At 49.8% G+C, this 72,089-nt stretch overlaps 1 protein-coding gene and 1 long non-coding RNA gene across 2 annotated transcripts; one reads left to right on the top strand and one right to left on the bottom strand.

Moving 5' to 3' along the window:
• The first annotated feature begins 29,311 nt into the window (after window positions 1-29,311).
• On the top strand, window positions 29,312-32,466 carry LOC125943644 (uncharacterized). The gene is made up of 3 exons (XR_007465814.1): window positions 29,312-29,533; window positions 31,271-31,439; window positions 32,257-32,466. It is a non-coding gene; the product is annotated as an uncharacterized LOC125943644 (long non-coding RNA).
• On the bottom strand, window positions 31,935-33,620 carry LOC119440200 (uncharacterized). Its single transcript, XM_049663098.1, has 5 exons — window positions 33,362-33,620; window positions 33,028-33,270; window positions 32,463-32,634; window positions 32,233-32,381; window positions 31,935-32,173 (listed from the first exon to the last, which is right to left on the bottom strand). Exons 1-5 carry the CDS (start codon window positions 33,519-33,521, stop codon window positions 31,956-31,958), a joined length of 942 nt encoding a protein of 313 aa, XP_049519055.1. The 5' UTR covers window positions 33,522-33,620; the 3' UTR covers window positions 31,935-31,955.
• Between the last annotated feature and the right edge of the window lie 38,469 nt (window positions 33,621-72,089).

Here is a 72,089-nt window from a genome sequence, read left to right as displayed (position 1 = left end):
TGTGGGACCAATTATTGCAGCATTTCCAATAAATTACATCAACAAGCACTCCCGGCATCATGCATTAAGTGTATCAGCATCGGAGACTGCGCGTGTTGGTGCTTATTTCACTTGATTTCATTTGTTCAATCTCGAGGCGACACAGACATTACAGTGTGGAGTGTAAGTAAGGCAAAAAAATGTGTCATTCTCGCCGGAATGGCGAATAATCAATTGCAATAGCCGATTAGTAGACATCTATATGATACAATCTATATGATAGTTTTATCGGCCGCATAAACTTCTAAACATTCGCTTACTAACTAAATTAACAAGCGTGATGTCACGCGCGCACAAGCAAACACGAGTACATCTCACTCGATGACCACGCACACTCGCTGTCAAAACGCTGGAGTGAGGAACCTTGGCGTAGCAGCAGTGAGAGAATTGACCTTCATGCTGCCATTCGTGTCCACGCGAACTAAGCGACGAGAACACAGCGCATATGAAGCTATCAGCACTCCGTGGACTCTGTCCACATCACAGATCGCTTTCTAAATAGGGCGTGCGCCGCCGCGCCGTACGCAGCCGCTTCCGGAGTAGAACAAACCTTTTCATCGCTCCCCGCCCCCCGGTGCCTGGCGCGCGATGGAAGACGGCGCGCTACCTCCTCGCTTTCCTCCCTTGAGTGCGCGCAATTGAGTCACCATCACGGTGTAAGAATACTTAGGTGTTGACACTGCGCGCGCGCGAGCGTCCAGAATATGTTCGGCAGCGCGCCGGAGCACCCAGTAGCTCTGCTGCTCGCAGATAGATGGCGCCGCGGTCAGCGGTCCCAGCTTAGTGGCGCCGGCGGCTTCACATTCCTCTGCCTACCCTAAATTTTCGTCCATAGTGGAGTGAGTATAACTCAAAGCGCGCAGGAAATTCGTTATTTCAGATTAACGTAATAAGTGTACCAGGCTTAAAGGGACCCTGAAACGATTTTGACGACTTTGTACAAACGTACTGAGTCGATAGAGTAGGTCCTTCTGATCATTAATTGACCCATCTAAGCGCTCTCCGTAAAGCGTGTAATTTATTATAAGGTTTTAAAAATGTGCTTCGCTACCGATTGCAGCACGCCAAGCGGCTATTTTTTTTTGCCCAGATGACGTGATTTGCCCAGAATACGTCACTGGGGCAGCTATCCGATTGGCTGCCCAGGCCGCGTCATCGATTATTTTTCCAACATTATGGTGAACAAATGTTGTTCGTAATAGTTTAGATGTTAGTTAATTTGTTTCTATAAAAAGAAACTAACAGAAAGAGAATGCACAAGGACATGTATCACTACACAAAAAAGCACTTCCGGCCCACAGCAAGTGTCGTCTGCTTGTGTCACAACGTGCTCCGTGTTGACGAGAGCCGCACGGTCAGTGTTGGTGTTGTTGGTCTTGTTCTATCTTTTCGCAAGCACCATGGTTCGCCCTTGCGTAGTGGGCTGCAAACGTAGCGATCGGCGACATGCCAAGCTGCGACATCGTGCCCCGCTGCAAGGCAGCAGACGAGCGGAGTCGCTGCAGCGCATCGACTGACGGTATCCAAACGGCGCCAGCATCTACGCGTTTGCGGCCGTCACTTCACGTCGAAGGATTGCCTCAATAGAATTTAGCTTTTCCGGTATTCAGGTGAACGCAAGCGTAAGTGTACTGGCCGTTTTACCACGTTTTACGTGATGTACGGAGGGGCAAATGTGAACTGCTTATTGAGGGGCTTTAGAACTGCTTGCACGGTGCAGCCACCTGGCGGCACAAAGCTCAACCAAACACGCACAGCTAATATAGCAGTAACCAAGTTTTTTCTACTTTGCTACTGGCTCAAATTTTTGACAGGAGCATAATCTTGAACACGTTGTCATGTTTAAAATGTTTTACACTTGGTTACAGCAATATTAGCTCTGTTTTTGGCTGGTTAAGCTCTGCACCACCAGATGGCTGGACCGCGCATGCCGATCAGGCCGCTCACGTACGTCTACGAAGCTCCTTCATCACAGCGGTATGGAAGGGCTTTAGTTTACGCCTCTGGCTATCCGTCAAATCACCCAGCTCGCCTGTGGTTACCGGAATACTGGACGCCCTCGGCGCTGCGACAGAACGCTCGCAACGCACGCTGCTTGATCGCTCTCGCTGGGGATCGACGGCCGGGCGGCTAGCGGAGAGGTTGGCGAGCCTTCACGCGCTGGCTCCAAGACAACCGGAAATAGACAACCTACGTCACAACATGACGTAGAGCCAGCGCAGACGGAGCTTAGCTCCGATCACTCGGTGAGCGAGTTGAGGAGGAAATGCATGGCTAGGGAGGAGGGTAACTTGTAATCGTTCGTAGCTCTCTTAATATGAGACGCTTCACTTAAATTGTGACGCGAATGTTTTACTGTAGCTGCACCCTACGCGTCTACAAAATTTGTCCGAACCGTTTCAGGGACCCTTTAATGCTTCGCTAACATGAAAGTATCTTACGCAGGGCGTGAATGACGTGAACAGGGATCGATCGGGCCGCACTCAAAGCCCATTCAAGTTCCACTCGCGCGCACAGTTTGTGTCGTCTGGTCCAGCCGTTCATTTCAGCATATAAAATAAGAGCGTTAGCCCGTGGGCCAACCATCGATCAAACGAAAATAGTGACTTCAAAACGGTGCGGCCACACATACAAGCAGCGGTAGCACACGCCTTGCTGCCGGGACTGGAACCGCATTCCACAGCGCCCTCTACGATGGCGCCGACCGAGCTGTAAAAACACGCTGTAACCGAGCCGAACATAATCTGGCCGCGAGCGGGCAGCACTTTCGCGCGCGTTCGAGCGAGAGTGTCAGCACCTCTCTTTATTGTTCTTCACCGTGGCCACCATCGTCTGCGCACCCTCGCACGCTTTCACTCGTATATACCACATACGGCGCACAGCGATGCCATCGCCCTTTGTTTTTGTACGGAGCTAAGGTCCCTGCATTTTTCGAAGGTAGCGCAAACTCCTCCTCTCCGCGCCGTTTCCTCCTCGCCCCTCCCTCTCGGCCGCCATTAGTGAGCGAAGCGCGCGGACGCTACCACCCGCTTCATATCGAATCGCACGGCTGTTCGTACGTAAGATATATACGTATGATATGTAGCACCTTCAATAATTAGTAGAATCTGCGTCGCTCAGACGAGGAAAACGAAAGGTAGAACAAGTTAAACACAATCTCAAGCAGTCTTTACTACTGCTGATTGTTTCTCGGAATCGAATGGTGTTCTGTTTACCTGACGCATTTACGAAAACGAAGAGGTACATCAAACTATGCACATACAACACGGCGGAGACATTTATGTGCTAAATACCCCCGACGTATTTTTTTTATTTCCGAAATGCATCCGCGCGCTTTCTTTCTCCCTCAGTTAATGCCTTGGTTACCATGTGTGAGTGCGCTTTCTGCGTTTTGCTCTTTAATTGGTGACTTTTCCATACTGTTCACTTTATGAGAAATCATGCTGGTATTCGTATTGCCAAAATGCGCCCTTTTGTTCGCCGCAGAGCACGACCTGGGACTTTCCTTTTTTTTTGTTTTACTCAGTCGTTGGCTGATGGTGAACTCGCGAACGCACCCACGTTCCCGCGTTCATCACTAACTGGACGCGAACAGCGATCAGAACCTCCCTCAGTAATGACCTCCCTCGGTGGCAGTCAAATTTCTCTCTTCCAATAAGGCGGAGCCATATCGCTCGCCGTTTGAGGCTTCGTTTGCCACGAGGAACCGCAAAAAGCTGCCCTACGGAGCATCACAGTGACGCCGACGGTGACCCGAACGACAGAAATGCACTTGGAGTGTCCATTTAACTGCTACCGGAATAATAAACAAGACTAACAAAGCAGCACATGGTCACAGACAGCAGACATTAAGAGTAAGCTTTACCTCGGGGGATACTATCTAAATATATGAGAAAGCAGAAAACATTTGTCTCCGCAATCACTGCGCCAAATTTGATGAAGTTTGTTGCATTTAAAGGAACAAGTTAAAATCTAGTGATTGCTGATAGCGAAGTTTCGATTTAGGCTGTCAAGTTTAAATAAATATTGTTGAAATCCGCAAATTGTCAGAAAACAACACCATGGTATTTACAGCTCTGTAATACAGCTGAACTCGCTTACACCAAACTCGCAAAAAATAAAATGCTGTCAATTGTAAGCAAGTTGTAAATCTGGTGCATTTACCTTTACCACAAAATGGTGATTAGGTGTGGGCAGAAACAGACTTGCCATGTTTGACATACAGTAGACCATCTGTCTTTATAAACAGTATCATCTGCCATTATAAACGCTATTAGCACATAAGTATAGTATCACCGTATTCCTCAGACAACGTACATTCGAACAATACACATATTTTTCGCCCAAATGCACTAAGTATTAATATTTTTGCGATTGAATGCGGCCATAAGGCAGAATCACATTGGGGATTTGTTCACAGTTCAAAGCGAAATACCCGCCGCGGTTGCTCAGTGGCTATGGTGTTGGGCTGCTGAGCACGAGGTCGCGGGATCGAATCCCGGCCACGGCGGCCGCATTTCGATGGGGGCGAATTGCGAAAACACCCGTGTACTTAGATTTAGGTGCAAGTTAAAGAACCCCAGGTGGTCCAAATTTCCGGAGTCCCCCACTACGGCGTGCCTCATAATCAGAACTGGTTTAGGCACGTAAAACCCCATAATTTAATTTAATTTCTTACAAATCGAAATCTAAATGAATCTTCAGGACTAAGCACCTTTCAGCGGTAAATGGAGGCACTTGAATCTCCGAACGTCAGACTATCTTGTCCGATAGTTATTTTCCTTGAATGTGGCAGATTGAATAAGTAATTAACGTTTAGAGTTATCCCTAGGCATGGTCAGATGTAGTTTCATGGGTGCCGCCATTTTGATTTAAATACCTGTGTGAGAGCACGGACAACTTATTTCTGAAACCGAAACTCAGTCACTTTTCCCGCTAGATGTGCCTGAGGAGCGAAAACTCTTTGTTTTTATCAAAAATTGAGTCATTTCAAGCGACTAGCTCGACAATAATGCCGTCTTAAAACACATACTTCAATTTACATCAATCGTGTGCTATTTTAAAGAAGTTGCCGCCGGGGTGGCTAAGTCGGCTAAGGCGCTGCTGAGCACGAGGTCGCAAGATTGAATCCTGGCCGCGGCGGCCACATTTCGATGGAGGCGAAATGCAAAAAAAAAAGAAAAAAACGTCCGTGTGCTTATGTTGTAGTGCGCGTTAAAGAACTCCAGGTGGCCAAAATTAATCCGGAGCCCTCCACTCACGCGTGCCTCATAATTCAGAATTGGTTTTGGCACGTAATAGCCCAAAAATACGACGCGTTGCTGTGACTGTGACTACCATAGCGCTGCCTATCGGCGCTCGTTAATGACACGTTGCAGTAGTTCGCTTCACCTCTATTCAATGTCGGCACCATCCCTGTCAACAAACATATTCTACTCGGCGCATTTCAAGCATGGAGTGGCGCCTGACGGCGGCAAGAAAAAAAAAACATATCGCCGAGAACAAAGTCGCTCCCTCACCAGAACAGGAATTGGCCTTCCTGGTGCAGTATTCGGCCACAACCTTCCCATGACTCTAATAATTAATCCATGGCCCTCAGTCCCCAGTGGCCGTGAAGCAACTGAGCAAGGCGGCGGTCAGACCTGCGACGCTGTAGAGGGTGCTAAGAATCTCTGGGTCCGGACAGGCCGCCACTGGAAACTGACCCTGGCAACGTTTAACACGCGCACCCTATCAAGTGAGGCTAACTTAGCACGGCTATTTGAAGAATTATCAGGTATTGCGTGGGATATAATTGGCCTTGGTGAGGTTAGGAGAGCTGGTGAGGCTTATACAGTGCTGACTAACGGCCACGTCCTCTGCTACAGATGTCTTCCAGATAAGCGAGAATATGGAGTAGGATTCCTAATCCATAAAGACATGGCGGGTACCATTGATGAATTCTACAGCATTAATGGGAGGGTAGCAGTCGTCGTAATTATGCTGAATCGAAGGTATAGAATGAAGGTAGTACAAGCCTACAGCCCAATCTCCAGTCACGACGATGAAGAAATAGAACAGTTTTATGAAGATGTTGAATTAGCAATGAGAAAGGTGAAAACACAGTATACTGTACTCATGGGAGACTTCAATGCAAAAGTAGGGAAAAAGCAGGCTGGTGAGCAAGCAATTGGCAACTACGGCATCCGTTCAAGGAACACTAGAGGAAAGATGTTGGTAGGATTCGCGGAAAGGAATAGGCTCCGAATAATGAATTCTTCAGGAAGCGCAACAACAGGAACTGGACCTGAAAAAGCCATAATGGAGAAACAAGGAAGGGAAGATTCCATACTCTCTGCCTATCACAAGCATAATACAGGATATAGAAGTGTTAGGTAAGGTTAAGTGCAGTGACCATAGGTTAGTGAGGTCTAAGATTTCTCTCAATTTGAAGATTGCAAGAATAAAGTTAGTCTTGAAGAAACAGGTCAACCTAGACACAGTAAGGGTAAAAGCAGACCAATTCAGGCTGGTGCTCGCAAACAAATATGCAGCTTTAGAACAGGAAGATGAAGACAACATAGGGGTAATGAATGAAACCGCAACCAGGCTGATCTCAGAAGCAGCTATTGAAGTGGGAGGTAAGGGACCAAGGCAAGCAATAGGTAAGCTCTCCCAAGAAACAAAGGACCTAATAAAGAAACGGAAAAACATGAAACTTTCAACCTCGACAGATCAGATAGAATTCGCTGAACTGTCGAAACTGATCAATTGCTATATATATTGAAAACCTGTTTGTTTCACATTACTTGTATGTCTCTCTCTAAATACTATTGTAGTGCTTCTGTTTGTGAGTATACCTGTGCAAAAGCTTTTCTGTATTACTGGTTATGTTTTGTTCCGCCCTACGTAATGCATTTATGGCGATGTAGGCACTCTGTAAGTAAATAAAATAAATAAAAAGAAAATAAGGGATATCTGCAATTATAACATGGAAAAGATTGAGGACTCAGTAAAATATGCACGCAGCGTGAAATCACTGAAAAAAAAAAACGTGGCATAAGACAAGGAAAAACGTGTGCTCTAAAAGATAAGCCGAGTAATATCATCAGCAATTTCGATGACATAGTAAAACAGCGGAAGAATTCTATACTGACCTATACAGTACCCGGAGCAGCCAAGCTACTTTCATTCGAAGTAGTGATGAACAGGATACAGAGGCTCCTTAAATAATTAGTGATGAAGTTAGAAGGGCCTTGCAAGACATGATCAGGGGAAAAGCTACTGGAAAGATGGACTACCAGTCGATTTAATAAAAGATGCTTGAAAAGCTTGAAAAGCTTGCGGCTCTTTATACGCAATGCCTCACGACTTCAAATGTACCTGAAAGCTGGAAGAATGCCAACATTAAACTCATTCATAAGAAGGGAGACGTTAAAGAATTGAAGAATTATAGACCAGTTACCTTTCTTTCGGTATTGTATAAAATATTCACCAAGATAATTTCAAATAGAGTCAGGGCAACACTTGACTTCTGTCAACCAAGAGAATAGGCTAGCTTCAGGAAGGGATATTCTACGATGGATCATATCCATGTCATAAATCAGGTTATAGAGAAATCTGCAGAGTACAACCAACCTCTCTATATGGCTTTCATAGATTATGAAAAAGCATTTGATTCAGTACAGATACCAGCACTCATCGAGGCATTGCGTAATCAAGGAGTACAGGAGGCATACGTGAATATCTTGGCAAATATCTGCAAGGATTGCACATCAACTTTGGTTCTCCACAAGAAAACTAGAAAGATACCTATCAAGAAAGGGGTCAGACAAGAAGACACAATCTCGCCAATGCTATTCACTGCATGCTTAGAAGTATTCAAGCTCTTAGACTGCGAAGACTTAGGAGTGAGGATCAATGGCGAATACTTCAGCAACCACTGATTTGCAGGTGACATTGTCCTATTCAGCAATAACGGGGACGAATTACAGCAAATGATTGAGGGCCTTAACCGAGAAAGTGTAGGAGTTGGGTTGAAGATTAATATGCAGAAGACAAAAATAATGTTCAATAGCCTCGCAAGAGAACAAGAATTAGAGTCTGTAAAGGAGTATGTTTATCTAGGTGAGTTACTCACAGGGAACCCTGATCATGAGAAAGAAATTTACAGGAGAATAAAATTGGGTTGGAGTGCAAACGGCAAGCATGGCCAATTCATGAATGGGAGCTTACCACTGCCATTGAAAAGAAAAGTGTACAATCATTGCATTCTACCGATGCTAACATATGGGGCAGAAACTTGAAAGTTAACAAAGAAGCTGGATAACAAGTTAAGAACCGCACAAAGAGCGATAGAACGGAAAATGTTAGGCCTAAAGTTAAGAGACAGGAAGAGAGTGGTGTGGATCGGAGAAGAAACTGGGATAGCTGATATTCTAGTTGACTTTAAGCGGAACAAATGGAGCTGGGCAGGTCATGTAATGCGTAGGATGGATAACCGGTGCACCATTAGAGTCACAAAATCGATACCAAGAGAAGGGAAGCGCTGTCGAGGACGGCAGAAAACTAGGTGGGGTGATGAAGTTAGGAAATTTGCAGGCGCAAGTTGGAATACGCTAGCGCAAGACACGGGTACTTGGAGATCACAGGGAGAGGCCTTCGTCCTGCGTGGACATGAATAGGCTGCTGCTGCTGATGATGATGATCACAATTCCGCAAATTGCATCTAATTATTGATGCCTCCCGACCAGACGGGTTGCCGTCAAAACCTCGACTTCATTAACCTACACCGGGCCTACGGCCGACCCGTCATCACCGAGATTAGCCAGTACATTTCAGTGACAAGCAGAGCTGCATTCAAAGATGCCTCCCGAACAGACGGGCTTCCATAGGAACCTCAACTTCAATAGTACATTTAAAACGGACAAAATTGATTATTATACAAGGCTCTTAAATAAATCACTAATATGTGAGTAGAAATTTGGCAAGACCCCTGTAAACAACGTAACAAATCCACGTCAAATATAAACCGATATACCGAATTTGTCCGCTTTGGATGCTCTAACAAATGCAGTTTACAGAACTGCGATATCAGTTCTTGGTGCAAGGCTACGAATTAGTAAACTTCTTGCTTCAATTTTTTTTTCAAGGTTACCAATATTTGAAAATACATGTTAAAAAAACTCAGACCTAAACTCGAAATGCTACTTCAAAAAGTCACTAGAATGTAATGTTTTCTCTGAAATGCCACAAATTTAATTAAAATCGGCCTGGTGGTTATCTCAAAAAAGCGTTTATGCGTTTTACATGTATTTGAATAGGCGGCATCAGAGTTGGGCCCGTGCTAAATAAACCATGCTATTAACGCGCCATGATCAGTGATGCTGACAATGGAGAAGGGATGGCGATTCCCCGCTTGACTTGTTTATTAAATGAAAGCTTCAAAGTACACGTTGCTCTTACACTGCGGCACCCCAACCTTCCTTTGACGATCAGTGCGGGCTGCCAGGCGAAAAGAGAGACAGTTTGAAATGGCTATTAGTGTACAATTTATTTTGTGTAATAGGCATAGGCGAAACATACGACGTCTAGTAACTAGGATCGGTAGATCAAGTTCTCGTGTTATGCCAAATACACTAGCTACGTTAGGAATATTTAGAATGGTTAAACGTATCCGAACGCGTTTGGTCAGATTCTAAAGAATTAGGTTAGCGAGCAGGTGTAAGGGTCCCATAATGATGAAGCGTACTTGAGCTTAGATTGAACGAGTGCGTAGGAGGCCGTGACGGTGGCCGACAAGCCGTGCCGTCGTTCCTGCTCAGATGGGCGAAGGCGGCGAGCCGAGCGGCAGCTGCGACAACTAGCGTCTAGGCTTTCAGAACAACGCTGTGCGTGCCGAGCTTACGCCTCGGGCACACGCTGCGCATCTTTATTTTATTGCGATAGCAATTATAGGGACACTCAACGAGGATTTCTGCCGTCGTCGCCGTCGCCGTGAGGTCGCGTATGACGCCAACGGCGATGATGAAATCGTCGCCGCACGCCGGACAATGTATGTGCGAGTGAAAGGTAGCGAGGGACGCGCGCTTTTTCACGGGGAGCGAACGCACGGCAGAGAACAAACGCGCGTTCTGCTCCCTGAAGGGCTGCAGAATTAAGCGTCTCTTTTCTCCTTTACAATCAATATATATATATATAGAGAGAGAGAGCAAACGCGACTTCTTCCGTCGCGCGAAAGGCCGTGGGGGGGACGGGAGGGAGGGGAGGTGACGCTCAGCTGCGGCACCAAATGCGTATTTATATAAAAACGTTGCGAGGCGGGAACGTGGTAAATACTTCCGACGCTGCTCGACGAGTTTCCCGTTCTGATCTTGTCGAAAACCTCCGAGCCGCCCCCAGAGGCCCTGGCAACAGTCACCAAGGAGACGCTGCTAGCGCGCGGTGGAATCGGACGTGCTGCGCTTCGGCTCCGCCAATATTTGCCAAGAACCGCGGAAATTTCGATGTCACCCTTCTGAAAGTGTTGCGACCTTCCTCCTAACATAAAGAGGAACCTGTGGATACTGATCGGACGCAGGTGGGCCAAAATTTGTGCAGTTTTCGCCCAACTTGTCTTTTCGCCACGCCGCGGAACGCTAACCCGCGTTAAGGTTAGCGTCGACTCCGGCGGTACGGGGCTTTCTCCGAAGACTCCGTACGATGGCGGCCGCTAACCAGCGCGGCTACGACCCAGTCGCCGTGGCCTGGACTCAAGTTGATGTGCAACAGGCTGCTACCACCGAAAATGGACTTTCAAATATAGAAGATGAAGGCCTTTTCCAGCTCGTGAATCTACGACGGAAAGCTGCCCAGCGCAAGATGGCATCAAAGGGCGACGTCCCAGCTGCGCCGCTGATGTCAAAGCCGGCTGCCGGGAATCCCAGCGGCCTCGTCTCCAACGGCAGTGCTCGCGCTGCACAGCCGAGGAGCAAGACGGCTACGTGGCGCCCACGCGACACTCCCAAGATGAGCGCAGCTGATATCATCGTGGTGTCAAAGCCTCGTGAAACACTGCACCTGAAGACGGTATTCCAGACTGGAGATCTGAGTGCCGCCACCGCCCAGTACGTTGGCGGCGAAGCTGGCACAACCCTGAACGTCTGGCCAGTATGGACGCAGAACTTGATTTTCTGCGGGACGCAACATGTGGAGGCCGCAGACAAACTGGCTCGTGATTTCAACCTCAACGTGGGATCTGGCTCCGTTCCTCTCCGGGGCCATGTCAAACTCAACGGAGAAGTGTGTCGAGGCGTCATCCCCGTGCGGGCGGACGAGACAACGACATCACTTAAAGGCAAGGTGGTGTGGCGCGAGGGTGATCTGGCCTTCGTGCGAAAGCTTGGAACATCTAATGTGGCGGTGCTCACTTTCGTGGGCCGGAGAGTGCCCCGCCACGTACACTACAACTGTGAATGCGCAGTTGTTAGAGAATATAAGAGCACCGTCCCAGCCTGCTACCAGTGTGGAACCATCGGTCACCGGATAGACAATTGCCCGCATCCGGATGTGGCAAGGTGTGGCTATTGTGGCCAGAGAGTAGGCGCCTCTGAGCAGGGCCTAGCTGAACACGAGTGTACCCCTTCGTGCATGGTCTGTGCGGAGGCCCACCTCACCGGCTCAGCAAACTGCAAGGGAAAGTTCCGCCGACTTCAACGTCCACGAACCCAGCAACAAGGGGCCCCCAGCAACAAGACGACCAAGCCTACCGACAACGGAGGTGCGTCATCGGGCAAGTCCGGAAAGGCCACCGGGCCTGCTACCGGAAACAAGGCTGCAAGGGAAAATTCCGGCGGAAACAAGACGTCATCTGCTAAGGAGAATAAGAACAGGAAGACATCCGGGCAAAGTGGCAAGCCGCCAGCTTTCCAGGAAGGGGACTTCCCGCCACTTGGCAACAGCAAAGCGGCCATAACATCCAAGGTGAACAACTGGGCGGAGATCGCCTCCACCCCCTCTTCCTCCCCCTCGCCCCTAGAACTTGAGCTGAAGAAGGAAATAGCCTTTCTCCGAACTCAAAATGAACAGCTAGAACAAAAAGTCATTGCACTCCAAAACGTTAGGGCAGAGCCGCCTTTTCCAGGAACTCTGGATAGTGGTGACGAATCGGTCTCATTGTGCTCAGGCATGGGACCGGTGACGTATGGCCCCCTAAACAGTAACTTGGAAAGCCGCATGACGGCTCTCGAGAAAAGTCTCGCCGACCAGATGGCACCGCTGCCAACAATGATCGCTCAGATCATGCAGGCACAAATACAACAGCTGGTCACTACGCTCACTCAGCAAATCACCGCTGCGGTGACCCAAAACATAAAGTCCTGGATTCAGGCTAGTCTTGTTAGGCTAGTCTTGTCAGGCTTGTTTAGGCGGGCTGGACCCATAAAGGAGCTGGGACCCCTCCAAAGTTAGCCGCAATATTGATGAGGATGATACCGAAGCCGTCCCGCTCGTTACTGCCGTTCAAACAGCGGTGAGCCAGCCAGCTTCTACTAGTGCTAATCATGGCGCAGAGAACTAGACAAAAGCGTGCCAAACCAAGACAGGAACCACTTCCGATCGTACAGTGGAATTGTAGGGGCTTTAAGAATCCTGCTAAGCGTGCTAATTTTCGTCTCTACGTAGAAACATTGCATTTTCTAACACCCATCGTGGCTCTGCCGGAGCGCGGGGCCTCAGCAAAAATTTCAGGGTACAATACATTTCAGCGAGATACATCTACTTGCATCCTTGTACACAAAGCGTACACAGCACAAGAAGTAGACCTCGACCTACAGATAACATATTCGTACACCATGGTTTCAGTGTTACCCCTGCGACGCTCTGACCCACAAGTACATATCCTTAACATATATTGTCCGCCCAAGCTAAAATACATAACTTTTGCAGACATCTTCAGCCGGGCACTGAAGATAGCGGGTCGAGACCCCTTACTCATTGTGGGCGACTTCAATGCTCCCAGTAAGGTATGGTGTTACAAAAAGGAGGAGGTGCGCGGTAGGAAGCTAGCGGAGCTCATCTGCACGCTAGGTATAACCCTCCAGACCGACCCAGCACAGCCAACACGTCTAGGAAATCCGTGACACGGGACACGTGTCCCGATCTCACGCTTTCCAAACACATACAACACGTTGAGTGGTACAATACCGAAGACACGCTAGGAAGCGATCACTGCATCCTTAATACTTTAATTCATACCCGGCCCCTAAAAAGACCACTAACTCAGGCCAAACTGCCAGACTGGACTGCTTTCCGTAAGTCCCTGCCGTAGACCAGTCCTCTTGAAGATGGCTACAGTTCTGGGGCTCAAAATCTCATGACAACACTACATAAACACGAGACTTGCATACAGACTGCGGAGGACTGCCCCAGCGGTGGATAATCATTTACTCCATCTCTGGCAAGCTCGTCGCAGTCTTACGAAACGATGGAAACGACAAAAACACAACAGAACGCTGAAAAGACGTATAACAGATCTGACCCAGCGGGCTGCCCAGTATGCCTCTCAGTTAGCCGATTCAAACTGGATAGAGCGATGCAACACGGCAGCCCGACAGATGTCGGGGAAGAATACATGGATGCTCTTCCGCAGCTTCATCGATCCCGCTCAATCACGAGGAGAAACACAGAAACACTTACAACGCGCTTTACACAATTTTTAGGGCACAACAACACAGCTGGCAGAGACCTTAAGGGACAAGTATCTCTTCACCATACAGGACCCTCGAGGTCAGGAATATCTCTATGCAGGCAGAGATAAGATGGATCATCCGTTCCAACTCTACGACCTCAAGGCGGCCTTAGCCAAAATGAAGAGAGGGACTGCGCTCGGTCGGGACAAGGTCACAGTGAAACTGCTGGCCAACCTCCCCGATCACACGTATGAAGCACTTCTGAACTACATTAATGCGATATGGAAAGGGGAGACTCCCGTCCCCCTCGATTGGAAAACGTCACTTGTCACTTTCATTCCTAAAGCAGGGAAGGAAATAAATGCGGACAACCTGAGACCTATCTCGCTCACATCGTGTGTGGGCAAACTAATGGAGGCGATGGTGCGAGATAGGCTCTCCGAATATTTGGAAAATCGTAACACTTTTGCAGACACCATGTTCGGCTTCCGCCCACACAAGTCGGCACACGACATATTACAACTCAATCATGACATACTACAGCCGACGGAGCACCCTCACAACAACAAGGTTGTCCTGACCTTAGATCTGAAGGGAGCTTTCGACAACATTAAACACAGCACTATCTTAGCACACCTGAGCGAAACCCACTGTGGCACAAACACATTCACTTATATCAAGGATTTCTTGATGGATCGAGCCGCACTCGTCAGAATCCAAGACACTGAATATGGACCTTACAGAATGGATACTAGGGGGACGCCACAAGGCGCTGTACTTTCCCATCTACTCTTTAACCTTGCGATGGTACATCTTCCGGCCCAGCTACATGGTATCGAAGGCGTGCGGCACGCGCTGTACGCTGATGATATTACCATTTGGGCCACAGAGGGAAATACAGGGCACATGGACGAATACCTGCAAGCAGCCGCTCACGTAGTGGATCGCTACGCAGAGCGCTGCGACCTCCAGTGTGCACCAAACAAATCAGAATTTGCGCACCTTAGACCATCGCCTAAGGACACTACAGAAATACGCCTCTCTTTGGCTGGTGGCCCCATACACGAGGCCAAGGAGATCCGAATTCTCGGACTCTTTATTCACAATCAAAGAAGAGTCGACACAACACTAGAAAAGCTCCGCAAGGTTGGGGACCAAGAGGGCCGAATGGTCCGACGTGTGTCCAACAAGAGAGGGGGATTACGAAGCAAGGAAGCTGTGCGGCTAGCTCATGCATTCGTAACCAGCCGAATTCTATATTCGGTCCCCTATCTCCATCTGCGGAAGCATGATGAAGACAAAGTCGAGGTTATCCTCCACAAAGTGATGAAGAGGGCCCTTGACCTCCCTGTCACCCCTTCTAACGTGAGACTTCTGGCTTTGGGAGTGGTGAACACCTTTCAGGAGCTCAAGGAAGCCCACCTCATCAACCAATATACACGTCTAGCTCAAACAAAGTCGGGACGGCATTTGCTTGACCGGCTCCACTTGAAACATGACTTTCATATTCAGGAGCGGGTCCGAGTGCCCGAGCTCTGGAGACGCGCCGTCAGAGTTCGACCCCTCCCCACAAAAATGGATAGGGAAGACCATAGTGGTCGTCGCCAAGCGAGAGTGGACGCCTTGCAATACCACTATGGCAACAAACACGGAGTCTTCTACGTGGATGTGGCCGGTCCATGTCGTAAGGGGTGGTATACGGCAGCGGTCATACACGAGGAAAAGCAAGTATATGGACTCACTTTCAAAGTCCCGTGCTCAACACAAGCTGAAGAAGTAGCTATCGCCCTAGCTGCCTCTGATCCTCGATCTCAATATATCATAACCGACTCGCGTGAGGCTTGTCGAAATTATGAAGCTGGTTGGGTCACCCCGCTAGCGGAACGAATATTGCAGAAATATAGCAACAGGGGAATCGACCCTACCCCCGTTGCCTAGTCTGGACTCCGGGCCACCAGGGCCTAGTAGGGAATGAAGCCGCAAACACGGCGGCCCGAGCACTCATCCACCGGGCGTCCCACTTAGAACCTGAGTACCTGGAACCCGAAGGCGGCTATCTTCTTATTTTTAAAGACATCGCGACCTATTACAAGGACAGGCACCGCCAATACCCAACTCCTGCAAAGGGGCTGGGCAAGGCTGATGAACGCATTTTGTTCCGACTTTTCACTGACACTTTATTGTGCCCGGTAATCTTAAAACATTTCGATTCTTCCTTCACTGGCACGTGCCAATACTGTGGGGAGGTGGCTGACACCTACCACATGGTTTGGGCTTGCCAGCTCAACTCAGCTCTTCCCCCCAAGCCTAACCCAACCCGAGAGGAGTGGGAGGCGGCCCAGCGTGCTTGCTCAGACCTTCAGGCCCAAAAGGCCTTGGTTCAGAGGGCTAAGCTGGCGTCTGGTACCAATGGGGTCCCGGAATAGAGACTCCACCTATTGCGAAGCCCCCTAAGGGCTCCACCTATCTCTTTTGTTTTTAATAAAGGCTTTCAAGCAAGCAAGCAACAGTCACCAAAACCGCGCGCGTTCGGTGCGAACTCGGGCAAAATGGCGACGGCGTCGACAACAGTTCTGCGCGTTGCTGGTGCTGCTGCATGTCCAAGGCTATACAGCTGATAAAACTACTATCCCTACTCCGAATAGCTCTCTACTAATTTGCTATCGCACTTGATGCTTCGCCTTTCGGGCGAAACTGCAAGATTTTTTTCCTCTGTGTTTACAGCCGGAACCAAGGGCCGGCTGTGACCACCGACCATAGCATCCCCGCGTCGATGGGTGCTACAAGTGTTTTAAATAGTAAAAGATTTATTCACTAGGGAGCAAGACGGAAATTCGTTCAAAGAAGACCAACTTAACTGTTAGTTTTATTAACCACATGCTGAACATGCCTGTGCCGTGAGATGCTATTAGTTACATGAACGCCTACATATTTATATTTGTCAACGAACTCAAGAGGGGCAACCATCAGAATTATAGCTGTGAGATGAGGACTTGGTAATTTTACGAGACATCCGCAGTGTTTTAATTGTTTTTATTATTTAGTTTTATAAGCTACGTGTCGGAGCGTGTATAAATTTTAATATCAAGGTCGGACTGAAGAATGGATTGGTCTTGTGATCGCTGCAACCCTCACGAAACAAGAAATGGCAGAACAGGAAGTGCTCAGGATAAACAAATACAGTGCGTATCTTGTGCACTTATTTTGGTGGTGTTTAGTGAGTACTAGAGCACTGCACGGGCTCGGGCTTAGCCGAAAGCCCGAGCCCGGCCCGGCCCGGGTAGAGCAGTTTTTTCACGGGCTCGGGCCGGGCTCGGGCACGGCGTGTGCTTTTTGACCGGGGCCTGGGCAGGGCTCGGGTTTTTTGACGCGGGCCCGGGCCGGGCTCGGGCTTTCTGGTGGTGTGCATGTAACATGCAGCGAGCTATTCTCGGGCGTCTCAACTCTGAAAAACATGTATTTTTCGGTCTCCGGCCGGGTTCGGGCCAGTCTCGAGCCGGGCTCAGGCCGGGCTCGGGCCTAAGGTAAAGTGGTAGCGGGCCGGGCCGGGCGGGTAACGTAGATTATTTCCAGGCCCGGGCTGGGCCCGGGTCTCGCAATAAATGTTTTGATCGGGTCGGGCGGGCCGCCCAACGTAAAAACGGGCCCGGGCCGGGCTCGGGCTGAAAAAATCGACCCGTGCAGTGCTCTAGTGAGTAGTGCACAAATCACAAGACGTTATAAACGTGTTTACAGACGGCGCAGAATTCAGCCTTGTCCACTGGAATAACTATAAATGACACCAACAATAAATTCAGCGAGAATTTGCGAAACACTATGACAAATCAGTATGCGAAGTCAAATGTCTGTGTATCAAATACAGCTTTTGCAATAACTTACTTTGACCATTGAGCTTTACAAGAATCAGAAGAAATAAATTAAAAGGAAAAATCTGTACTATAACACGAAGGGAAGCGCCTTGGTATTTGAGGCTCGGTCTGGTTGAGTAAGGAAAAAAACATACGGGAACAAATATTTGCATCTACATGGGACATGTGTTTGCTGCAGCGAAAATCCGGAGTACATTCAGCACATCCTCATGGATTGTGCAGCTATTCACTCAGTGAGATCCGTAGTAACGCACACCTTCAAGAAGCGCTTGGATTTGAAGTAGACGGAATAATCAACCGGTCAGCAGTCGAGATAAGCAAGAGACGTTCAGAATATTGGTACAAAAAGAAAAGCAGTGAAGAGATAGATACGGCCGGATCCGTTACAGGCATAGGTAGCGGTACAAAGTAGATAGAGAAGTTTTGAGGAAGAGAAAAAAAATTAGGGATGCATAAAAAATGCTAGAATGAAAAGCATATACACCATACCTGAGTAAATCAAGCAGGCTAGGTGCATACTTGTCACCGCCCCGTTTCAAAGGGGAGGCCAGTAAATCATCATCATCACCGCGGCATAGGCAGCGCCGTCCGTGCGGGGGAAAAACAAGATTGAATGAATTAATTCTTTCATTAAAAAAGGGGAGGACCGAAGGTCGCTGGTGGGGGAGCAGGGACAGACGCAGAGAGGTAGACACCCACTAAATCGCGCGAGCCAGGCCGCTAGCAACGCCGAAGTGGGCTAATTTTACTAGGTGATCGGGGTTTTCGAGAATGCCATTCTGTAAAGCTTAAATATGGCAATGCCGAAAAATGTCGCTGTCATCGCGATAAATATATAACGTGGGACAGTGGAAAATGAGATGCTGCAAGTTGGATTCGCATACAGAGTGGCAGAAGGTACATACTGACGGGCCGAGGCGTCAATGCCCTTCTTTTGGTCAGCCAACGTCGGTCATTCGTGAATTCTGTCAGGGGTAGTAGCTGTGTTGGCAAGTACTTTATTTATGAATATTTCCTGGGATCGGCTGAGGGCGAGGTCCTTAAACATGTGAGCAGGAGTGAGATGTTTGAGTCTCTCCCTGTTAACGTACTTGAGGAAGCGACGTACTCGTGCCATTTCGAAATGAGAATACGGCGCCAAATCCGCATAGGGGTGGACACCAAGGTCGGGAGACCCGCGTAGGAGAGGTTGGAGACGAAAAGATAAACTGCAGATTGTAAGGCGGCAAGACCATGCGCCACCTTGTTACCTCCCCCCTGGGCCCCCACGTGTACCGACGTCCAGGCAACCCTAACGTCAATGCCATTCCTCTGCTTGCGCTGTAGAATCTGGCGGATGCGTAGAGCAATGATACCTTCCACACTGGTGTCCTCGATGTTTTTTAATGCCTCGAATGAGTCGGTGTAGATGGTGGATGGCACTGCATTGTCTTGTAAGGCGGTCCAGAGGGCCAAAAGTTCTGCCTGTGCAGGTGTCGCGTAGTTTAGTGTACAAATGTAGAGCCTGGCCTCACCGGTAGAGGGTTTGTACCAGGCCAGAGCCATGCGATCGCCATCGAGTGCGGCGTCCGTAAATATTGCGTTGGCGTCGTACTGATTGTGTCGGTGAGAGAGGCGCTGTTTGGCCGTAGTGGCCCCTGTGGCGAGTGCCGTAGACATCTTGGAGGGGTAATTGGTAGGAAAAGCAAGGATGGTGTCTTCGCCTGCAGTGTGCCGAGGTTCTATGCGGACGTGTCGGGTGCCCCATAGCAGTGTGTCCAGGCCCTGTGTCGTGAGATGCAGTGGAATATTCAGTGATGTCTGAGCATGTTTGATGATGTCGTCGATGAGTGGCAGGGGCGTTAAGCCTTGCAGTTTGCCTATATTCGTGAACTTCGGGAGACCTGTAATTATCCGAAGGATTTGTCGGTAGAGTACTTGAATGTTTTTTGGCTGTTTTTGATGGTGTTGCGACTGTGCTTCCATAGGTGATTTCACCAATTGCGATGGATCTGATGAGGGTGGTGCAGGCTGCCTGCCATGCCCCACCAAACTTGTTGGAGACGCGCTTTATTGTGTGCAAGAGCGTGTGTCATTGCTTTTTGAGCTCAGTAGTCCAAAATTGTCCCGTATTGCAACTGTGAATATGAATCCCAAGAATTTTAACGTGACCGTGGGTGGCCCTGAGTTCATGCTGACCCAACGTGAACATTATTGCCTGTTGTGGCAGGAGGACGCTTCTTCTGCCATTGACACATAGAAGTTGCGTTTTATCTGGTGCTAAGTTGAGTCCCAGTTTAGGAAGGGTGTACTCGAGTGCAATAAGGGCAGCTTGAAGTTCGGTGGCCATGTGCTCAGTGTTCCCGCCATAGTCTTGTGCTTCTGTCCAAATGGTTATGTCATCCGCATATATGGTATAGTGGGCGCTAGTGCTTGTCTCTAGTTCGCGGGCCACAGTGAGCATGACCACATTAAAAAGCAGTGGTCCCAAAATCGAACCCTGAGGGACTCCTCGATCGAGATAATAAGTGGCTGGAACGGCATTGCTGTTGCTGTGAAGTCGAATGGGTCTGGCTTCAAGACATCTTGCGATCCAGTCAATTGTTCGTTCAATTCCATTTCAATTCAATTCAATTTCAATTCAATTGTTCAAGTCAAGTGTTCGGAAAAACAAGAAGAACCAGAAAGCTCGCATTGGCGAAACCGCGGCGGCGTGGTAATTAAGAAGTAAGCGCTTCTTGCGGATGTAATGGATGAGAATTTCGCTACGTACGTATGCACATACTGCCTCTAAAAGCACGATGCGTTCAAATCGCCCGTCGCACTCGCCAGTAGCCAGCAACTCCGCTTAACAAAAGGCTCGATATAGTGTATATGCGGCCGCGCTTGTGTGTGTGTTTGTGTGTGTGTGTGTGTGTGTGTGTGTGTGTGTGTGTGTGTGTGTGTGTGTGTGTGTGTGTGTGTGTGTGTGTGTGTGTGTGTGTGTGTGTGTGTGTGTGTGTGCGTGCGTGCGTGTGCGTGTGCGTGCGCGCGTGCACTCCTGTTTCGACTCTTTGTGCGCTATATATATATTTCTGCGCCTTGTGTGCGTGTGTGTGTGTATAGATTCCAACTCGTTGGATCTGCTGCAGTTTATTTATTTGTTTGTTTACTCTGACACCAAGAGGCATTCGCCCACTTCGCCAAGCACCCTCAAAACTCGGCCGCAAGTAAGCCACAATCTGCCTCGTCCTCCTCCACTCCCTGCCGCTGAATACAAAATCATTCTTCATGTGCATGGTGGTGTCAACTGCGCTAACATACACCCAGTCTCTCTCCGTGACATCGTCATCAAGTCCACAGGCCTCTCCGCGGCTGCAACATCGCTAGATCGACTCCGGGCCAACGAGATTAACAACACAATCATCATAAGCACCCCCTGCATGGACAGAGCTGATCGCTACTTGAAGATTGCCACCCTCACCATCATGGACAAGAGCTAGGAGGTCTCCACGCACGTGGCAGACCCCAAAAATTCGTGTAGGGGCATCATCAAGCTGCCGGCCTCCCTGGTGGAGGGGAACGTGTTGGTTAAACTTCGAGACTCTAATCCAACAATCAAGATACTAGCTGCTCGAAGAATGGGCTCCACGGACTCCATCCTGGTCACTTTCGAAGGCTCAAAGGTCCCCTTCTATATTGATTACCTCCGCACAGACCTCCGCTGCCGACCATATCGGCAAAAAGTGGAGGCGTGTGCGAGGTGTCGGCAGCTTGGCCATCGTCAAGATGTCTGCCCTAATGTGACAATATGTCTCTGTCCAAAATGCGGCACGCCAGATCCTCCTGAAGACCACAGCTGCACCCCTACTTGCATCATCTGCAACGGAACACATGAGACTGGTTCATCAGAGTGCAGACTTCGTTACAAACCACGGACGCCGCCCCCCGCACCACCAGAAACTAAACTGACACTTCTGGCCAGGAACAATATCCAGGCCTCCAACCAACACCCAGGACAAGAGAAGCCGCAGAGCAACTCTGGCGCAAGAACTCTGCAACAGCGGCCCAGGTTCTAGCATCGAAGCAAGCTTGGCCTCCGCTGACTCCACGCAACGAGGAGAGACCGCCCATCAACCATACAAAGGTGAGCTGGGCAGGGGTAGTCTCCCACAATAGCAGCTCCTCACTAGATGCTGATAACTCTCTCATCAAATACTTGCTTAATCAGAACGAAATTCTCAAGGCCGAAATCAAACAGCTCAAGGCAATGCTCCACCCCCCCATCGAAATCAATGAAAGTCCTGCCGCTACTTCCAACCCACTGCCACAAAAGCTTGCGCCCACACCCACACGCCCTCCGAGAGAACGCATGGATACAGTTGCACCCACACCCATAAGCCCTCCGACAGAACAAATGGACACTGTTGCACCCACTGCTACTACTGAAGCAGCAACTCCAAGGCCACCTTCACCCCACGTGCAGCCCCCACCGGCAAAAAGGAAGAATGCCGATATAACAGACACCGACCACACCGTTGAAAACGCCATATTTGTCCTTGGTGAGCGCATGACGACCCTGGAAAACAAGGTTGTTGCCCTTGAAAATCGGCTACAAAGCAAGCTTGATTCCTTTATTTGTGAGGCATCTGCGCAGTTCTGCAGATTCCAAGAGCTAATCGAAACCTGGGGAAGACCCTCCACGACGTCACAAACTCCCATCCTTCACCACAGCGACAATAATAATGAAGCCAGCACGTAGTCTGGTGATCTGGCAGTGGAACTGCAGGGGGTTCCGCAACAAGCGCGCAAATCTTACACTATTTCTGCGGAATCTTAACGAGCTCTCTGATATTATAGCTTTGCAGGAAACACACGGGAAAGTAACTCTACCGGGATACAACACGTTTCAAGACCCTCACATAGTCAAGCCCAACACTGCCGTACTTGTAAGACAGCACCTTTCTGTTAAATGGGAGACATTCAGCGGTACTGACATCCCCCACGATTTCATCGAAATTCTACCTAAAAGCCTCAAACAACCCACCCTATACGTGTTGAATGTTTACAGCCCTCCCAATGCTCGACAACACCGCTTTGAGCACATGCTTGCTCAAGCCAAAGCTAACGCCAATAAACAGCCGCTAGTTGTAATGGGCGACTTCAATGCCCCCCTCCAAATGTGGGGCCACTCTGCATCTGCCCCTAAGGGAAGAGCTCTGTGGCAGCACATACAGAATCAAGGTTTCACCATCCACAATGACTTTACTCTTCCTACCCGGCTAGGAAATAGCGTCAGTACGGATACATCCCCCGACCTCACCCTAACTCACCGCATCACTCAGGCGACGTGGCAAAACCTCCAAAACAACTTAGGCAGCGACCATTACATCCTCGAACTCCGCGTAAATTTCAAGCACAGACCACTGGCCATGAAACCACTAAGGCTTACCAATTGGACGGAATTCAGAAAATCTCGCTCCAACACCAACGAAGAAGACATTACCGACATAGAGCAATGGGCGAACGCTTTACAAGCAGATGTAGAGGCCCATACCACCACTCTCCCGTCAGATACACCCTTGGCAACAATTGATTCGAAGCTCCTACACATGTGGGAAGCGAAGCAAGCCTTACTGAGGAAATGGCTAACAGCCCGTTACAATCACAAACTCCGAATCAGAATCGCCAAATTGGACTCTCAGATTGAAAAATACGCTATCAAATTGAGGGCACAGCAATGGACTCAGGTTTGCGAAGGAGCGCATGGTCATCTTAGCACTAAAAAGACCTGGCAATTGCTCCGGCACCTGCTCGACCCCACCACATCTAGGACGCATAATAACCACCAGATCAATAAACTGCTACATGAACATGCAGCGGACCTGCCGACAATGTTCAGTAACTTGGCTTCCAAACATATGCCCCCTCCTACGCAAATCCCCATGCCCGACTATACTGGTGAACCCAATGAGGAACTTTGCAGCGCCATCACAGAAGCGGAGGTTCGGCATGCCCTCAACCAAGTGCGAACTACCACGGCACCAGGTCCAGACTCTGTGACAAATAAGACGCTTCGCAACCTCGATGAGCAATCCATACGCAAACTCACCGAGTATTACAACCACTGTCTCGAAGAGGGCGAGATACCCCAACAATGGAAAGCAGCCAAGGTGATCTTCATTCCCAAGCCGAATAAGCCAATTCACATTGATAACTTCCGTCCCATCTCTCTCACCTCATGCATAGGGAAGATCTTGGAGCACGTAATCCACCTACGCCTTTCCAAATACATCGAAGATCATCGCTTTTTCCCCTCGGAAATGACTGGATTTCGCAAGTCTCTTTCTTGCCAGGATGTCATGCTAAGGCTCAAACAAGATATCATTGAACCGAGCGACGCACGCGACACAAAAGCGTTGCTGGGCCTCGACCTCAAGGGAGCCTTCAATAATGTGTCCCACTTGGCCATTCTACGCGAACTTAACAGTATAAACTGTGGAGAGCGAATCTACCGTTATATATGCAGCTTCCTGACGAAGCGCACTGCAACGCTCCAATTAGGCAGCGAACAATCAGGTCAGATACGTTTAGGAAGCACTGGTACGCCCCAAGGGGCAGTACTCTCCCCCCTCCTCTTCAATTTGGCTATGCGACCTTTAGCTTTCGCTCTAAAGAAGATTCCCGACCTCAGATTCTCACTGTACGCGGACGATATTACGCTGTGGATGACCGGAGGTTCGGACGGGCACATCCAAGACACCCTCCAAGCAGCCATTGACCAGATCGAACAAGTAGGTCACGACTTGAACCTTAGGTGCTCCCCCAGCAAATCAGAGCTTCTCCTTCTGCCCCCCACGAGACGCTTCAGGACATCGCCCCCGAATATCGACCTCACAGTTGAAGGGCACTCCATACCCCAGGTAGACAGGATAAGGGTGCTAGGTCTTCACCTTCAAAGCAACCGAGCAAATCAGCGTACCTTACAAGCACTACAAACAACAGTAGATAACACGCTACGCCTCATAGGAAGGATCTCCAATAAACACGGAGGGCTTCGAGAGAAGGAACTGATTCAGCTCATCCAAGCTTTTGTCCTAAGCAAAATCACCTTCGCACTACCATATCTCTCACTCTCTAGGAAGGAAGCGGACACTGTAAACTGCTTGATCCGCAAGATACACAAAGTCGCTCTTGGTGTTCCGATTAGAGCATCCACACAGAGGGTGATGGCCACAGCCACAATCAATACCTTTGAAGAATTAACCGAAGCACATCTATCATCGCAATATCACAGACTCTCCACCACTGCAGCTGGGCGTGAGATCCTGAGACAACTTCACTACGCCCCACCACTCAACGAGAACAAGCGACATCAACTTCCTCCGAACATACACGGCCAATACCACATCCAACCTCTACCCAGAAACATGCATCCCGAATTTCACGTCGAACGCCGGAAACTTCGAGCCAAGGCGCTACAACGCAGCTATGGACAGGCAGAAGGAGTTTACTACGTGGACGCCGCAGCCTATAAAACTAAACATCGTTATGCTTTAGCGGTCGTAGACAAGCAAGGCAACACTGTTCGTTCAGCATCAGTCAGGACCACCTCAGCGGGCGACGCAGAAGAGGCCACCATTGCACTCGCATCGGGGCTACCTGATTGCGATGTCATCATCAGTGACTCGAAGACTGCTATCCGGAACTTCAGTAGCGGCTACATTACAAACCTCGCGCACTCTCTACTAGTCGCTCACCCGCCAAAAAACTACATCGCTCTCATCTGGACTCCAGCACATCAAGGACTACCAGGCAACGAAATGGCTCATGCCGCTGCTCGAGGATTCACGGACCGAGTGGACGGAAATGTGGGCCTTACCCCAGAAGCCAATGACTCCCAACAACAGACCAATAAAGACGCACTCATCACATTCCATGAAATTTCCACACATTACAAACACCAACGCCTAACGTAACCACCTCTCTCTGTGTCGAGCACGCGCCAGAGAGAAATATTGTGGCGCCAACTACAAACTCGCACTTTTCTTACCCCACGCACTTTGAACTTATTCTTTCCCGACACATACCCGGCACCCAAGTGTCGCTTCTGCCCTGTCCAAACAGCAGATCTCTTCCATATAATGTGGAAATGCCCCATCAAATATCCCCCCGCAACCTCAAACCATTAATTAGTAGCGAGGAGCTGTGGGAGACTGCCCTGCGCAGCTCCGATCCCACCCTGCAGGACCGAGTCCTGAGGTGGGCTGAGGAGGTAGCGGAGGCCTACCACAACTGGTAGGCGGACGTCTGGCAGCACAAGGTGCTAAGACTGGAGCACACAGGCCTCCCTCTCTCCCCCCCGGCCCCTCCCCTTTCTTAAAAAGGGAAATAAAAGTTCATTCTTTCATTCATTCATTATTTATTTGTTCGTGGCCTATGTTTCCGTGTATTTACAATTACACATAAACGCATAACATAAAGCTATAAGTAAAAGATCTAGCCAATTGTAAGCACGAACAGTGGCTACCGCAAACCATGAAGAATCTCCTGTTTTGAACCCATCTGTCGCCTCGGCAACATCGCATAAATTTGATAAATATTGCCAGTGACGCACTAAATAAACTCAAGGCTATTTACGAGTGTATTCATGATCGTATGGCCGACTGTGTTCCTGCTTTGTTCAATGAACTTGCGTATTATTATTCCCCGAGGTTGTAGCGTTGGCCTGCTACGGCTAAAAATTGGTGGCTTAAGTAGAGTGGTTGTGAAGTTGACGAGGAAGTAAGAGCAGCGGGCATGATCTCATATGTAGTTGGTGTCACGGCATGAATAACTCTGTAGAGAGAGACTTGGGTACCAAGACAGGGGCTTTTCTGAGACGCTAACGGGACAACAAGGGATTCAAAGGAGCACTAGAGGACCGGGCGTAAAGTGCACGTGAAGGTTTCCTTGACTGTACAAAAGTCGCTGATTTTCTTACGAGATGTAAATGCAAACGTGGGCAATGCGGCATACACACGCGGTTGGTGTATGCCGCATTGGTGTATGCCATATGGTGTCAAGTCTAGAACCACTGGCTGGTCTTGTGTAAGACGGTAGTAGTTTGTCCAGAGGCAGTGTAGGCTCTCACCAGCATAATAGGAAAAAAACTTAAAACAACGGGCTGTGTCATGGCGCCACAACTTGTAGGCGAATGTTACATAGGGCAGAGCAATGTGCAAATCGGAAACATATTCCAAAGAATATCTGGAAGGGTACGTAATAACGTTCCAAGAGACCATTGTTTTACGGATAGTACTATGTTGCGAGCTTATGGAACCTTTGAGCATGCAATAAGGATGCCGGTGGTGAATTTTGAGAAGAAAGTGCGACCACAGATGGCAAGCATTTCGCGTGGGGCTCCATGTTGCAAAATATCATTATGCAAAAGGAAATAGGCTGCATCTGTGGTGACGCGCGTTGCAAGCGCTCCCGCGATGGAGTGGCGCGGGGCGTAATCGGTGGCGACAGTGACCCGATTGCTGCCAGTGGTTGGAAAGGGACCGACCAAGTTGAAGACAAAAAAGCGAAAATACTGCCCGCGTGGGATGTCGATAGTTTTCAGGTACCCGTCAGGTAGCCTCAATTGCATATTTATCCGAGCAAGCGTGCAATTTCTGCAAGGAAGGGCACAATTCTTCGTCTTATGCCGCCTGATGAGCACCAGTTTCAGTTTGATAACAGCTTCTATGGCATAGTGAGCTCCATCAAACACGACTATTCCTGCTCGCATGGACACATGTACTACCAAGCTATGCATCTCTGAATGCCGCACGCGAGGCTAAATTCAGCTCCGATGGCATGATGGGTGGCGCGACAACGTCGTCACCGGTGCAAGTGACCCAAACATGATCGAATAAGACTCTTTCCCTGTACAGAACGATAGCAAAGTGAGGCGCGTGGGTAGCATGGTTGCAAATATGTAGGCGATAGTAAAAAGTTGTCGCAGTTTCACCTGAAAGGCGAAGCATCAATTGCGATAGCAAATTTGTAGAGAGCTATACGGAGTGATGATATTAGCTTTATCAGCTGTATAAACTTGCACATGCAGCAGCACCGGCAACACGCAGAACTGTTGTCGACGCCGTCGGCGTTTTGCCCGCGTTCGTTCAAAATGCGTGCGGCGTTGGTGACAGTTGCCGGAGCCTCTGATATAAATAGGCACTTGGTGCTGCAGCTAAACGTCGCCTCCCTTCCCTCCCCCTCCCCCCCCCCTCCCCCACGCCCTCTCGCGCGTCGGAAGAAGGCGCGTTTGCTCTACATATATGGTGATTGTAAAGGAGGAAAGAGACGCCTACTTCTGCAGCCCTTAAGCGAGCACGGCGCAAAACGCGCGTTTGTTCTCCGCCGTGCGTTCACTCCCCGTGAAAGCGCGCGCCCCTCGCGCCCTTTCACTCGCACATACAGCGTTCGGCGCGCGGCGACGTTGGCGCTGAGCCGTGCTCCCTCAAGGGCTGCAGAAGATAGCGCCAACCTTTCCCTTTCCCTCAAGAACCACTTACCACCGGCGACGATTTCATCTCCATTGACGTCATACGGAACCTCACGGCGACGGCGACGGCGACGCCGACGGCAGAAATCTGCTTTTGAGTGTCCATATAATTGCTATCGCAATAAAAAATATGAAGAAGCACTTAATTATCCCTACATGGATTGACGCGAAAACATTTCGGCCACGTCAGCAGAAGCGCGGCGACGTCCGGTGGCGCGACTGGCGGAGTCACGTGTCTCGAGCGGTCACGTCAGCAGAAACGCCGCGACCTCACATGACCAATGGTGTTCGTCTCAAAGTGCACACAACGCAAGGCCCCGTGTTCCACTTTCACCAAAGGTCGCGGATTCAAGTGTTCTAATAACTCCAGCCTAATTAACTTCGCCTTAATCAATACCAAAAGTCATGGGTCATGGGCTCGAGTGCGAATGAACTCCATCTTGATGACACCTGCCTTAATTAATTTTGACCTAATTCTCTCTGCCTTAATTAATTTTTTTTGAATTAAGTTTTCCTTAATTGACGTCGTCCACTCTCTCGAATGGCTCACTTGACTTTCTAGACCATCATAGTCATGCCAACGCCGGATTTTCTTGCTCATATGAGCCATATATTGCTTTCGCAATAATAATTGTCATCCTCATCAGCAGCCTATTTTTTGATGTCTACTGCAGAACGAAGGTCCCTCCCAGTGATATCCAATAACCCTTGTTTTGAACTAGCTTATTTCAACTTGCACCTGCAAATTTTCTAATTTCATCACCCCATCTAATTAGCTAGCATTATCGGCAGGGCTTCCTTTCCCTTGGTAACAATTCTGTAACTCTAATGGTGCACCAGTTATCTACTCTACTCATTGCATGGCCTGCCCATTTTCATTTTTTTCTCTGAATTTCAACTAGAAAATCGGTGATCCCCGTTCGTTCTCTCTGATCCACACCGCTCTGTTCCTCTCTCTTAACGTTGCGCCTCGTTTTCGTTGCATCGCTCTTTGCGCGGTCCTTAAAGGGAAACTGAACAGGTTTCCAAAAAAATCGAGTTATAAGCACTATTTTATACTTTTGAACACCCTGAACACGAAAATCGACAAGAAATTTGACATGGCGCAACCAAAAACGCGTTATTAGCAAAAAAAACTCCGAGCTACGACTGGGCGGCGCGCGGCGAATCCGGCGCGCATCGATGATTGGTGGAGCGCACCGTGACGTCAATCCATGGGTCCACGAGAGCCCGCCGCAACGTGACAGCTTCTCACCAGGTACTGCGACTGCCTTCCAGACGATTTCGCACAGTTCACTCGCTGTTATGGATAATTTTGATCAATTAGGGGTGATTGGCGTGACACCATACGCGTTTGAACCAGTGGCCCGACAAGGAGAAACATCTACGCCAAGTGCGAGCGCGATCGCCAGCGCGGAAGTTGGAATGAAGCCCGCCGGATCCGAGGACCTCATTGCGACATTTACCCGCGTTGGAAGTATCGCCTGGTACGTATTCGTAAGTTTTCTGAAGCTGTACCATGCTATATAGCCTTAGCAGTCAGAGTGAGATTGTATTATTTCATACCAAGCGTCCTTATAACAGAGAATACGGAAAGAGATACTCGTTTTATACACAGTAGAGAGACTCGTTTTGTACACAGTGCATTCTACTGTTGCTGGTTTGCAAGTAATAAAGTGCGACTGCCGAAGTGCCCTGAAGGTACAAATCGCATGAAAATTATTGTATTTGCAATATAATTTAATTCAGTGTAGATATTAGGTCCAAAGATGCATTCTGCTGTGCTGTGACCGCAACAAAGAATGCGTGCAATCATTGCGTTATTCGATCTTGCAGCGAATGCGGAGACGCACTGTCAGCACAATGCATTTTGCAGTTACCAAATTACTAAGATAACAATACAAGGTGCAGACGTGCCAGAAAAATATACGCCGCACGCAAGTGAATTTGTCTTATTTTTTCAGTATAGCTGTGTTGTTTTGTGACCCACGGTGCTATAGAAGCAGCATTCGACGCCGCGACGGCGTGCTTGGGCTGCTTGCAACGTCGTGCGAGAATTTGACGTTGCAGTGCAGTGGCACACTGCACTGCAACGTGCAGTGCAGTGATATGCAGTAAACCGCATATCTATGCGGTTTACTGTAGTTCTATTTTATGCTTTTTGGTCCTCGATTCCCGGTTGTGTTGAAACGATCAGAGGTAAAAGCCCACTCCTGTCGCTTCACGTTTTTGAACAATCCGCCACTTTCCTTAAAACAAGTGATGTAAGCACTCCACTTCGGTATCCCGAGTGCGGCTGGATGCCTGGCGTGACACTGAAACTTTATTTTAGGTGTCTTGTCTACCTGACGTATATTTCTGTTGCGACAGGTGTTCCTGCATGCACTGCAGTGCAATGGAAATAGAAGAAGAATGTTTGTGCTGCCAGGAAGTAAACGAAATTCTTGCAAGACAGAAAAAAACAAAGTGTATCACAGAAGCAAAAAGATTCAAGGATGTCTGTTTGAAAAATGTCACAGTTTCGCCCTAAGGGCGAAGCAATGAATGCGATAGCAACACAGCAATGTCATACGAAGTAAGGTGAGCGGCTTTGGTAGCAACAACACGCAGAACTGTTGTCGACGCCATCGGCGTTTTGCCCGCGTTAGCTCAAAATGCGTGCGGCGTTGGTGACTGTTGCTGGAGCCTCTGATATAAATAGGCACTTGGTGCCGCAGCTAAACGTCGCCTCCCTTCCCTCCCCCTCCCCCACGGCCTCTCGCGCGTCCGAAGAAGGCGCGTTTGCTCTACATATATGGTGATTGTAAAGGAGAAAAGAGACGCCTACTTCTGCAGCCCTTAAGCGAGCACGGCGCAGAACGCGCGTTTGTTCTCCGCCGTGCGTTCACTCCCCGTGAAAGACGCGCCCCTCGCGCCCTTTCACTCGCACATACAGCGTTCGGCGCGCGGCGACGATTTCATCTCCAAATGACGTCATACGGAACCTCACGGCGACGGCGACGGCGACGGCGACGGCGACGCCGACGGCGACGGCGACGCCGACGGCAGAAATCTGCTTTTGAGTGTCCATATAATTGCTATCGCAATAATAAAGTCGTGCTTGAAGTAGCCCTTGCCCAGCAGAATGACCCCAGGTCACAGAAAAGAGAACATGGTTACACAAACAGGTAAGAAACCTTGCGGTACTTTAATATTAGGGAATCACAGCATATTTATTTCTGCAGGCAATTGAGATTCGCTGCATATCGCCAGTTTGTTTGGATGACGTGGAAGAGGCTTGGCAGGCACCACAGACGCATCCTGCCTAGTTGTGTTCTGTGTGCCATTCACAAGAAATATCCATCGAAGAATGGAGTGTACACGGGATTCAGGCATTTCTGAGCATTTACTCAAGTAAGTGCACAAATATTTATTAAACATCACATAGTCACATTACCATAGTGAATATTTGTACTAGCACATTCATCAAAAACACCTCCGGCAACAAATGATTTCTAGGAAGAATCATTCATGCATAACAAAAGAAAGTGAAAAGTAACTTCTGACACAGCAAATCAAGGGCAATCATATCATGTCATCCATCAAATATTACACTGAACACCCGAATTCTTGAACACTGAATACCTGAATTCTCATTGAACACATGAAAAAATGTTTTCACTCCTTGTACGTTCCAAGCATGTGAGTGCATTCGTAGTGTTAAATTTTCGCTCTGCTGACTTCCTGTTTCATGGAGGAGTTTACAGCAGCGCTATTGTTCATAATTATTCATAACAAAGTGACGTTATGGCTCATACAAAAAATAATACAGAACATACAATACAGTATTAGCACTTCACATCAGATGTATGTTAATCTCTCAGCAGTCACCATTCACTTCAACACACTCTTCACATAAAAGTTTGCTGTTCAATAAGTTCCCCGTTCACACACTTGATCCATTTCAGCACATTCATTGGTTACACCGTGGCATGTTCTGTTGAATCTTGTCAGTCTTTTCTTTACTAGTTCTTCCTTTGCCACTTTTGCGAAAGCGCTGCTCAGTGGTGGTGGTGCCTTTGCATTCTTGAACGCTGACAACCGATTGCCGCCCGTCATAGCAGCATCCAGTAGCCGCTCAACATAGCCTAAGAATGTATAAAAAAATTAGCATGCTGCTGTACATATGAAACATTCTGCAACTTACGATACGTGGTTTTCTCTTTTACAGGACAGGCAACTGGTGTACCTCCTGTCGCTTTTGGAAATTTGACACGCCACCTAAGAGTACCAGCCTTTGTTGATGCCTGCTCTCTTCCGCTGTTCTCGTTGTAGTGAAGAGCCGCTAGCTGTGTTCTTAAACGAAGAAGATTCAAGTCAGGCAAATAGTCACATGCAACTTGTTCATTAAGAAAAAGGAATTAAAAAAGTATTCACCTTGCTTTCATTCCTTCGTACGAGTATTGGCAAGACTTTGGAGCAAAGTGCAAGATCAGTCCATGGAATGTTTCCAAACCATATGTTTGGAATCGCGTTGCCAGCTGTGGCATGTCTCTGAGAAGTTGCTTTGATGCAGCAATAACCTTGAGCTGTTTGAATGACTTTGACTCTAAAACAGATATGAAATGGCGTTAAATTTTTCACGGGAGAAATAGCATGAGCAACAAGGTTTTTAACTGCCTGAAATATTTATGATATTATGTCTCAAGTTTACAGTTATATCAATACAGTAAATAATTGTGGTCACTTAGGTAAAACTGAAGTAGAAAGCTTTGGGTGCAGTACCTTTATATGCTCTTACACTTCCATCTTTTAATACATCACCACACACCCGTGGCTGCTAAACATTTAAGCGAAACATACGAGCATCTTGCACAAATGTTAGCATACACAATGAACAGACTGCAATACAATGAGCAGCTTTAACGACTGTGCCACTGAACTAACCCAGTTTTTCGCAATTCTCTATGATGATGTTGAAGTGTAATAACAGCCAACATACCCTCGCTGAGCCAGGCCCTTGGCTCTATATCACCATGTGCACATGTAGGAAATAATTCATTCTCATGACTACGAATGTCTTGAATGTGATTCAAAATTGAAATCCATTTCGGAACAATGGAATCTTTGTTGCCATCACTGGATGATGCAGACCAGTACAGATGATTCACAATGCTTTTTGTCCATAGTACTAAGTCCTCACAGCCAGCCTTCTTCGATGCAGCAATAAGTTTCCTGTTTATTCCTATAAAAAAGTAGGTAATAGTTTATATGCACCTTCTAGCTATCAGTGCATAAAAATACTTCAGCAATATGCAGTTTATCCTACATAGTACCTTTTGCGACGTGCCAGACATCAAACTCGTGAATGATCTCAGATTTTTCCTTGCGCATGAAGCACTTGATCTGGGCATGTCTGTCAGTTACAATTGACTCCACTCTGATGTCTTTACTTTCCAAGAAAGTGATGCACCGCTTCAGACCCTCCAGTTCCATTTTGCAGCTTCCACCTACTTCATTAGACTGGAAATAGTGGCATTAAGATGGGTTGTCTTTCCTTGCATAACAAAAGCAGGTCACAATAAACAAATCACTTTTGCAATTTGTGAAGCAATACTAAACAAACCTGCACAAGCTCGAAGTGCAGGATCTTATTTCCCACAACGTCCAGCAGAGAGTAGGTGCCAAACTTGGCGCTGAATCCGGGCGAGTCGGCACGGCCATCACCAGCAAGCTTTACTCGTTGGGCTTGTGCTGCTTGCAAAATCAGTTCCTGTTCCTCTTTCCAAACCTAGTAACATGTTTTAGATTAGAAATCAGAGTGCAAAGTGAGTGTAAAGTTGTAATTTATGAGAACTTTTACTTACTTTGTCAACAGCAGGCCAGAGGTGAGCAGACTGCAGTTTGAAGAATGTTCTTTCACTTACAACCTGTACACCAATTGAGGTCAACATCCTGAGTGTTTCTGTTGGATTGTTTCCCGAGAATAGTATGGCAGCACAGAGCTGGAGGTTCAGAAGAGGCTGTTGCTTTACCACAGCCTGGTTAGTCCAGTAATACTTGTGGTCAGCGGGACATTCAGTCCATACCTCTACAAGTGTTCCTTGGCATCGACGATTATACATGCATGGTGCCAGACATTTCAAACAGGTCAGAAAGAGCTGCCTCAGTTGTTGCTCTTGCACAAAAAAAGTTTTCTGCTGTTGCTCTTCATCAAAATCAATTTCGCTCTCACTGTCAACTTCGGCATCTTCGAGCCTAAAGAACAAATTTTAGGAGAAATTTTGAAGTGAGAATGGCTAACATTTTACACAACTCTCATAAAGTATCAGGAACCAAGAATTTATCAAGCTGATTACGTGTCTAACATGTCAGTGTTGTACTCACTCTTCTGAAGGATTGTACTCATGCTCATCTTCCATAGTAATGGGGTCGTCATCATCACTGAATTCATCACATTGAGCAGCTTCCTCCCAATGTGTTGCTTGTTGGCTGCATTGCGTTGCAGCATCCACCATGGAAATGCCAACCTGGATGCCTGAAAAGGATTAAGAAATGTGTAGAACATATGCAAAGTCAATGGACATGTCATATATTGTTCACTAAATTCAAACAAAACTGCTGAATTATTTAATTATTTTCAGTGCAAGATGTTAGCCCATAAATATAAGAATACATAATAGCTTTAGACATACCAACAGAAACAGATTGAGGCTTTGTTTGCGTAGCACGTGTTGACAGATTTTTCTTTTCATTTGCTTGGGATGCTTTGTGGCATGTTGGTAATCGCACTTGAACAGATTTATCTGTAAGAAGGCCTGACTCGCACGTTGGCTCTGGTGATCTTTCTACAGCTTGTCCAAATTCACAAGCCGGATCTGGTGCTGCTTCATATGCCGGCTCTGCTGTGGCGTCATCCTGAAATAAATTGGCTTGTGTTGTTACAAGTGATAACGCTGAGGATTATTTCTGAGAGAAGAAATGGAAAAGCCCATCACATCATCTTTTCCGCTGCAATGACTTGGTCCAACAGATGCATCTCCAGAGAGCAACTGTCCAAGTATCTGAAACATTGTACGAAAATATGAGTTACTGACACGTACACAACAGAAACACATGGCAATCATTAAAATAAATGCTCTTTATATGTTTAAAAAAATCCAGTGAAGCCATTGATTAACCGTATAGTATGTGTATTACAACTGTGGCTTTTGTACTCGTAATTGCCATCAATGTTGCTCAAACCTATTATATTGTCACGACTAAAGAAGACAATGAAGGGATGGACACGAGCGCAAGCATCTCTCTCGCCGAAGAAGTTAAAGTTGGCGCGGACAATTATTGCTGGGCCTTCAATATAGAGCCTGTGTTTGCTGTCGCACCACCGTCGTTCTGTGTGCCGTTTTTCGCATCTTGCGACACTGGTGGAGGTGCTGGGTACTCTCTGATGCCCGGAACTCCTGTGCGGAGTGCAACGCCCAGTTCTAACCCGCAACCAGTTCCTCCAGTGGACACTCCTGTCCACCGCTACAGTCGCCGACTGCGGGGCCTCAGCCCGGAGGTAATCTTCTTGGACAACTCCCCACCAACCGGACCTCTACCTAACGATATGGCAACAGCAGGACCTTCTCAGGTGACTCTGCAGCATCCTCAGACTCCCGAGACATTCCATGGTGATGTTTACGAGGACGTCGAAGATTGGCTCGCGCAATACGAGCGAGTCGCCAAGGCGAATCGGTGGACTGCAGAAGAAAAACTCTCACGCGTCTACTTCGCTCTGGCGGACAGCGCTCGTACGTGGTACGAGAACCGGGAAGCCACACTGACTTCCTGGAATGAGTTTCGACAGCAGCTTTCCACCACCTTCGCAAACAACGATCGTCGCGATTCTGCCCACCAACTAATCGAGTCGCGCATCCAGAAACCGAATGAGAGCGTCGCCATGTTTGCGGAGGACATGACACGCCTGTTCCGCCGCGCTGACCCAGAGATGCCGGAAGCAAGGAAAATCCGCCATCTGATGCGAGGCGTCAAGGAACAACTTTTCGCCGGTCTTCTTCGCAACCCACCGACAACCGTTGCGGAATTCATCTCGGAAGCTACGTCCATCGAACGAGCACTGCAACAACGTTGCCGACCCTTCGATCGCCCAGGCAACGCCTCGAGCAACGTTTCTGCTCTGGCTGCCGGCAATGAGCTTCGTGAGCTCATCCGGGAGGTTGTTCGTGAAGAGATTCGCAACCTCCTTGTGACCCCGCAGGAGTCAGTCGGGGCTTCTGTAGCAGAGGTTGTGCGACAAGAAATCAGGCAGGCATTCTCGTTGCCCGAATCCCTACCAGACCAACGGTCTCTGAACTACGCATCGGCTGTTCATCGTCCTCCTCCAGCAGCAGCCTACAACTCACAACCAATGGCTCGTGCTTTCAACGAGCCGGCATCCCCGCCGTACAACGCGCAGCCACTGACCACGCAACCTAGTGTACCTGTGGAAACATCGGCCTACTTCCCTCCGCAGACAACTACAGCTTGGCCGCAGAGGACGCCCACAAGTCGACCATTTGTTCGCAGGACGGAAATGTGGCGCACCGTCGACCGCCGTCCTTTGTGCTTTCATTGTGGAGAAGCCGGCCACGTTTACCGCTTTTGCCCGTATCGTGACCCCGGATACCAGAGCTTTCCACCCACCTTTCCTCGAGTTCGCTTCGAAAACAGGCGCTACGGTGACGATGTTGCTCCACAAGGACATCCGTTCACTCGTCGAACCCGCTCTCCGTCACCTGCACCGAGCTCTTCGCCGCAAGGTCGCAGTTACGCCGATGTAGTCAGGGGCGGCAGGTCCCCAAGCCCTCGTCGGGGAAACTAACAGAAGCGACCTTTGGGGGGAGGTTGCCGACCGTCAAAATGCTTCAACACCCCCAACACTATCTGTGCAATCGGACAATATGCCTCTGCCGACCCCAAGGGAAGTCGTAAGTGCCGACCTCGCTGTTTTCATAGACGGACACCCAGTAACCGCGTTAGTAGATACTGGGGCCGATTTCTCAATAATTAGCCAGAAACTCTCCGATAACCTTAATAAAGTCAAGACGTCATGGACTGGTCCCCACATAAGAACGGCGGGAGGTCAATTGATGATCCCTACAGGCAAATGCACAGCCAGAATTGATATTGGTAACTCGACGTTTGTTGCAACTTTCGTTATATTGCTGGAGTGCTGCAGAGACGTGATACTGGGAATGGATTTTCTGCACGAACACGGCGCTATTATAAACATTCCGGACAGGTCGGTCACGTTTTGGATGAATGCAGATTTGGCCGTACCCTGTGTCGATCAGCGACGTGAGCATTTACGTATCTTCGAAGACGATGTGACCATCCCTCCGCACTCAAGCGCTCTTGTGCCTGTAACATGCGACTCGCCAAGGTGCTCCAGCATGATCGCCGAACAAATTCCTGGTCTGCTGTTTAGTCATGGCGTATCAGTTGCAAGAGGTGTAGTTGACATCACTCGCGGACAGACGGACGTCCTACTAACAAACTTTAGTCCTGAACGCCGGCATCTTACAAGAGGTATGGCAGTCGCGTACGTGGAAGAGCTGAATGAGGTTACCGACGTACGCGTGGAAAGATCCTGGCGTCGTCACGATAAAGCATCGGGACGATGCTTTCTTAGAAGGGAGGCAATGTCACGACTAAAGAAGACAATGAAGGGATGGACACGAGCGCAAGCATCTCTCTCGCCGAAGAAGTTAAAGTTGGCGCGGACAATTATTGCTGGGCCTTCAATATAGAGCCTGTGTTTGCTGTCGCACCACCGTCGTTCTGTGTGCCGTTTTTCGCATCTTGCGACAATATACTTGTTTATGTAGGTTCATTTGGGACCCCTAAACAATACTGTTGGTCCAGGAAGATGTTAATGTGAATCTATGTCATTGAAGTTGAATATACACTTGAATAGTACAAATCGGCCTGTGCAGTGCTGAAGAGAAATGTAAGAACATCTTCAGCTTCATAACCATTTCATTTATTGCTTTTTCATATTAACTCTTGCCAAAAGATTTAGTAATTAATAGTGACATGTGTACTTGACACGTGTACCGTTACTATCACGTGACAATAGTGAAGAAATACATACGACGGCCGAGTTGTCGCACTTTATTTCCGGCGACTGCCAGCGTTACACGGTTTGCCTGCGGAGGTGTCAACGACCACTTTTGATCGCGATCAAGCCCGATCTGGATCGAAATTCTCGACTGCGATTGGCTCCCTCTAGCAGTTTGCGCAAAGAAGCCAATCACGACCGAGAAATTCGATCCGGATCGGGCATCATCGAGATAAAAAGTGGGTCATGTGACACCTGTATAATACTCGCAACGCCCATTCTGAGGCCATTGTCAGAATTTTGGGTGACACACTCGCATGGCGAGTCCCGCGTCTGGGCCGCATTCACGAAACTTGTCCGTGTAAATTTAGGCGGTCAGTCACAGCCTCGCTTATCGTCTCCATAATCTCAAATAGCATGCGACGGACCGCCGACCACTGAGGACGCGCTCTTTGTTGTATAAATCAGAGACGTGGCGCAAAATACAGGCCCAGGTTCGGAACTCTTCGGGGAAAGCATCGCCAACGACAGAAGCGAGATTTAAGTAACAGAATGAGAAACAGACAGCGATTACCCAGAAAAACAACGTGCATTTTTTCTACATGCGGCATAAGCTCCAACATTCGACATCTTACCTCTTGCTTTCGTCTCTTCGCGAAGGCTGCTCTCGGTGGCGGCGATTCATTCCGTTTATGAGCGAAGATCGATGGCACCACGCCTGGCCTTAGTCGAGCAGATTTCACCGGAATTCCCATTGCACGCATCAGCGATAAACTCTGATGGTAATCACTGTCCCGAAAATGTTTTGAACCGAGAAGAGTGGTTCTTGAAGGCTTGAAATTACTTCGTTTCACCGCTGCGATCCACTGAGCAGCTTGTTTTTTCTGCCGTGGGAAATTGCGAAAGATAACATCGTCTCGGCCGCCGGTGCTCGTACAGCCGTAAGCAGCGCAAAAGGACGGCATGGTGACACTATATGCTTCTTCGACGGAGTTCTCCTTGCGGTAACAGTCCTTTGAATCGTAAGCCGGAAACGCAGGGTGGAGATCTTGATCAATTGCGATAAAGGCCACGGATACAACACGACTGACGCGCAAAACCTCCACACGCTTTCCGCGCGGGCGCCTGGGACCCCTATATTGACGTCATTTCCGCTACCTTTCCCCTTCCGCCGCCGCCGCGGGCTGACTCCGCGAGCCGCGGTGGGCGGAGCATAGCTGCGATTTCAATTCCTAATTACGCCGCCGCTACTTGTATGATCGAAAAACAAAACTTCGTACCAGAGATTTCAAGTGTTTGCGCTTCAGAAAAACGTCACTTTTTAGAAATCTAAAACCTGTTCAGTTTCCCTTTAACCTCTTCTCGAACTTCTTTGTTAACCTCCAAGTTTCCGCCCCATATGTTAGCACCGGTAGAATGCGATGATTGTGCACTTACTACGAGAACTGCAGCGCAATAAAACACAAGGACGACACAAAGAAACGACGAGGACGAGCGTTGAAGTTACAACAGGTCTTATGGTAGCGTATTTCACATCATCATCATTATCATCATAAGCCTATATTTTATGTCCACTGCAGGACGAAGGCCTCTCCCTGCGATCTCCAATTACCCCTGTCTAGCGCTAGCGTATTCCAACTTGCGCCTGCAAATTTCCTAATTTCATCACCCCATCTGGTTTTCTGCCGACCTCGACTGCGCTTCCCTTCTCTTGGTATCCATTCTGTAACCCTAATGGTCCACCGGTTATCCATCCTACGCATTTCATGGCCTGCCCAGCTCCATTTCTTCCGCTTAATGTCAGCTAGAAGATCGGCTTTCCCCGTTTGTTCTCTGATCCACACCGCTCTCTTCCTGTCTCTTAACGTTACTCCTAAGATTTTTCGTTCCATTGCTCTTTGTGCGGTCCTTAACTTGTTCTCGAGCTTCTTTGTTAACCTCCAAGTTTCTGCCCCGTATGTTAGCACCGGTAGAATGCAATGATTCTACACTTTTCTTTTCAACGACAGTGGTGAGCTCCGAGTCAGGATTTGGCAATGCATGCCGTATGCACTCCAACCCAATTTTATTCTGGAAATATCTTTCTCGTGATCAGGGTCACCTGTGAGTAATTGACCTAGATAAACGTAATCCTTTACAGACTCTAGAGGCTGACTGGCGATCCTGAATTCTTGTTCCTTTGCCAGGCTATTGAACATTATCTTTGTTTTCTTCATATTGATCTTCAACCCAATTCTTACACTTTCTTGATTAAGGTCTTCAATCATTGGCTGTAATTCGCCTCCATTGTTGCTGAATAGGACAATGTCATCTGGAAAGCGAAGGTTGCTGAGATATTCGCCATTGATCCTCACTCCTAAGCCTTCCCAGTCTAAGAGCTTGGATACTTCTTCTAAGCATGCAGTGAATAGCATTGAAGAGATTGTGTCTCCTTGCCTGACCCCTTTCTTGATAGGTAACTTTCTACTTTTCTTGTGGAAAACCAAGGTTGCTGTGCAATCCTTGTAGATATTTGCCAAGATACTCACGTATGCCTCCTGTACTACTTGATTACGCAATGCCTGTATGACTGCTGGTATTCTCTATTACCTGATTTATGGCATGGATTTGATCCATCGTAGAATATCCCTTCCTGAAGCCAGCCTGTTCCCTTGGTTGGCTGAAGTCAAGTGTTGACCTGATTCTATTGCAAATTATCTTGGTGAATATTCCCAAGGCCTGTCCGGACTCAGAGATTCTTAGCACCCTCTACCGCGTCGCAGGTTTGACCACCGCCTTGGTCAGGTGCTCTACAGCCGCTGGGGACTGAGGGCCATGGGTTAATTGTAGGAATCATTAGGGAGGTAGTGGCGGAATACTGCACCAGGGAGGCCAATTCCTGTTCCGGTGAGGGAGTGACTTTGTTGAAGCTTAGTGGGCCTTCCTAATTTGGCTGCACCTGGACTAGCATAGCCCCACTAGCTTTCGGCGATATTTTTTTGCCGGTGTCAGGCGGAGTGGCGTTGGGAGAACGCCACTCCGTTCTTACAACGTGCAGCCAAATATTACAACGTCATCCAGGTAATACACGCTTATCTCCCACTTTAGACCACGTAGTATCGTATCCATGAATCTTTATAAGGTGGCGGGAGCATTGCAGAGGCTAAAAGGCATAACATTAAATTCGAATAAGCCATCTGGGGTTACGAAGGCGGTCTTTTACTTGTCTTTAGGTTCCACGGGTATGTGCCAATACTCCGATCGTAAATCAAGCGTCAAAAAATAACAACCAACGTGTAAGCAATCGATGACCTCGATTGGCGGTAGTTGGTAGACGTCCTTTTTCGTCAAGGTGTTTAGGCGTTTGTAATCTACGCAGAATCTCCAGGAGCTATCTTTTTTTTTCAGACGAGGATTACTGGAGCTGCCCACGGGCTGGACGACTCTTGAACGACATCATTTTTCATCATATCCTTGACTTGTTCTGCGATAACTTTGCGCTCAGAGGACACATGGTAGGGCTTTTGGCGAATAGGGTGTGCCGGGCCGGTATCTATTCTGTGGCGAGCGCGTGATGTTGGTAAATGAAGTGGCGCACCTCCGTGAGTAAAACGGAATGCAGCAACCTGTCGGGACAAGACTTGTGCCAGTGCCTGACACTCAGATGTACAGAGAGCCTTGCTGATTGAACCGAGAATCAGCTCTTCAGAAGTGCGATAATTTCAAGGAGAGTAAGCAGGAGTGGGATTTGTCTCTGTGGTGAGTACCGCTATTGAGCTGCATGAAGCTTCATAGAAAAGAGCAATTTTCATGCCTCGAGGAAGGACAACTGGCGTGACAGAACAATTCAGCGCCCACAACGTTGCGACTCCCTTCGTCATACACACGACAGAGCAAAGCACGAGTTTACAGTTCTTAGGACGGTTTATGCTGAGAGGCCTAATCACGAGGTCAACACAAGCAGCGTCAAAAGTAGAAGCATAAACCCGAAAGGGTGTTAGGCACCATAAGGGGGCAAGTACTTCACCAAGCACACTGAGTGTGTCCCTCTCTTAGCCCTACGCGCTTTGTTCAGAAAGCGCGGGTAAACGCACTTTGTTCACGTGTATTTTACCACTACAACAGTTCGCAAAAACACCGTAGTGTTGAAGAAAATCTATGCCAAGAATTACATCGTGCGAACAGCGGGAAAGGACTACAAACTCCGACACCGTCCGGCGACATCACCTCCATCGGCCGCGGATGCTAGTTTCGAACGGCACCGAGGGAACGGAGAACAATGAGAACGGTTAGTTGGTGGCGTCCGACTGAGGTCGGACGCTGGCGAATCGCTACATCTGATCACGCGCGAAAAACGGTCCCGTGAAACTGAACGAGTCCACAGGTCATCCGATGTAGGGGTTTCAGGTGGCAAGAACGTCGATGGTCGCGACTGACGGCGTTGGCGACAGTAACGAGCTATGTGTCCCGTGGAACCGCAGCTGTAGCACATCGGAGGGTCACGATTCTCTGTATATTCCTCAAAACCAATGCTAGTTTGCTGTGGGCAGTAAGCGAGTTCGTTCTTTTTGGGGTAACTCGCCTATGGTATTCGCTGGGATCGGTTGTATCGGTCATAATTTGGGGCCGACGTTGGTCTGGGTGCACCCCGGCATCATAAGTCATGGGGCCTTAGGGGTAATAACGTGGCTCTGCCCATCGTGATCGAGCGTCATAGGTAGAGCCTCTTTCATAGACAAGTGGTGGCTGTCGAGGCGGAAGTCCATAATCCGCTGGATACTCAAAGGATGAAACGGTTGTTTCAACATCCCGTGACGTGCATGAGTGATAAGTATCGCGGTGAGTCACTTGTGAATGCGGGCTGAGCTCTTCGCAAACTGTTTGTTGGATCGTGGATGCAAGATCGAGCGACTGGTCATTATGTATGCTTCCAACGGTCGTAACGTTGGCTAACCTGCCAAACTTCGGCGTAAGGAGCCCGTCTTAAGTTGCTCGAACGTGCGGCAGTGTCGAATGACGTTGGTGACGGAGGCCAGGTTATCTTTAGCGATAAGAAAGCTATAAACATCCTCGGCGATTCCTTTTAGGATGTGCCCGACTTTGTCTGCCTCAGACATTCGAGAGTGCACCAACCTGCATTTACCACTTCCTGAATATAGGTCATGCATGTTTCGCCCGGCACTTGCGCGCGTTGTGATAGCGTCTGTTCTGCCCTTTTCTTTTTTCCTCACGGAGTCACCGAAGTGCTCTTTCATTTGCGAAACAAATCTTTCCCATATTGTCAATGTCTCCTGGTTGTTTTCGAACCACACTGACGTGGTATCCGTAAGAAAGAACACAACGTTGGAAAGCTGAGAAGCGCCATTCCACTTGTTGTAGGCGCTCATCCGTTCGTAACGGACGAGTCATTCCTCGACGTCCTCGCCCGGTTTTCCGGTGAAGGGATGTGCATCTCTTAGTTGTTGGACGGAACTGGCAGAGGCTGGGACAGGCCGTTGCTCTTCCGCGTCACGGGATATCTCCAACTCCAGTGGGTTCGGAAGTCCAGCAAGGCGACGGATTCGATGAAGAACATGCGGTCTAACCTCCGTCTTCGGGTGTCGATTGCCCAGCATTTCCACCACAACTGTTACGGAGCATTGTGAAGAAATTACTTTATTTACAGGAGATGGATGATGGCAACATCGCAGTTCGGCCTCTAAGCACTTCGTTTTTCTCTTCTTCCCAACTGCTTCTTGCATGTTCGTTACAATATGATAAGCGATAATTGAATAATATAATTTCGTTACATGCAAGCGGTCACCTGCGACCAATTTAAGGACGTTTCGTGCCAAAATTGCCGTCACCTTATCAATAAAAAAATGGAATGAGTTACCTTCCAGAATTGCCACGATGACACAGTCTTCTTTATTTCATTCAGCATTACTAACGTATTTACAATCCTAGCACTTTTAGTTACATTTTTTCTCTCCCAGAGCCCTTATTCGCTTTAACTATTTTGTTCTTGCTTCGTTGAGTGTGAATTTTGTAAGAATATTTACCTTGTTAATATGTTTCACGACTTGCTGTAGCCCAAAGTGCTGTATTTACCACCTGCGATGCTCCTTCATTTCTAAAAATTATGTTCTGCTTTATGTCCCCCCCCCCCTATCTAATGCCCCTGTGGGCCCTTCGGATATCTAAATAAATAAAAAATTAACTAAAATAAGCCATTTCACAATGACGGTAATGCGATTAGCATTACCAATGTAGTGAAACACTGTATTGTTGAAGACACCTTCATTTGCCATTGCTTCGGCTATTAGAAACGGTTCACTTCAGTGAGCGGCTAGGAACGGCTCGGAACGGCTCAGCTGACTGAAATGAACCGGTTCATTTGAACGGCTCACCGGTTCACTTAAACGTGTAACCTGTGTTATGCATATTCTATAGTTATGTGGCTTTGAAAAAAAACGATATATGCCTAATTTAATAACCATGTTATTGGTATTTTCGCTATGTTTAGAGAATATTTTTACATATATGAAAAGCGTGAATTTTTAGTTGTAATGAAGCTCTTTTTTCTGATATTGGCGATAAAATGCTTTTGATATTGTGACAGGCAGAATGCGACGTACTTTTTTCAGAAAAAAATATGTTACTTCATCGTCATTACAGAAACTTGTCCGTTTTTGTGGTACATTAAAATCAACTTTTGTCAAACTAAGAACACAAAATGATTGTACATTATGTTTCAACTTTATTCATTTATTCACATACGTACGTTCACTATAATATGAGTAAGCTGTAACGCCATGCAAAATGAATGTAGAAATCATTTCTTGAAGTACAATACAAAAATCATACGAAAGATCCACAAAACTGCCGCACGTACCTTTCGTTTTTTTTTTCTCTTGAGTGCACGCGCGATACTAGCGATCATGCCATCATACACCAAGACAAAAAAAAAAGAAAAAAAAGAAGAAATGAAGTCCTATAACAACACAACAGATCATTGGCCTCGTTTTATTGACGTACTAATCATACACGCTCAGAAAATGCACTGAAGTGGATGTCATGGGCGACATTTTCATGACTACACTAATTAGCACAAATGAAGACCAGGACGTAAACTGTACGTTCACCTCTTGTCGTTAAAGGGCCCCTAAACCACCCAGAGGTCGAAATTTAGTTGTGGTGTTGCAGTTGTGCACGAGTCTACAACGAACACGTAGCCGCGAGAATTTTTCGAAATGGTGCCGTAATAGCGGAGTTACACGCGTTTGATGACCGAAAAACGGCCCTCGCTCGTTTCGCTCTTTCCTTCGCTACTCTCCTCATAGGCTGGTCTCCCCTCCTCGCCGAGTGCTTCTCGAAAGGTCACGTGACATACGTCATCGCCAACGCGCTTCTCAAAACACTGCATACTTTCGCTCTCGTCTACGCTAGCGACACCTATACCGACGGCGAACCGTCCGCCAGCGCTGTAGAACGTCTGCCGCGCGAGAGGTGTCCAAAGTAGACGGCAGTTCGGCCGGCGCTCCGCCCGCTGCACCATCAACGGCCCAATCGACGACCGCGAACCTGCGCGCCTCCGCCACCGGCAACGAAAACATCAGCTGCAGCCGGGAGACGACGGGCTCGGCTGTGCTCGCATCGCAGCCGACGGCGCCGCTAATATCAGCGTATTTTTCTTCTTTGTGTACAAGTATTGCAAAGAGCGATAACAACAATAAGAAAATATTGCGGCTTGTGAGCGTCGGTATTTCATTTCAAAGCGCAGTCCGTTATAGCTTTGAAGGGAACTAGAAAAGGCCTAGCGACGATTACGGCGCCGTCGAGCGATCAGCGGCGGTGAATCTGCCGCACAAATGAGTCCCGGTCTCTTCCTCTCTACGTACGGCAAGGAAATCTCGCCGTTCGCGAGCAAGAACGGCTGTTGAACGGCGGCCCGCGAATGGCAAACGGCGTGCGATGAGTTACCGTGCCGGTAACGTGACTCAGCGCTTCTCGGCTACCTGCTGTTGCTGCGGTGTCAGCCCGTGTTATGCGAAGCGTACCGCTATAGACCCTATGTTGCGCGCACGTCTGGAAAGGCCAACACTGTCGCACTCTGTTCGCGCAGCTAATCAGACCGCTAAGCACGACTGTGTTGGAACGCAAGCGATTTGGCACTTGCGTTGCGGGCTGTAATTACCGATTCGCAAGGGCGCACACACGAGCAACACGACGAGGAAGAGCAGAAAGCACGCGTACCTGCTAGCAGACTAATCGGAAGTCGTAGGTTCTTGTTCAAGCAATGGACATCGTCGCAGTTGACATCACCAGATTCCCCCTGCTGACATCGTGACGACCGCTGGGGATACCGGAAAGTCAAGGGGAGGAGAACGGCATTTTTTTTGTGTGTGTGTGTTGCACTCTTGCAGCGAGGCATCGTTGATCGTGACGGCATTCTGAACTCGATGCGCGTTTACTTGAAATGTTCAAAAAATATCTGAGGTGGTTTAGGGGCCCTTTAAAGACACGGAAGACCATCTTTGAAATCTTATTGGACCAGCGCACGATGTGTGATCGGTGAGAGTCGTGCGACATCGTTCGAACAGCAGCATGCAATGAACGGTACCATCTTTTGCCAATTAAGACTTCTTTACTTCTCCCCTCGGTGGCATCGGGTGCCACATCATCAGACGCACAAAAAACCAAGGGGACTGCTGCGCACACCACACACTGCGAGCGAGTGCCAGTAGCGCGAGTCGGCCCGCACCGGCCACCATTCGTCGGTCAGAAATCGAAAAACATCGAAACCCAGCAGAAGACCCAGCTCTGACGGAACGGTTCGGCACGGCTCATTCAAGGTGAGAGAACCAGCTTCCTCACTCCGAAAGAACCGCCGCTAACTTTCTGAACCACGGCTCTCTCGGTCTTCAAAAGAGCGGCCCGCTCCTGAGCGCTCAGGAGCGAGCCGGGTCTTTTGAAGAGCAAAGGAGACGAGGCGAAAAGAGCGGCTCAGCCGGATATTTTGAAGAGCGAGAGCCGTGGCTGCAGTGTATTATTCTAGTACACTATAGCCGTGGCGAAAAGAGCGGCTGGCTCCTGAGCGCTCAGGAGCGAGCCGGATCTTTTGAGCCTCTTTTTTGAAGAGCGGGGGAGCGGTGGTTCAGTAAGTGAGCGGCGGTTTTTTCGTTCTTCAGCCGAAGGCAAGGGGGTGAAGGCGACTCGTGCGAGGTAGGGTGGGAGGGCAGTTGCTTTCTCGTACTGCTAATAGATGGCGCGGAAGTCGCTCCCAGCATAGGATGGTAAGTGGTTCTTGAGGGAAAGGGAAAGGTTGGCGCTATCTTCTGCAGCCCTTGAGGGAGCACGGCTCAGCGCCAACGGGGAGGGGTAAGTGGGAGCGAAAGAAGGGATAGAGTGGAGACGCCATGGCTGGGCGAAGCAAAACCGGCAGGCATAGGCGGCACGTATCAGGCCGAGATGGAAGGCCTTGGTGTGCTGCAGAGTCTGCAGGGGTGTATAGTGCCAGGCCGGTCAGGCCCGGGGTGGAGTGGGAGGCCGTGAGGCCTTCCCGCTTGTAGAAATGTCCTTAGAGGCGTGCGGAGAGCCCTGACGAGTCAAGGAACTCCACGACGCCTCGAAGTGCAGAAAGGTGGTGTCGGCCGAGGAAGAGGAGATCTTCCTCCTTGTCACAGGGGAGGCCCAGGCGGCGGAACTCCTGCAGGAGTGGGCCCCGCTGCTGGAGGTACGCCGGGCAGGCCAGCAGGAGATGTTCGATCGTCTCCGGCTCCCCGCAGGAGCTGCAGGCCGGGGACGTCGCTCGTCCCAGTCGGTAGCTGCGTGCTGCCGTCCAGCTGCAGCCGATGCGGAGCCGGAGAAGGAGCGAGGTCTCCCTGCGAGCCCGGCCTCGCTGGGGGAGTGGTCGTGGGGGGCATCCCAGTGCCACCCGTTTGTCTGGGTGGTGGGTCGCCAGGTGTCGCCGCAGCCTCAGTCCTGTGAAGTCGCCCTCCGTCACGGCCCGACTGAGGGGCACAGTGGTGTGGTGGGCGTCCTTCGCCAGGGTGTCGGCTGCCTCGTTGCCCGGGATCCCTACGTGGGCGGGGATCCAGTGCAGGGACACCGGGTGGCCTGCGTCCTGCAGCGCTGTCAGCCGGGTAGACAGCAGTGCGACTCCAAGGCTGGCGCTTTCTGGCCTCTGCAGGCCGAGGAGGGCTGCCCTGGAGTCGCAGAGGATGGCCGCTGGTACCCCAGGAAGCTCCTCAGAGAGTAGGTCGACGGCCAGGTGGAGGCCTGCCACCTCCGCTGCAGTCGAGCTGGCGTGTCTGGGCAGTCGACACTGCCTGCTCTTCTGCAGGGCTGGTGCCGTGCAGGCCGCCGTGGCAGAGCCGGTTTCCGGTACCACCGAACCGTCGACGTACACCAGGAGGTGGTCTCCGAGGGTCTCGTCCAGGAGGCAGGCGGCCGTCTGCTGCAGGGCGCAAGCGGGTGAGCGCCTCTTCGAAATCCCGGGCAGCTCCGTGGCGATGGGGACAGGAGGCCTCTGCGGTGGGGGCAGCTGTACCGCATTCGGCGGTGGGTTGCCAACCACCTCCTCGTAGAGGCGGCACAGCTGACCCATCCTTGAGGAAGGCCGGGACTGGAGGCGACGCAGCAGGCCTCTGCCATCAGGAGCATGGTGGAGGCGGTCGACGTGCCTCAGCCCCTGCTGCAGGAAGAGGAGCGACAGGGGCCATGCTCCAGCCTCCGCAAGGGTAGCGGCAATCTGGGAGCTCCGGGGGACGCCCAGGCAGAGTCGGATGGCCGCCCGGTGCTGCAGCTCCAACTTTTCGAGGCGGCGTGGCGGCAGCGCCACCAGCGGGAGGGCGTACCGCAGGCGTGATGTGGCCGCCGCCTCGTAGAGCCGCAGGGCCCACTTCACCGAGCAGCCCTCTCCATGGGCAAGGAGCTGCGACACGGCCTTGCGGACCCTGATGGTCTGGGTCTGCATGGCCCCGACTGCCGGTAGCCAGGTTAGCCGGTGGTCGATGCGCAGCCCAAGGTACGACACAGTCGTACTCCATGGGATGCGCACGCCTTCCAGCTGCAGCCGGGGAGCTGAGCGCCGTGCCGCTGCTCTCGGGTGGACGAGGAGGGCCACCGTCTTCCCCGTCGAAACCGAGAGTCCGATGCTTCCCAGGTAGGCGGCCGTGGTGTCCAGGGCTCTCTGGAGGGCCAGGCACACGTGGCGGCTTGACTGTGGCGGTCCCCGCACCCACAGGGCGATGTCATCCGCGTAGATGGAGCACTCCACCTTGTAGTGAGGGTCGGTCGGCAGTGCAGCAGGCAACCGGGCCAGGGCGAGGTTGAAGAGAAACGGGCTCACCACTGACCCTTGTGGTACGCCTGCTGCGACCGGACGGGGAGTGCTCCTTGCATGGCCCACGCGGACCCTGAGGGTGCGGTCGTTCAGGAACGATGACAGGAACCGCCGCAGGTTGCCGCCAATGCCCAGGAGGTCCAGAGCCTGCTGGACGACCGCATGTGGGAGGCCATCGAACGCCCCCTTGACGTCGATGAGGAGGAGCATGGCGAGGTCTCCGCTGGCCCTGGCGTCCTCCAGGGTGGAGACGACGTCTGCGATGGAGTCCGCAGTGCACCTTCGGCGCCGGAAGCCTGTCTGCTGGTCCGCGAGGAACCCGCAGGCGCGGGCCACCCATTCGAGCCGTGCCAGAGCAATGGCCTCCATCACCTTGCAGGCAGCGGAGGTGAGAGAGACCGGTCGGTATGAGGACAGCTCGTTAGCCGGCTTATTGCTCTTCAGAATGGGGGCCACGATGGCTGTGCGCCAGGCCTCCGGCACCTGTCCTGACCACCAGATGTTGTTGTAGCAGTCGAGCAGGCGTCGTTGCTCACTGGTGGCCAGGTTGCGGAGCATCTGGAGTGTCACTCCGTCTGCTCCCGGTGCACTGCGACGCTTGCCCCTCCTCAGGGCCATCTGCAGCTCGTGGAGAGTCAGTGGATCCTGGCAGATGGCCGCGATCTGGCTGGTCGCCCACTCCGGATGCAGCTCCAGCAGGCAGGTAGGCGGGTTGGCAGGGGGAAGTCCGACAGGCAGGATGGCCGCAGCGAGGGCAGCCGGGGGGGCGAAGTGGTCCGCTAGCAACTCCGCCAGGGCCGCCTCGCTGATGCCCAGCGAGATAGCCACCGCGAGGACGGGGTGGCGGTTGACCTTCCTGCCGGTCAGGGACTTTAGGAGGCGCCAGGCCAGGGGGCCCTTGGAGCGGTTCTCGATGGTGGCGCAGAGGCTCCCCCAGCTCTGGCTCCTTCTGCGCCTGGCCTGTCGTCTGCAGCGGGAATCCGCTCTCCTGTATTCGGTCCAGTGCTCTGCATTGCCCGTCCGGATTGCTCGGCGCTCCACGCGTCGCCTGGACGCACGGAGGTTGAGCAGGAGCAGATCCGGGGCAGGAGTATCGGGCAGAGCAGAGCACTGGACTGTGGCTGCCTGGGCGCACTCCATGATGGCACTCAGGAGGTCACAGCCATCTTCCAACTCACTGCAGCGCTTCCTGAACAGGGACCAGTCTGTGACGTGGTATGTTCGTGACCTCGGCCTTCTCCCACACCCGGGGGTGATCAAGATGGGGAAGTGATCAGATCCCCAAGTGTCGGGAGTTGTAGCCCAGTCATAGGAGCGCTGCTCGGTGGTGAGGGAGAGGTCGATGGCTGTGCTCACCCCACGGCGGACGTACGTGGGTCCTCCTTTGTTGAGTACCACCAGGCCTGCTCGGCTGATGGCGTTGCAGAGGTCCCTGCCTCGGCGGGTGCACCTGCGGCTGCTCCAGTCGGTGTGGTGGGCGTTGAAGTCACCGCACAGGACTGCATGTCCGCCGAGGCGTGCTGCAAGCCGCACCAGGCTGGAGGGGTCCCACTGTTGTCCAGGACGAACGTAGACGCTCGCCACAGTCGTGTCCTGTCTGTCAAGGCGTACCGTGACAGCACAGCACTCCATGGCGCCGCCTACGACGTCCGAGACTGGGGTCACCGAGTGGGCCAGGCTGCTGCGGACGTAGATGGCAGTCCTCGGCTTCCCCTTCTTGTGGGCACCCTGCAGGCAGGGAGCGTCCGTGCAGCTCTGCGTCGAGCAGGTGGTGGCGCCAGAGTAGCCCGTGTATCCCGGCAGCCGCAGGTCCTCGGCCACAGTGTACACCTCCTGCAGTGCGAGGACGTCGAAATCACACCGCAGGAGGTGCGCGCACAGCTCTGCATGCCGCCGCCGCAGTGAGTTGGTGTTCCATTGGAGAACACTCGGGCGGCGACGGCATTTCCCAGCTGTGGCTGGTGAGGGATCAGCCATGCTGGTTGACTGTGGTCGGGACTGCCACTGCCTGCAGGCAGATGGCTCGGAGGGGGCTCTCGGCAGGCAGCATCTCCCCGATGGCCTTCAGGGCGAGCTGCAGGCTGGCAATGATCTGGTCCCGAGGGTCCGGGCCAGGCATTGCCAGTGATGCTGGGGCTGTGGTGGGCTCGCTCCCAGGGGTGGCTGGCGGCTGGCGTCGCTGCTTCCGTGGGGCCGGTGTGGGTGGCCGTCCGGGGGGGGGGCTGCCTTCTGCTGGGGCGCCTGTGGGAGGCCGGCCAGTGCCTGTGCATAAGACAGGCCCTGCACAGGCGTTGAGGTGGCCTTGGCCTGCAGGTTCTCCTCCCGGACACCAGCGCGGACTGCCCGGCGGGAGAGGGGAGCAGGCGCTGTTGCCAAGATGGTGGCCACCCTGCGTTCCTCCTGCCACCTGGGGCAGGCAGGAGTATTTGCGGGGTGGTGGCCACCGCAGTTGCGGCAGTGGGCCGCGTTGGGGCAGCTGTCACCCTGCTCGTGAGACCTCCCACAATGACGGCAGCTGGATGGCGAGTCGCAGGAGGCAGCCACGTGCCCAAAGCGGCCACACTGCTGGCACTGCAGTGGACGCGGTCTGGACGGTCGCACCCTGAACCGGAGCTTGTAGAGGCTCACATGCTCAGGGGGGACCGGCCCCGCGAACCGGATGGTGATGGTGTTGGCCTCCCTGGTAGCAGCCAGCACTGGGACTCCCGACTCGATGGCCCCCAGCAGGTCCGCGTCTGCGGGGATGCCGTCGGCGCCGTGGACAAAACCAGTGCTCCTGCCTCGCTCGGCAGGCTGCCGGGCAGTCACCGGTATTCCCCGGAGCTCCGTGGTGGCCAGCAGCTCCTCCAAGCACCTCTGGGTGGTGGCGTCGGCGGCCACGATGTTGCGCCTGTGATTGACTCTCACAGCGGCAACACCTGGCCGCGCTGAGAGCACCGCCGCAAGAGAGAGGCGTGGTGCTCCTCTGAAAGTGCCACCCACCACAGATGGGCGGAAGAGGGCCGTGCCAATGACCGCGGGGTTCACCGGGATGGCAGCACTCACTGGTGCCCTTGCGCGGCGGCGATCGGCCTTGGACAGCACCAGCTGGAAGCCCTCAGCTGGTGGTGCATGGGTGGTTGGGGCCTCCTGTGCAGCAGCCTTTGCTGTGGGTGTGCCGGAGCCCGCCAGAGTGGGCCTCGGGGCCGGAGGGGCAGCAGGGGGGGAAGCCTGTTTGGGTGCAGAGCTTTTCCCCGCCTTCTTCTGCTTCTTGTTTTTCCCCTCCTGCCTCGGTAGAGTGTGGTGGGGGGGATCCTTCAGGAACCTCGCCGCTGGGTGGGCGAGGCCGTGCTGCGTCGGACCGGCTGGGGCTCTGTCTGCTCGGGGATCGTGCGCGAGCCCCAACGGCACAGACTCGGGCGCGTCACGAGCATCCGCCGTAGCAGACGACGCAGGAGAGCTCGCGCCAGCCTCACCGGCAGCCGGAGGAGCGACCGTGTTGATGCGCGCGCCCTCCCTCGGGGAGAGCGCGAAGGAGGCAGCGGACGACTCGCCGGGCGTCCGAGGGGCGGCACTGGTGGTCGAGAGGAGCAGGAGAGCCGGCGCAGCCGGCGGATCGGCGGGGGCGCCATCTCGTGCCGCGGGCGATGACGAGGAGGCGGCTGAGTCCCCCGGGCGCCGGGAGATGGCGTCGCCATCGTCCCTGCTCTCCGGGCAAGGTGGGGCGGTCGGCGGCGGCAGCTTGCGGCGACCGGTTTGCTCCTCCTCCTCGCTTTCTGCTTCGCGCATGCGTTTGCGCGAGGAGGAGGAGTCCATGGCCTCCTCGTCGTCGGATGGGGGCAGCGGGGTGCTCGCCATGGCAGCAATGGCGGCGTCCTGCTCCGAGGGGGGAAGGCTCGCTTGCGGGGAAGGTATAGCCGGCGCCACGTGTGTCTCGGTGACGGCGGGCGCGGCCGCGGCGGCAGCTGCTTGGGTGGTGGTGGCCTGTTTCTTTATCCACGCGTCCACGATCTCGGCGGCGCGCACCTCTAGTTCGCCTCGCTCACGCGACGCTTGTAGCGTCACGGGCACAAAGGTCGCGAGAGACGCGCTCGCACTTCGACGATGGCCCGCGCGCGGCGGGCGCTCTCCTGGCCTGCGGAAGCCCTCCATGCCGTTCGGCTCCGCAGTCAACACGCGAACCGCGCGTCACAGGGGGGCAAACACACTACACGCACGTCGCGCGCACAGCACCGACCACGCGATGCGCGCACGAGGCGGCACAGCCGGGGACGCGGCACAGATGTCGGGTTGGGAACGCCACTCGCGGAGCACAACACTGAAGCAAATCCACTCGTCGCACGATGCAAGCCCGCAGGGAACACACAGGGTTGCGCGTTGGGACGCGCAAATCGTGCGCGGCTGCAGGTGACGTCGCCGACGATGGTGAGCCACGCGGCTCGTGCAGCACACGCCGGGGCGATGTGCAGGCACGACCGCACGGGAGAAGAGCTCGGCGCGACTGGCGAGGCGAGGTCGTCGGAGCGAGACGCAACACAACCTCACTGGCCGCGCGCCGCCGAACGCTGTCAACTAGAGTGTACTAGAATATGGTCGAGTGGGACGAGCGGCTGGGGCGGCGCATGCTTTGCAGTGAGGCGCCCGATGTGGAAAAATACTGTGGCGGCGCTGCGATCGAACTGGATTGGGCCGCATCAAGGTCGCGCCGTTGGAAACTGCTGGCGATACAGCTCGGCAGGGTCATTCGTACTACTTCGCGCGCTGATATTTGCGTTCATACCGCTCAAATGGTGTTCATAATTGCATATGACATGTATTTATACCTTAAGAATTCCTTGCTTTCTCTTCTTTATTTTTATTTTTTAGATTTTATTTTTTAAGGCCGCTCGGTGACGCGCGTGCATTGCGGCCGCAGTGTCGGCTTTCATTCTACTATGTTATTGTACGGTTCCCTTTGGAGAACAAATATTTTTCTCGTTCTTCAAGCAGCATGTATCTCTCGTGTGTATTTCCATCAGTAGGTCTTGCGAAACGCAGACGGAGAAACACATGTAACCTTCCTGCTTGCCGCTTCAAACAAGTAAACAGCATGTATCTGCCCCATCCGGCGCCTTGTACTCAGATTTACTGGAAGCATTGTTATAGATAAAAAAAGAGTAAACTGCAGCGCAACATTCCATTCAAGTTTCCGCCTTCCTCGCGTAACAGAATGCGGAGTAATGCGGAGTAGCGGGGTAATTTATTGCGGTAGGACCTCGAGCGCCGAAAACAGTTTTAGTTAGTCATTCTATATGCTCATCTTTGGCCGTATAAGCCGTACGTGGGATTTTTTCCCCCTGTCAATACTTCAAAAAAAAAACAAAAAAAAAAACAAGGAAAGAAAGAAACCTGGTGCAGTAGCCTAATTAGTGGCTATATAGTGGATACGGCGTTGGGCTGCTAAACTCCATGGAACTCGCGGGTTCAATCCAGGTCGCGGAATTCGACGGGAGCGAAATGGAAAAACACTCGTGCACTTCTATTTAGGTACGCGTTAAAGAAGTCCAGGTGGTGAAAACTAAACTTCATAATCATATCTTGGTTTGGCCACGTAGAACCACGAATTTATTTAAATGAAAAAAGAGTGAGAAAAGCATGTGGCTGCGTTCTTCAGCTTTTTTCTAGGGGTGTAAACAAAATAAATTATTCTCGAGTCTGACTTCCGAGAAAAACATGTTACGCTTATCCTATATTTCATGCATAAATGTAATGCCGTTCCCAAATGTATGACCGCTCAACTCAGCAGCTTGTATATTATAAACGGCTGCTTTCAGTTATCCGGTGCACTATCATAACGACCATAATGAAACAATAAAGGAACGGCATACCTCACATACACGTAGACATATGTGCAGATCTGTTGCGTTCGTTGAAGAAGATAAATGTGATACCACATGGGGCACCCAGTTTTAATGGGTTGCAAACATGGTGAGACTGTCAAAAAAAGTGTTCATTGCCTGAATCAAGTTAGCAGATTTACAGGCTGCCCCCAAACGGGGCGTTTATAATGAATGACAGCTAGGAACTTGTTAAGCAGGACTTATTAACACCCGTGCGTTAATTCTCTCAGGAACTGCGCCTCTGCGCAACAGCCACGACTCCGCGGCAGCACAATCATACGGAATAACAGTCCTCACTTGCATCGGTCACTCACCTTCGAGACCTCAATTCGAACGGAAACGACTATTCGGTGTCGTACGGTATATCAATAACACTTGCTTAAATATATATATATATATATATATATATATATATAAGATGGTTTTGCCTGCTATGCATATTATTTCTGCGAATGAGAGTTTTATGTGCAGTATTCGCTAATAAGTGTGCTTGTAACCGCAAACACGTGCGCTTATTCCGGTCGGGAGTTCTCACTTCTTCAATTATTGCATTTAGCATGTTTGTTATTGTTTTCGGTCCCCATATACCTTGAATATTTAACTTTATGTACCCTGTGATTTAATTGTCTAGAAGTATATTCGCCATTCTTCGCGCCACGCTGTTAACAAGCCTGATTTCACCCTAATATTGTTTTCTTCGATCATTGTCCCTGATCAATATCCACCAACAAGAAGCACGCGCAAAATGACATGACATCATTAATAAAATGTTCTTACGTAGCTTCATGTTGCAGAGATACCAGTTACTTAAGACACTGGTAAAAACAACAGTTCACTTGGCTAAAGCTACATCTGGTACCGGCCGTCAAGAGCCATGGGCGCACAAAAGCAACTAAAACATTAAAAAAATGTACTGCACAGACGTTCTGCGAGAAAAATTGGGCGTCCGCCAGCGTCCGCATAGCGAACGCGCACTCGCTAGCAGACGACGCGCTTGACAACGACAGCAAAATTGAAGACGTCGCGTTGTATAATCCATGCCTCAAATATATATGTTTGGCAAAATGGTGTAAACTTAATTTTGCAGTTGAAATAAAGCACTATTTTAAGAGCGTACTATGCGCAATTGGCCTCGGCGCCCGCAGCGAAAGTACGTTGAATATGCCGCGGAGCGCGTCTCCGCCCCAATCCAGTTCGCTCGCAGCGCCCTCGCACAATTTTTCCACACGCGGCGCCTCAGCGGGAGAGCGCCGTTCGGCCCACTCGACCATTGTCTAGTACACTCTACTGTCAACATAGGATGCCTAAAGCCCCTTGATGTTAGAAAGTAGCGACACTCTCCCCCACGCGCGCGCTTTCCTCCTCAATTCTCCTCGGATTTCTCCCCCTCACCGGGCCGGCGCGGCGCTGAACCCTCCAGTGGCTCGCTGCAGCCGCATTAGAATCAATGCACTCGCTTGTTTATTCTGCCCTTTGAAGCGTTGTATGGGAATTAATCCCTTGTGAAACTGTCCTGACGAAAGTACGTTTCCGATAGAACGTCGTGCCATTTTTTAGGACGCTTCGATAAATACAAGTGGAAGCGCTCCGAAAAAATGAGTACCAAGCAGTGGCTGAGCTGTTTACCTCAACGTCGCCACTTGGGTTGTCCGTAACGCGGATATGTATTGGGTGCATACACGGTGTAAGAATAGTAAGAATATAAGCAGCGTAGAGTATAAACGAGAATTTGGTTCACTATCTTCGCTCTTAAAAGGCTCAGAGAAGGTAACCAAGAAGAAATGTGATAGTTTACTTAAAGTGAATTCGCCAAAATGAGTGGGCCAAAAGCCTTTGTACCAATGCCACTGTGCGAAATACGTGCTGTGTTTGCGAAACAGCCAACATAGAACTTTACACACGCGCCTGTATTCCGTCACTATGAAACGACGAGAAATTACATTCCATCACCTCTGGGAGTAACCTAAATATTTCTCTCTAAAAAAAAAGGCTGATTACTTACACGGAAACTGCTAAGACTGGCACTTGATATTTAACGTACAGACTTCAAGATGTCAAGTTTATCAGAATTGAGGGAGATTATCAGAAGCGCGTGGCTTGTACTTAATGAGCATGCGCCAATAATACATAATACCACTTATCTACCTATATACTGCGGTTCATGCCTTCGCAACATAAAGTACATAAAGAAAAAAATTAAAAGAAAAAAAGATTCAATATATAAGCACGCAATAAGAGTAAAATAGTTCCTTGGCTTCACAAGTATCAGGCGCAAGGATCAAACGCACACACACACGCGCGCACATACATACATGCACACACATACACATACACGCACACAAGCACGCACATACACAAACACGCACACACACACACGCACACAACTACAAAATATGAGTTACAGGCATTAACTCACAAATTACATACATTTGAAAACTAACGCACGCGCGAAAACACAAAAAGCTTCGTCACTGCTCGAAGAGTCAACGAAAATTTCAGCCGACTCACTTTTAAAAAAAAACTATGCACAGTTATCGGTGCTCTGTATTAAACTGAACGAAGAGTCCGGCTATGCGAAGAGCATTAAAATCTCCATGCAACTTCATCCACAAATATGAGGAAAGCTGCAACATTCACCTCGCAAAGAACGGCGTGCTTAGAAGGGGCGAAATCCCTTCTCCCGATGTTATGGAGCCACTGCTTCCGACGCACGACATTCCATTCACGTCGGGGGATATAAAATAAGGCTTTCCCTTTCTCTGGCCTGCTGCTGCATTGAAACGCGCAGCAGCAAGGCATTTTCACGGAGAACTAATCTCAGATTCCTACGAAAGGATGGAAAAACTTCGGAAACACACGTTCGGAGCGGCAGGGCGACCACCACTTGGACTGCTCATGGCGAGCGGGAGAAACTAAAGGCGCGCGACAGCAAGTTTCGCGCCGTTTTCGTGACGTCAGGGTCACCTGACGGGGTAGTCTCGAGCGCCGCAGCCATTCAGCGTGGCGGATGCGCTGCCTCCGCGAAAGAGGGGGAGAAAAAGAGGAGGTTGACCGCGCCGGCGAGGGTGTTGCGGCGTAGATCAAAGCGTGTCGCTACTTTCTAACATCAAGGGGTTTTAAGGATGCCTCGATGCCAGCGCCGCCGTTGAGGGTGCAGACAACCCCGCTGGCGCCGCCTTATGGAATCACACGAGCTCAGACTCAGCTACGCTTGCGTTCATAAATAGTGTTACTCGCGGCGCACTTCCAAGTGCTTTGCCTTGAAGAGGATTTTTTTATCGGTATCGCATCTGCACATCTTTATAACCAATAGCCATTAACTCGTCGAAGATCGAAGACGTAAATGTATGACGCCGGGAACATGCCCCAAGTTGCCTAATTCAATCACATTTAATATGCCGTGTGTTTGTTTGAAATACGCACAATTTTTTTTTGCGCTTCGATGCTTGGTATATAAGGTTTGCGACCCCCTGGGTGTGGAAGTTTTTCTTTGTCGCTGTTGTATTTTGGTTTACACGTCACGCCTCCTTTACCGTAGCCAGCCACTCGCGCACGGCGGTTAGTTTCCCTTGCGTTGCGCGTGCTCGTCGCGTTCGTTGCAATTTGACGATATCTACGCGCACTTATCCTTTTTGGCCCACAAAACTGTACTGACAGGATTAAGCTGGTGTAAAAATAACTGCGATGTGAAAATAAAGTTTAGTGCTGTAGAGAAAAATGTAACGTAACTTGTCTGTGTCAATCTTGCGTAGTACACACAAGAAACCAAACGATGCACAAAATACATTTACTTAGTCATGTCTAGTACAGTCAATCATGAAAGAGATATGTACATGAAAAATTATATGTACTGTGTGGCGCCTGAAGAGAAAAAAAATTCGCAAGGTAGGCTCGACACCCACAATTCGGGATAGGGAGAGTTTTTTTTTTTTATTTATTCATTACATGGGGGTGGGGGGGGGGGGGTCAAGTGAGTACATCAACCTTATTACACACAATATAAATCGAAAAAAAAGAATACAAACAAGAAAACGCAACCGCGGGTAATATTAATCAAGATATCCAGCCAGAATACATCAGGTACCATCGAATACGTCGCATCAGCCAAACGCATCGATAGCGAGTACAGAACATTTCATAAATAACCATTAGAACACTGATAACTACATTGAAAAAATAAACAATACTGCATACATATCGCGTACAAAAACCGTAAATGAAACTAAGTCAAATACAGGTTATCAATGTTTTTCACTTCGTAAATATAGTTCATGATGGTGTAGGGCTGTTGACTTTAACAGACGGCGCCAATCCTGTCGATTTCCCTCGTACTGGTCCTCTTCAAAGTGTTTCTAAGTGCAAGTAAAACAACAAAAGTGATTATTGATATGAAAAGTTGCCTTGTACATACAGAGAACCCATTACAGTGCTTAAAAATAAATTTTCGCAGAAGTAATGCTATATTACCTCGCTTCACACGTTTCGAAGAAATGCACAGGCTACAACAGACACCATGCCAGAAGGCGCCGAAACATTTTAGTCCCATGATGCCCCTTAACTCTACTACACCTGGGCATACCCTGCACAACCATTTAAAGACCGTCACAGTACCCACTACGATCGGGAATGAGCACGAACGACCATCGGCTTACGAGCACCACGCTACAAATATATTAGTCTAAAAAATCAGCTATATAACGTAACAACCTGAGATCCGCAAGATATCTGCTGAGAAATCAGAGAAAATCACAATGCTTCGCTAGCCACGTACAGAACCGCCGCTCTCCCCATAAAAAGCACTGCGTTCTTTAGTCCCAAATAACCAGTAGCGAAAAAAAGAAACTGAGGAAAAAAAAAACACAAGAGACACACGATGTGTGCTTTCCTTGAAAAAGTAAAATAGGTGGTTTACATGACGATTTTTAGCTAATGTAAGACTATTTCGCGGCGAAGCATTTTCGTCAGTCCCTAAAATAAGGGTACTACTCGCATAGACTGCGCCGATCAAAACGGCAAAAGCCTATGCGACGCGCGCTCGCAAACCATAGGCTACTCAGACAGCATCGGTGCAGTGCTTAGTTCGTGAGCGAACGTAGGTTCGTGAGCGAGGATCAGAGAATACTTTCTTATTTAAATGAAAAACACAGTGCGATAGTGTTCTTGACAACTTTCTTGACACTTACCTAGCAGCAGCATAGGGTGCCTCGATGCCAGCGCCGCCGTTCAGGGTGGTGCCATCCTTAGACCGCCCCCGCGCCGCTGCTTTCTCGCTGCGACGCCATCTTGAATCACAGCGAGCGGTTGCGATTGCTTGGTGCCGGTGCTTAGTTCGAGACACAGTGCGCGCGAATGCTTCACTGATGCTTCTACTTGTGTTCAGCCGCATGAATGACAAGCTTTTTAAGTGCATCGAGTCGACATGACGGGCTGTTGTGTTCCCAAGTGCACCGGATTGACGCGTAAAGGGCTTCGTTGTTTACGCTTCCCCCGGGACCCAGAGCGAAGGAAGAGATGGGAAGCCCAAGTAAAGCGGTATCACTGGAAGGCAATGGATAGCTCCTACGTTTGCGAGGTAAGTGGCAAGAAAGTTTAGACTATCGCACCGTGTTTTTCATTTAAATAAGAAAGTATTCTCTGATCCTCGCTCACGTACCTACGTTCGCTCACGAACTAAGCACTGCACCAATGCTGTCTGAGTAGCCTATGGTTTGCGAGCGCGCGTCGCATAGGCTTTTGCCGTTTTGATCGGCGCAGTCTATGCGAGTAGTACCCTTATTTTAAGGACTGACGAAAATGCTTCGCCGCGAAAACATTAGCTACAAGTCGTCATGTAAACCACCTATTTTACTTTTTCACGGGAAGCACACATTGTGTGTCTCTTGTTTCTTTTTTTCCTGTTTCTTTTTTCGCTACTGGTTATTTGGGACTAAAGAGCGCAGTGCTTTTTATGGGGAGAGCGGCTGTTGTGTACGTGCCAAGCGAAGCATTGTGGTTTTCTCTGATTTCTCAGCAGGTATCTTGCGGATCTCAGGTTGTAACGTTATATAGCTGACTTTTTAGACGAATATATTTGTAGCGTGGCGCTCGTAAGCCGATGGTCATTCGTGCTCATTCCCGATCGTAGTGGGTACTGTGACGGTCTTTAAATGCCCGTGCACGGTATGCCCAGGTGTAGTTGAGTTCAGGGACATCATGGGACCAAAATGTTTCGGTGCTTTCTGGCATGGTGTCTGTTGTAGCCTGTGCATTTCTTCGAAACGTGTGAAGCGAGGTAATGCAGCATTAGTTCTGCGAAAATTTATTTTTAAGCACTCTAATGGGTTCTCTGTATTTACAAGGCATTTTTTTCCATCTCAATAAGCATTTTGTTGTTTTACTTGTACTTAGAAACGCTTTGAAGAGGACCAGTACGAGGGAAATCGACAGGATGGGCGCGCTCTGTTAAAGTCAACAGCCCTACATCATCATGGACTATATTTTCGAAGTGAAAAACATTGCTAATCTGTATTTGACTGTCTTAGTTTCATTTACGGTTTTTGTACCCGATATGTATGCAGTGTTTATTTTTTCAATGTAGTTATCAGTGTTCTAATGGTTATTCATAAAATATTCTGTACTCGCCATCGATGTGTTTGGCTGATGCGACGTATTCGATGGTAGCTGATGTATTCTGGCTGGATATCTTGATTAATATTACCCGCGGTTGCGTTTTCTTGTTTGTATTCTTGTTTTCGATCTATATTGTGTGCATTAGGTTGATGTACCCGCTTGAAACCCCCCCCCCCCAACCATGTAATGAAGAAATAAAAAAAAAACTCTCCCTATCCCGAATTGTGTGTGTGGAGCCTACCTTGCAAAGTTTTTTTTTTTTATCTCGTCTTTCAACATAACCATCAGGCGCCACACAGTACATATAATTTTTCATGTACATATCTCTTTCATGATTGACTGTACTAGACATTACTAAGTAAATGTATTTTGTGCATCGTTTGGTTTCTCGCGTGTACTAGGCAAGATTGACACATACAAGTTACGTTAAATTTTTCTCTACAGCACTAACTAAACCTTATTTTCACATCGCAGTTATTTTTACACCAGCTTAATCCTGTAACCACAGTTTCGTGGGCAAAAAAAACAAAAACAAAATTGCGGGTAGATATCGTCAAATAATTGCAACGAACGCGAAGAGCACGCGCAACGCAAGGGAAACTAACCGCCGTGCGCGAGTGGCTGGCTACGGTAAAGGAGGCGTGACGTGTAAACCAAAATACAACAGCGAAAAAGAAAAAAATCCACACACAGGGGGTCGCAAACCTTATATACCAAGCATCTAAGCGCAAAAAAAAAACATAGTGCGTATTTCAAACATACACCCGGCATATTAAATGTGATTGAATTAGGCAACTTGGGGCATGTTCCCGGCGCCATACATTTACGTCTTCGACCTTCGACGAGTTAACGGCTATTGGTTATAAAGATGTGCAGATGCGATACCGATAAAAAAATCCTCATCAAGGCAAAGCACTTGGAAGTGGGCCGCGAGTTACACTAGTTGTGAACGCAAGCGTAGCTGAGTCTGAGCTCGTGTGATTCAATATGGCGGCGCCAGCGAGGTTGTCTCCACCCTGAACGGCGGCGCTGGCATCGAGGCACCCTAGCCCAGCAGAAGACCCGGCTCATGACGGAACGCATCGGCACAGCTCTCTGGACGCGAGAGAACCGGCTCCGTTTCTCCAAAAGAACCGTTGCTCATTTTTACTGAACGACCGCTCACTCGCTCTTTAAATAGAGCCGCTCACAAGATCCGGCTCGCTCCTGAGCGACCCATCTCTATCGGCTATATGTGACAGACACCGTCTCTGGGATCGCCCTACTTTTGCATGACACGCACTCCTCAGGGCCGATCAGGACTATCGTGCCATGATGATCACAATGACGATATTAAAATGATGACAACGTTATCTCGACGACATCGTGACGATGACGGCACAAGTAAAATAGGATGATGACGACTGTGTGAATACGATGGCGTGATAACAATTGGTGTGAGGATGCTATTACGATCACGGTGTGTAGAGATTCCAATGACAAAGCTGCAATGATGACAATCGGGCGGCCACGACGGTATTAGAACAGAGGTATGACAACAAGTCATGGTGACTTATGACCACGACGAAATAACGTCGACGACATGACGTCAGCAGCGTAAGCGCGATATGTCGACTACAATAAGGGATGGAATGACGAAGAAGAATGACAAAGACCGGGGTGGAATGACACCTCTTAGCCTAGTCCAAGAGGCGGACATTACTAGCACAAATAATTGAAATGCATAATTGGTTAATTAACAAAAATTACCCAATTACATTTCCAACTAGTTACCTGATTGCACATATTCCAATTTACAAATTCTAGCCGCTCACTTCGCAAGGCGGATCCACTTGGAAGGAATTCTCAGGATGACAACAGTTTCGAGATAATCATACCCGAACGTAGCGGAGAAATGCGTTGGTGTTCTAGTCGCTTTTGTGCTTTAATGCATGAAACGAAGTTTTGGTAAGAAAGTAAGTGGAACGACACTGCATTTTTTTTACCGGAAGGTTGACGGTGAATATCTCGTAAATGGTGTCACCCACAGAATTCCTTTAAAGGAGATACGCCTTGCACTCTCACCCGCTAGAATGTGTTTCAATATGTACCATAAGGTTATTAGTTGAAACTCAATTAGTGAAATTTTGTTAAATAGCGCATTATGCATTTCAATTTTTTGTGCAAGTAATGCCTGTATCTTCAAGTGGACCAGCTCATGGACTATAATTGTGCCATATGCAACAGGCAATAAAAAATTGGCGAAAATGTTCGCTGAAGCCCCCTGTACGTTACAAATGTTGTAAGTATACTTACGGAGCGTTCATCTTCGTCCCTGTCCCAATTAAATATGTAGAGCTGTTCATATGTATATCTATTGTGCATGTGTGTAGTATGAAACAACAAACTGTCAGCCCTTCCACTGGGGTGGAGATAGAAGACCAGCGAAGCTGTACTATGGTGGGAATTATGTATTTCCAATTATGACTATTAAGATGTGATGGTGTAATTGGTTATTTAAACTAGTAAAGAATGAGAACTATATATGATCCGGTGGTTTTCATTTATTTAGTGACCACAGGGACCATGGTTTTTTGGTCACTGCGGTGCACCGCCATAGGGTGTACGGCAAAGGTTGGCACGTTCTTCATAAACACGTCACCAACACCGTGCGCGTTTGGTGCGAACGCGGGCAAAACGCCGCCGTCGTCGACAATAGTTCTGCGCGTTGTTTGTATGACCGCACATAACCGCTGTCAAAACGCTGGCGTGAGCAAGGGCGCGAGCAGCAGCGGGCGAAGGTTCATGCGGTCTATCGCTTCAACCGAAACTGAGCGGCGAAAGCACAGCGCATACAAAGGTAGGAGCTGTGTTGCAGATCGCTTTCAAGTTACGGTGCGCGCGACCGCCCGGCGCCGCGCAAAATACAAGTTGCTCGCAGAGCAGAAGCCACAACCCCTCTGTTGTGTTGCGTGGTTCATGCGAAGGAGCAGACAAGTTTCCAGGGGCGAAGCGACGTTTATTGCCACATGTTCATCGGTGCGTGGCTGGTCGAGATAAGCCCACGCGCAGGTTGCGGCGCACGCCTTTTATTCGTTTTGCGCATTAAGGACGGTGGCGATAGGCCGGACACCACATCCCTCCCCTTTTATATTGGCTAATTTACCAAGCTAAACTCCAGCTTGATATCTGTCCGGTGGTCGACGGTCTCTAGTCGGGTAGCGTCTTGCACCCGCCGTCTGGATCTCTTGCGAAGCGGCAGGTGGTAGGAGCGGAGGATGTCACTGGGTCGACGCTTGGTGGGAACGCCAGGAACTCGTACCCCTCTTGGTCAGATGCCTCGCGGTCCGGATCCGTGGTCCGCGCGAGCAGCTGGTCCTTGTGACGACGCCAGGTGAAACTACCTCTGGGTGTGGTAGCATGAACGGTAAAAGACACAGGGCCGGACTAGTCCGCCCCACAACAACACCAGTGACCCAGTTTGGTCTGCCTCGATAATTGCGAGCCATCACTTGGTCACCGACTGCTATGTCACGATCACGACGTGGGCGAGCCACGGATTGCTTGAACTGATTATATGCAACCCTTCCTCCCACCGCTGGCTTGACAACATCGAGTCGATTTCGCAGCCGTCGTCCTAGTAACAAGTTTACTGGTGACTCATTTGTTGTCGAATGGGGCGAGTTACGATAGTTAAGCAAAAACTTGTGAAGCCTCAGTTGTAATGTGTCCGCTCCACTAGATTTACGAAGAGCGTTTTTAAGTGTCTGAATAAAACGCTCTGCAAGCCCGTTTGAGCAGGGATGATACGGTGCTGTAAGCACGTGACGACAGCCCAATTCTTTTACAAAAAGCTTGAACTCTTCAGAATTGAACTGCGGGCCGTTATCAGTGACAATGGTTTCTGGGAAACCAAACCGTGCAAAGAGCTCTCTCAATCTGTCAACTGTAGCCTCCGACGTAGTCGAGCGCATAACAAACACTTCCGGCCACTTGGAGTGCGCGTCCACGACTACAAGAAACATTGCGTGCAGAAAGGGGCCAGCAAAATCTATATGTACGCGCTGCCATGGTGCTGTCGGCCAAGACCAAGGATGCAAGGGCGCTTTGCATGGCTCGCAACGTTGTTCTTGACAACTTACGCAGGCCTTGACACGATTCTCGAGGTCCGCCTCGATGGACGGCCACCACACGTAGCTGCGCGCCATTTGCTTGCTGCGCACGATGCCTGGGTGCCCTTCGTGGAGTTCGTCCAGCAGCAAGTTGCGCAACTTTGCCGGCACGATCACTCGCATCCCAAACATGATGCAGCCTCGGTGAACTGTTAGCTCGTTGCGTCTGTCAAAAAAGGCTTCAAATCGTTTTCAGTCACAGACGCCGGCCAATCCACATTTATGAAATCTATCACTTTACAAAGCAAGGGGTCCCGAGCTGTTGTTCGAGCAATGTCCTGGCTTGAAACTGGCATTGATTGCAACCGCAATTAATAAAAAGTTTCCTCTCTTTCTTGTGTTTCATCTTTCACAATTGATAGCGGCAGGCGCGAACAGAAATCGGCTTCAGCATTCTCGCTTAATTTTCTGAAGATAAGCGAATACCGGTAAGCGGACAATGTGACAGCCCATCGCTGCAAACGCGCTGCTGCGATTGTCGGAATGCCGGTTGTTGGGCCCAAGATGGTTTGAAGCGGTTTATGGTCGGTGACTAATGTGAACGACCGACCGTAAACGTAGAAATGAAACTTCTTAACACCAAATATTATGGCAAGGGCCTCTTTCTCAAGCTGGCTGTATTTCTTTTCGGCATCGGTCAAGGTACGCGATGCGAAAGCGATTGGCTTCGTGGTGCCATCATCCAAAACATGAGAAAGAACAGCGCCTAAACCATAGTGCGATGCGTCGCATGATAGCTGCAATGGTTTGCACGGCTCGTAGTGCGCCTAAGTCAGCGGAGAGGCTAGCAAGCTCTTTATCTTGGTGAACGCTTCCTGGCAACGCTCATCCCAGCACCACGGGGCGTTTTTACGTAGCAACCTGAAAATGGTTGCGCCACCGTTGTTAGGTTAGGAAGGAACTTGCCGTAGAAATTGACGACTCCCAGGAACGACTGCAGCTGCTGCCTGTCTTTAGGGGCTGGAGCCTTGAGGAGTGCGTCAACCTTTTCCGTCGTTGCGAGATGCCTTGTGCGCTGATTCTGTGTCCGAGGTAGTGAAGGTCCTGTTGGAAAAACGAACACTTCTCTTTCTTGACACGAACACTTCTTTCAAGAAGTCGTTTTAACACAGCCTCCAGATTGATGAAATGCTCTTCATCATTTTTACCAGTCACCAGAATGTCGTCTAGGTAGCAGCAAACCCCTTGTAAGCTCTTGAGCATGGTGTCAATTATTCTTTCGAAAATCCCGGGAGCGGACGAAATTCCAAACGCGAGTCGATTAACAGCAAACAATCCTTTCTGCGTATTCAACGTGAGGTATTGTTTTGACGACTCTGACATCACCACTTGCTGATAGGCCCGGTTGAGATCAATCTTCGAGAAGTGCTTACCTCCCGACAACGCTGTGAACAGGTCGTCTACCTTCGGTAATGGGTAGCGGTCGACATCAAGGCACGGGTTAACGGTCGTCTTGTAGTCGCCGCAAATCCGTATGCTACCATCTTGTTTGATTACGGGTACCGCAGGCGTAGCGTATTCTGACGTTGTAACCGGCGATATAATTCCCAGCTGTTCCATTTTAGCCAATTCAGCGTCAAACGCTTTTTGCAACGCGAACGGAACGTTCCAGGCTTTTAGGAATCTCGGCTTCATATCAGGTTTAAGAAAAAGTTCGGCGCGCTCTTCCGTTATCGTGCCTAACTCGTCTTTGAAAAGGGGTTGGTACTTCGCCAGCAATGCGTCTAGCCTCTTTTTTACGCTGATATGAGTAGGAGTGTCTGACCTTGTAATGTTGTTCAGGTTCCAGATTTTCGCCCACTCCAGCCGGACGGCGTGGAGCCACTCCCGGCCTAGTAGAGGTGGTCCCTTGTGGTCTACGACGTAGAGTGGGAGAATTGCAGAATGGTCGCCGTGCTGCACGTTCACCGAAGAGACTCCCTGGGGTCGTACCAGTGCTCCTGTGTAGGTACGAAGTTTAACTGTCGTAGGCTCCAGTACAGCCGAAGGAAAGAGCTGACGGAACCGCGCCTTTGACATGACGGAAACAGCCGCTCCCGTGTCTAGCTCCATGTTCACCAAGACGCCATCGATGGTCATCTGCACGGCGACAGGGTGGCTCTGAGCTGCCGACACGCCGTTTAGGCTGAGGATCGAAGCTTTCCGTGACACCACCGTCAGCATCTTCACACTCTTTTTCATGTGCTTTTTTTTAGAAAAAGTCTTACCACTGCTTCGGCAGGCTCTCTGGATATGCCCTTTTTTTTTGTTGCAACTGAAACACGTTGTGTCCAAGTGAGGGCATGCTTCACTCGTGTGTTTTGGCGAACCACAGCGAAAGCAGCTTTTGCATGTTTTCTGCGTCTCTGCTTGCACCTTGTGCACATCGCCGACTGCGGCGTCGGTGCCGCGTGCCTCAGCAGCACTCTTCTTAGCCGCTTCCATTGCCAAAGCCCGCTCCACCGCTTTCTGGAACGTAAGCTTGCTATCTTCCGTGAAAAGCACTCGCTGAATGTCTTCTCGTAGCAGGCCGCACACGATGAGGTCCCGAAGGGACTCGTCAAGGGCGCTTCCAAACTCGCACGTTTGCGACAGTTTACGAAGCTCGGCAACATAACTAGATAAGGACTCGCCTTCTCGTTGACACCTCCGGTGAAACTTGGCCCGTTCTCCAATGACGGACGGCTTCGGGGACAGGTGGTCGCTCAAAACTTTCTTGAGGTCTTCGAAACTCTTCGTAGAAGGCAGTTTGGGAGCTGTTAATGACTTCAACAACCCGTAGGTCTTCGGACCGATAATGCTCAAAAAGGCGTGTACCTTGTCGCCGTCGGGTACTCGGTTTACAATCAGGAACGACGTAAGCCGCTCTTCGTACGAAGCCCAATCGCTGGCGGGCTCGTCAAAGGGTTCCAGCTGGCCCAGTCGCCCAGCGAAGTGCGTCACTGCTGCCTCGGCCCCAGTCACGACGACAGTCACAGGCTCCGTAAACTGCAAAAAGACAGTCTTCTTCACCGAGTGAATTTCGGAAACACTTGCCTTCCAAACTGAAGAACGACGCCTTCAAGTCCCATCCTCGTCGCCAGTTGTTGTTGTGTTGCGTGGTTCATGCGAAGGAGCAGACAAGTTTCCAGGGGCGAAGCGACGTTTATCGCCACATGTTCATCGGTGCGTGGCTGGTCGAGATAAGCCCACGCGCAGGTAGCGGCGCACGCCTTTTATTCGTTTTGCGCGCCTGCGCATTAAGGACGGTGGCGATAGGCCGGACACCACACCCTCCCTCCCGCGCTGCCTTCCTGCTTTCCTCCTTTCGCGTTGGAGATTGAGTCACCAATTCCTTTGGCGCACGGTCGCAAGATACGCATTTGGTGCCGCATCAAAACGTCGCCTCCCCTCCCTCCCTCCCTCCCTCCCATCCCCCCACGGCCTTTTAGCGCAACGGAAGAAGTCGCGTTTGGTCTCCGCGGTGCGTTCGCTCCACGTGAAAGCACGCGTCCCTCGCGCGCTTTCACTCGCACATACAGCCACGGCCGCTCGATGAAACGCACAAGGTGCGGCCTGCCACGTCGCGCGGCGAAGTATGGGCGGAGCTGTGAAGCGAAAGTTGACATTTGCCGCCGCTTTTTTAGGGGTGGCGCTACTGCTGCGGGACTGCTCTCCCTCCGGGAAGGTGCCACGGGAGAGATTTTGCGTCTTGCTTGCACGCCTTTTGTCACGTGGTAGTATAAATGTGTCGAGGTCCTTGTCATGTTGCATGTGGCACTATCCCGCGCAACTGTTGCGTGCCGCTGTGTGTTGCTAACGCAAGAAAAGAACCATTAATCCGGTACCCTGAGTTTCCGAGCGACGTAGAACACCGTAAAGCATGGCTGAAATAGATTTCGCGACAGGGACAAGGGCAAAGGAAGCATTTGGGAGCCGAGGGACACGTTTTTCATTGGTGTGCTCGCTTCACTCCGCCGACGGCCACACCGAGGAACTGTGTAAGGTGTCCCTAAACAAATTGTTACAGCCGCTACTGGCGAACTGGACCGGGGACCTGACTGCAACTGCGGAGCGGTTAAAACTCGCCAACAAGCCTCCGTCAGGGAAGGTAATACGATTTTAAAGCTGTTGAACGAGGCACTTTTCCGTGGCTTCACATCGTGTCAATAAAGAAAATCGCAGTTGGCACAGCCTCCCTCGATCTTTTTTGCTTTTCACCATTCACGCTGAGCAACTTTTTTTCACTGCATCGTCTTTGCATAGATATGCTACTCATCGGCAATGTGGCTGAATGTACAATCCGTACGTTATAAACTGCCATCTACCCCATTTATCTAGAATGGTACGTGAAACTAACGAAATCTAGCAGAATATAGTCATAGAAACCTTTGTAGTTATGCAGGCATTTGTAAGAAGTTTCATATTATAGGGTTATTTTTTCATTTTTTTCTTACCATTTCAAGTGCTCTATTCACGCTGAACAACTTTTTTCACTGGATCGTCTTTACATAAGTATGCCACACACCGGCAATGTGGCTGAATGTACTATCTGTTATGAGCTGCTACCTACACATTTTCTAGAAAGGTGAAACAAAAGAAATCTAGCATAAATAGTTGTACAAACCTACGTCATTATGCACGCATTTGTTAGAAATTTCATTTAACTTTTTTTTCTTTTTTTTTGTTTAACCAGCAAACAAACATGTCAAGCGAGGCAAGTAAATAAGCACAATCAACAAAAGCGTCCACTGTATGAGCAGTACTGCCTCTCGATAAAGAACTCGTCAGTTCTCTTGAACGATGGTCATAAGGCTCGAAGCCAACGGCACAAGTGCGCCTTCCTGGCCTATGTGAGCCTATTAGCGGCCCAATACCGACTGCAGGGTATATTGATATCCTTGCAGGCAGCGTTGATATTTTATTTTATATTTTGGAAACAAAAAGCACAACTCTCGCGTCAATAAAGCGTAAACACGATGCGCAGCCGCTGCGCGAAGCATGTGGACGGCGCCAAAGAAACGCTCCCACCCGAGCGCCTGGCGCCGCTGCGGTGGCGCGGAGAACTAGGCGCCTTTCACCGGTTTCGGGCGACGTGGCGGGCCGCACCTCGTGCGTTTCATCGAGCGGCCGTGATACAGCATACGGCCAATGATAATTTTGTCCTACACGCGAACACGACCATCGAAGACTGGGCCCTTAACAGCCTCGCTCTAAGACAGGAAAGAGCAGGGGCCCAAGGACAGACCCTTGTGGGACCGCAGATGTTACGAGTGAACAATATGAGGAATAATTGTTCGCGACTAATTACTTTGAACTAGCTTGCAGAAAGCGTTTAGTCCAAGAATAAATATTTCGGTCAAGGTGTAATTCATTACGCTTTACAAAAAGCAAGTCGTGAGAAACTGTGCCAAAGGGTCATTCTACACCAACTGTCCCAATCGTGGGGCTCCACCAATATTAATTTCTCTCCAAAAATATTACAAAAAATTCCAGCTATATAAGCAATAATTGCACAGCACTTTCCCAATATATTTTCAACCAAAAAGACTTTCTGGACGCGTGAGGGCCGTATAAATTTGACGAAACGGTTAAAAAACAGGGGTGAAATGAAATCTGCCAGAAATCGACCGCCTCGCGCATTATTTCAAAACTTGCCTTCTTGCGTTGTGTGAACATTTTTAATTCATTAGAAAAGAGCTTCACAAAATATTTTCATGTTTTTTAACCCTTAACACCGAGGTTAAAATGCGGAAATTATATCGTTTTTTGGGAAATGTTTCACAAAAAATGGTCATGGAAGAAAACCTGTAATTATTCTCGTAGAACTGTGCCTAAAACGTACTATCTCCTAAAATTTTACTTTCGCCTCTGTGCTGCGCACTGGCTCCCAAATAAAAGCCTTACTTGAGTAGCACTACTTTCACCACTGGAATGTTAATCGAAGTAATTTGTGTTTTCACCGCAAAAAAATAAAAAAATTGGCCTCCAATCCACACTGTGAAGGTCGTTGGACAGCCAAGCTGTAAACGAGTACAACGATTATTCATTGCGACGTAGCTTGAAATTATTCACACGGCC

This window comes from Dermacentor silvarum, chromosome 2, assembly GCF_013339745.2.
Source record: "Dermacentor silvarum isolate Dsil-2018 chromosome 2, BIME_Dsil_1.4, whole genome shotgun sequence".
In the NCBI taxonomy this organism is placed as follows: domain Eukaryota; kingdom Metazoa; phylum Arthropoda; class Arachnida; order Ixodida; family Ixodidae; genus Dermacentor; species Dermacentor silvarum.
This window is presented reverse-complemented; position numbering and strand designations above follow the sequence as displayed.

Coding starts and splice junctions, on each gene's coding strand:
- LOC119440200 (XM_049663098.1), bottom strand. CDS start 33,521: ATGGAACTGGAGGGTCTGAAGCGGTGCATCACTTTCTTGGAAAGTAAA. Junction 33,271..33,361: donor TGTCTGGCACGTCGCAAAAG/GTACTATGTAGG, acceptor ACTTTTTTATAG/GAATAAACAGGAAACTTATT. Junction 32,174..32,232: donor AAAAGAGAAAACCACGTATC/GTAAGTTGCAGA, acceptor ATACATTCTTAG/GCTATGTTGAGCGGCTACTG.